This window comes from Saccostrea echinata, unplaced genomic scaffold, assembly GCF_033153115.1.
Source record: "Saccostrea echinata isolate AGI-Se365-2 ecotype Australia unplaced genomic scaffold, CSIRO_AGI_Sech_v1 ptg000028l, whole genome shotgun sequence".
Lineage (NCBI taxonomy): Eukaryota > Metazoa > Mollusca > Bivalvia > Ostreida > Ostreidae > Saccostrea > Saccostrea echinata.
This window is the reverse complement of record NW_026889777.1, coordinates 13,540,984-13,602,373: the sequence shown is the minus strand read 5'-3', so window position 1 is coordinate 13,602,373 and position 61,390 is coordinate 13,540,984. Positions and strand designations below refer to the sequence as shown.

Sequence of the window (61,390 nt, the reverse complement as noted above, 5' to 3'; positions counted from 1 at the left end):
TATCTGTCTCCAAGCAGTACAGGAATAGCGCACTAGACCACTAGGCCATCTAGGCGAGTCAAAAAAGTTTATTTTGATGCCGATGGTATTCTCGCGGCGTTGTCCTACACTTCACGATCATGGATAATAGAAGTGAGATACAGTTATTTGGACTTTAGTTTTAGTAGAGGATCGTTACAAAAGTATATGCATTTATTGTGTTAGGATTATTGTGGATTTTAAGCGGATTAATGTACGAGTACCGCTCCATTCCTTAAAAGTAATGGAGCCGAGGACTCAAAGGGGCCGAGGCCCATTGCTTTTAAGGAATGGAGCACTACAAGTACAATAACCCGTTTAAAACCCACTGTTTTAAATGCTTGCAATTATTGCTTGTTAATATATAATAAAAATATATAAAGGATAAAAGATACACAGTAAATATATGTTTAACATATTAGTAGTATTTAATATACATAGAGTGAGAGTAAGGCAAGGAGAGTGTAAATCCCCCATCTGTCAACAGGGTTCCGGGATCGATTCTCAGCGGTATCAGTATGATTTTTTCTTAATATGAAAATAAACTTTAGTTAATGAAGTTCGTTCTTTGGTAAAGGCACGGAAAGGAGAATCCTTAAAAAATAATGGAGCGCTCATACAAAAGAGTAACATCACAAGTGTATTTTAATCAATGATGGTATTTTGCTACTAATTTTACTATGTTACTTTATAATTCATGTTGTTTTGATACTTTTCTTTTACACATTGATTTTATGTAGGATAACTTGACAATTTTTATTTTACATTTAGAGAGAACTTGAAACTTGATTTTACTTTGGAATAATTCAAGGACATTGACTTGCTCTGGAACTCCTTTTAAACTTTGATTTAATATCTATGAAAGAAAACTGGAATGATTATTTATACAATTACATTACAATGTGTATCTTTAACTAAGGCTAATGTCCAGATAACTGTATCTCTCTTCCATTCTCAATGATCGTTCTAAAGTATATGACGGCGCCGAGAGAATTCCATCGGAATCGCAATTTAAGCAATATGTTTACTTGCCTAGATAGCCTAGCGGTCTAGCACGTTGTTCCTGTACTGCTTGGAGACAGATTTCGTAGGTCGAGTGTTCGACCCCGGGTTGGGACGGAATTGGGTATCCTTATAAAGAATGAATTTCTCTCTCTCTCTCTCTCTCTCTCTCTCTCTCTCTCTCTCTCTCTCTCTATATATATATATATATATATATATATATATATATATATGAATGAGCATGAAGATGATTTTCTTCCCGTATATCATGATTTCACAGGAGAGAAACCCATAATAAATAACAATTGTCTTATTTACGTACCGTTTTAGACTTGTCTAAAAAGGTTATTTTCATTTATGTTTCTATAGACTTTTAGCAGAGCATTTCATGAAGGCTTTGGACATAAATTAATTCTCATAATATACAAAATGTACATTTACCTAAATGAAAGTAGGCAAAAGGGGATACGCTGCTTAGTGTAATTCTGACTAAATAACAGTGATTGATGAAAAAACTGTATTACTGCATATAATAACAAAGAGAAACAGGCAATGATTGATGAAAAACCAGACACAAGTGACTAATCTATAGGCAACCGGATCTATAATGCGACATTTCAAAACTCGTGTAAGAGACATATGTCAAATATTAAAAATAATCCTCATGATATATAGATTAAATATCATCATTAATAACAACCCGACATTAACCAGGAAAATATAATCTGATGGGTCCCAAACAGGTGGAAAGGTTTGAGATTTTTTCTCAAAATCGCAAAAAGTCACAAACCGTTTGTCGGCCTACAGTGACATGCATGTTTATATTGAATTATTTTTCGTATGTAGGATTGAGTTGGGAGAGTTAAAAACTTACTTGAGACATTCTACCGACCAAATGTGCGACGAAGTGAAACGAGATTTCATATACCATAACTACTTAAGATAAATTATGAAATAAGATACATTATTACAGAAACCTTAAAAAATGCTACAGTGAGATATAGTTTACAAATTGTATAAATAGTCGTTTCAGTTTTCTTCCATAGAAAATCAAAGTTTAAAAGGAGTTCCAGAGCAAGTCAATGTCAGTGAATTATTCCAAAATAAAATCAAGTTTCAAGTTCTCCCTAAATGTAAAATAAAAATTGTCCAGTAATTCTACATAAAATCAATGTGTAATAAAAGAAAAGTATCAAAACAACATGAATGATATAAAGTAATTAAAATTAATATCAAAATATCATTATTAAAGGGTAAGTGCATATACTTAAGTAAGTATTGACTATCTAAAGTACACTATATAGTGTGATATTTATACATGTTATATAAATCTAGTTATTGTTCCAGTACAACGTTTTTACCCACTGAGAATAAGCCTATCCTTTTTCTGAAATGAACATTAACGACTGTGTAGTGCAACAGGTTTGCAAAAGAAGTTCTCAAAGAACATGCACCGTAAAAGTATAAAATCCTATGTCAGAGAAACAATTACAGTACAAATGTGCCTGTCTACGTGGTTATATATTTCTAAAGGAGAAATTCGTTTAAATATTTCAACTTATTAAATCTGTAACAAAACATTATATATATGTTATATAGTCCATGTTCATTGATGCTTGACACTTGTTTTTATAATGAAGTAATCTATTCGAACAATATTAAACTGAATAAAAAGCAACTGTAAGACAAGTCATAGAAAAGTAAAAATATCGGATACATCCTTATTAAACTTTTTGTTTGATGAAATATCATTATTGTAAACATTAATAAAAAGCCTGTTGAAAAACAATAAATGCACCGTGTCTTTTAAAAATCTCCGGATCCCCATTGTATATTTTGCAGAAAGACTAAGTACATGGTCATGATGAGCAAGGTGCTTGTACCTAAATTGTTGATGTTGGGGCTAGGCTCCATTGATCATATACTGAGTAGTGAAAATGCATTCATTTTTTTGAAAATCTTCATCGCTGATTGGGCGTTAAGCAGACAAACTTACAATGTTTTAATGAGCAATGGTTCCTATACATAAATTAAGTTTTTGAAAATCTTTTCTATTCCCGGGTACTAAGCAGAAAAACTAAGTACCCGAAATATTGAGCAAGGGTGCTTTTACATCAATTGGAAGATTTAAGGCTCCTTGGTCAGGAGTTCTGGTGTTAGGTCAGGGCTCTATTAATCGTATATATAATGAAAATGCATTCATTCTTTTAAAAAAAATCTTTTCTTGTATGAAGCAGAAAATCTTTTCTTGTATGAAGCAGAATTTATTCAAAAACTTCTACATGAGAAGAAGAAAACACTTGCTGTGGCCTTCAACTGCACATTAAGATATATTGACAACGTATTCTCAATTAACAATAGTTACTTTCATTCATATGTCGATTCAAACTATCCCAGTGAACTAGAAATAAAAAACACCACGGATTCTGCCAAATCTGTTTCATATTAGTATGTTTTACTGACTATAGACGACAAAGGCCAGCTAACAACTAAATTGTATGACAAACGAGATGACTTCAGCTTTTCCGTCGTCAACTTTTCTTTTTTCTTTTTTTGTAGTAATATTCCGCTATCACCTGCATATGGTGTTTATGACTCCCAACTTACTCACTACTCAAAGAGCATGTTCTGAGTACGACCACTTTTTAAACCCAGACAGGCTACGCACACGTAGGTTGATGTCACAGGGATTTCAAAAATCTTGTTTGATGTCAGCATTCCGTAAATTCTATGGTCGTTATAATGAACTTATAAGCAAATATTACTTTATCATTTGGTCGTATTTTGGCTGATTTGTTTCTTACCAGTTGTTGGTTCTTTGTTCTTTGTCACACGGCGGGTGTGACCGGTCAACAGGCGATGCTTACTCCTCCTAGGCACCTGATCCCACCTCTGGAATTTACAGGGATCCGTGTTTATGCCCTGTTCACAGATTTGTATTGTATGAAATTTTTATGAGATAGATCACTATTCATTTTCCTCACCCTTTTCCTCATCCTTTTTATTATCCTTTGTATATTAAATTCTGATTATTAGTCAATGTAAATAATGTAGTAAAATGAAATATTTGTATAAGATTTTTTAAAATATCATGCAAAAAAGTACGTTTGTCATTTTTTTTAATGTCAGGTAGGCTTGTTAGTGATAATAAATAAACATCAATCAAAATATACTTTACATTTATATTCGAACCATAAATTTCTAAAAGAACAGGAAAGGCTGATTGAAAGGCGTCTCTGTTGTGTTTCCTTTGCATCATTCTGAATCACTATATTGTACTTAAGATTGGGGAAAGTGCGCTTAGAAAGTAACAAGCACTGGCATATACAGTTATACATAAATCTATGTTCAGATTTGTTGCAGATTACCAGACATAGTAGATCTTTAAAAAATTAAATATGATCTCAAATGAAATTTAAATCATGCAAAGTTTGTAAATAATTGATAAATGTTTAAAAAGCACCATAAAAATGTAATTATTTAGAAACAAAATTATTAATGACTCAAACAAACAAATGCTGACAAAAGACTTTTAGCATTGCATTCATATGTTAGGTAAATCCCCCTCTCCAAAAATAAATGGTTTCCACATTCGTTCTATCTTGACTTTCCTGTTCTCTAAGAATACGCTTTCTGTAAATAATACCTGCAAGATAAAATTAACTGTTCAGCTAAAACAATTACCCTGTTTATAAAAGGTAAGTTTGTCGAGTGGTGGTGCTATGGTTACAGTTCTCCTGTGAGGTTTCGGATGCTGCCAATGATCCACATGCACGTGTTTCTCAATGAATCAATGTTCATGTTCAAGTATTGTATAATGTTTTTTTCAAATGTAGCTTTTATTCATGTGTTACCGAAACTATCATTGGGAATGTTTCTAAGAATACATCCTTGACATTATTCTGCATACTAGTATGAATTAGTAAAACCGGATGAGTGATCCAGAAGGTTCAAATTCTACATATTGTCAAATCTAGTAGATCCTGCATTTAGGGATGTTATGCTTCATGCAGCTCTAAGTTAACTAATGAGCTGACGCTTTTTTTTAATTCATGGGTCAAATTTTATGAATATTTCAGCTTTGATACTTCCTTCTTCAGCTGATGTTTGCAGAGATGTCAAAAACATTAATCGAAAATGACAACTTGAGACTATTTGACATTTTGACATGCTCTTTTAAATGTAAACATGAAAACATCGTACATGTAAACAAATAATTGAGTTGGTTTCCTTTTGAATTTGATCTCACTTTTGCACCTTAAAATGAAAATCAATTGGAAAACTAGTCCACAGGGCTTTGTTCACGTCTCTCGTAAGTTTTCCCTTGACGATAACGCAGAGGCCGTCAAAACTGAAATTAATATCCAATATTGTTCATTACGTAAGGAAAAAAGAGGCCAAAATGTGGGGATATTTTATAGTACAGTAGAACTCAGGCTGCGTAATCGGATAAAAATAGTACTTCTGTCTCCGAGCTACGAATATTTTCTGAATTAAATTGATAGGGTCTTCATCAAATATCAGGAGTATTAAGATGAATGGATTATGTTCTGAAAATATTCTGCAGAAATTTGATTTGATCTGACAAGGGAAAAGTTGCACTTTCAGACGAACGGAAAATTAAGGCCTTTTTTTGCCCTTAACTGATGTTATTCCATTTCTTAATTGTACTAATAATCATAACTATATGACCTTGACTCCTTCTTGAATCAATATAAAACATCCATGTATAAAGAATTTTTAAAAGTGCGTTTCTTCTTCCATCACGGTTTAATAAGGACTCATAACATAATCTCAAAATTTACTTTGCCAATGACTTGCGTTGTAAGATATGAGTAGAGATAATGACACTTTGATAGCATCGCAACAAAATGCTTAAGTTGAGGAAATCACTCAAAAATCAACAGATCTAAAGTTATGGTCTCAATAAAGTATCAAGTTTCAACCTGATCTGTAAGATATGACCTTGATGTTTATGATGATTATGATGTTTAGGTATCCGTTGGTGTTTGATATAAATACTCGAAATAGAATAAATTTCTATTTAGGGTACCAGACGAGTGTTATAAATGAAACACACATTCACTATTTCAATAATCAGCTGAGGTCACATATATCACATGTTTATACCACGGGCAACAAAATACTTTTGTCAAGTTCTAGTCCATCTGAGTGGGAAGTCTGTGAGTTTTGTTGAAATAATGACTTGTGGCAAACAGACAAACGGACAAACAGAAAACCGTGCCAAAACTATTTAATGTAAAAAAAATAGTATTCCGAAAAAATGGATCGGTAAAAACTTTTACCTATCATCGATTAAAACTGAAGATCTAACCATATCATTAACTCTTTATCCTATCAAAGATGTAAAAAAAAAAAAAAATGAGAAGACTAGTATTTGTATGTTTTGAAACGATTGTACATGTATCTAGGTATTTTCGGGTGAAATATTGCGGATTATCTTTTCTGTTTTTCAAACATTTATCGTATTTCATAATTATGTTTTTAAAAATGTTTCTACTTTCTTTTCTTCGTAAATTACAACAGTTCTGTGCGATTGTGTGTGCATGTTCAAATATTCTATGAATAGCGGGGATACTTGCGTACCGGATGACTATAAAAATATCTCAGGAAACAATGTCTTTTTTTCATTTTACAGACTCTTTATTGTGTGATTTATCACTATTTTTTAAACCTGGAAGAAAAAGAAAGCAATTTTATCTCAAATTAAATCGACAAATTTAGTCAACCAGTAGAGATATCTATGAAGATACTAACATGTACATGTACCTACATCAATGTAAATACGCTAACGGGTATTTCTATATTTGGCATTATATATACATGTATACTCTCGTTAGAGGAGCTAGCTATTGAAGTGTGAACAAAAAGTGCGTTCATTTTTGATACTTCCAAAGAAAAAAGTGAATAATTTTTAATAAAAGTTGACAGAAAACTGCAGATTCCACGTCATATCATAAAACACACACACTTACTTCCATAAGTTTATTATGAATTATTTAGAATCTAAGATAACTCATATAATGAAAATATGAGTGAAAAATTCTCGAGAAGGACGTTATATAATAAGCAAAAAAAAGTTTGATTTTTTTTATTAAACAATGCATACACCATGAATAACAGAAAAATACAACTATAACATCTCCACAAAGTGACATGAGTATATCAACAAAATTTTCCGGTCTACAATGTATATCTATAACGGAATATGAAAACAATATCCCTTTTTATAAAAAAGCAGAGTATTCTCCGTTTTGGGACCAAAAACAGAGAAGACTTGCTATTTTCTTTTTGACATCCCCTATCTCTCTCTTTCGACCTATTATATGCACCTGTAATTTATTTTTAAGTAAAACTTTAAATGAAATTTTTTTAAAAACATTACAGATTATCTATAAAATGAAGGTGAATATATGGCATCAAGAAAGAAATATATAGATACTAAAAAAATAATTTGATTTTTTTTTACGATGTAGTAATTACTTTCGTATTGGTAATATAAAAACGAAGAGTCGATTTGAAGTAAAAATGACAATATTCTTATGAAAGATATATGGGTTTAAACAGATATTTCGTTAAAACAAATCATATATGAAAAAAAAGTCAAACTTATCTTACATAATTTTTCAATGACGTCATCTTTCAAAATTTTCTTGTTGATATTTGATTAACAAACGGCTTAGATTGCTAGACAGATTTTTGTTGGCGCTTTGATATATGTTATATTCATTATTTATGTTTTATTTCTAAACATGCTCATATTGTATTGGTATTAGATAAGGAAAAAGAATGATTTAGATTTATATATTAACTCGGAGACATCCGAGTTACTTTTGCATACACAAATGATTGTTCTAAACAACACATCCATTACTTAGGATAGTTCGCGTCTTCTACAAATTAAAGCATTGCATCAACACATCATAACTGTACATGTATACCGAAAAATGAAGTCCTTATGAATAAAATTTGATTTAAAATGTTTGTATTTTGATTAAACATAAATAACTTAGATGTCTTAAATCCATTATCTTGTTCATCATAAACCTAAACGAAAATCTGACAATTTAAAACTTTTAAAATCTATTTATGAACAGTAACAAAAATATTGTAAAGATATCCACATTTTCAAAATGTACTACACTCTTTTGAAAAGAAACAAAACAAAACGAAATCACTGGACATCTATCAAAACCACATGTTTATAATTAGTAGAGTAATTGTAACGATTAAAATGTTATAAAAGAAAATTAGACTATGAATAGAGATTATCAACAATCAACAGGCTTCAGACAAGTTGTACAAACACCATTTGATAGCTAAAGCAACTGTTAAACACGAAAACTACAATTATAATTAACTTTTCATCGAATTCAGAAATCCGCCATTTATTTTTTTTTTTTTAAATCGAACTTTTAAGCCATTTTGATTGATAAATCTGTCAAACAATATGTTATCTATTTCAAAAGAAATGTTAAATAGAAAGCACAATAAATTGCAACATATTTTTTTAAACGTAACAAATTATATGTTTCTCTCATTCAACACGATAAAACCCACTGGGTCCCATTTCATCAACCAGGATAAATGTATGAAATTCATATTAATAATTTATTAATATACAACGTGGGAAAATCAAAAATTAACAATCAATGTCTTCTGTATCTTTTAAATATTAATTTACGGAATGCATTTCTGAAAGATGGGTTGAAAATTGTATATATGATAGGATTTAGCAAGCTATTTAGGTACCCTAGCCACAGAAACACGCTGAACATTGCAGGATGAAAGTCACACGAAGGACAAAATGGCGAGATTAGAGCTAGCAGGAAGAATGGAAGCCAGCATACAATGAATGCTCCCGTGATTATACCCAACACTCGGGCCGCCTTCCGTTCCCTCTTCATTTCTATCTTCGCTTTCCGAAGTCTTTCTTTATCACAGTATGGAACTTGTTTTGTGTTATTGTTGTTTGTATTCTTTGGGGGGTTTAGTTGTTTATTCAACACGTAGACATTTGAAGGGACCACTAGGAATCTTGTGTTAACTTCTGCTGTTTCGTCCTGTTCAGCCTCCTGAAACACTGGTTCCTCCGCCTGGTGGACACCATTGTACACAGTGTAGCCATCTTGACTTATGTCACTTCCGGAACTATTATGCCGTGTGGTAGCGTCAGCAGCCGTAATGGAAGGTCTTTGATAAGCACGCACAGGTCTGTGTAACCCACTTATATGTTTCTTACGAATGCGAGAACGTGCAGCTTTATAAATTTTAAGGTTTAGCACAACCATGAGAATTAAAGGACAATAGAATGCTCCTACGGTGGAGAATATAGTATAAGCTTTATCCTGGCTGATTTTACAAACCCCAGTGTGTTCAGGATTGTCTTCCTCTTCTTTCCATCCAAAAAGAGGCGCTATTGAAATCGCTATGGCAACCACCCAAACAACTGCAACCATACATAGTATTTGTTTAGCACATCGCCGCCGAATATAGTCAATATTGGACACCGCCCAGTACCTATCCAAAGAAATAGCTACTAAATGAAGAATGGACGCTGTACAACACAAAAGATCAAAAGAAGTCCACATGTCACATACAGCAGGCCCTAAATACCAGTACAAACTAATTTCATCAATCAACGAAAGCGGCATTACGAGAACGGCAACCATAAGGTCTGTCACTGCTAGAGACAAAATCAGATAATTTGAAACTCCTTGTAAACTTTTTTCCAGTATAATGGCTGATATCACAAAAACATTTCCGATGACAATGGAAACGATAACGCAACCGATAAGAGCACAGATAAAAATCATTAATTCCAAATCATACTTTGGTTCGTACTGGTAGCTAGTTAAGCTTTCATTGTCGGGATCAAACGTCATAATTTCTGGTCTAAGAGTCCCATTACTACTTCGTAATCCAAGCATTGGAGAATATATCACCTGACTGCTGCTATTATCCAAAGTCCCCGCTATCATTTTTCCTCCAAGATCTATCGAAATAATATTATCCATGTAACTCGTTCCGTTGCTTACTGAATTCTGCTGCTTAGCGTTCATACTCTGGCGTTTTAATAAAAGTCGATCAAGCTTGGTTTCCGATTTTAGCGTTAATCGGCTCTCTTCGGAAGCCCCTCAGGAGAGATCAGACATAAAATATGCGCGCGTTATAGTGTGACGCTGTCAATTGCCTTTAATATGCAGGCTCATCAGAAAACTCACAGGGTTGCCGCCAGTCAAACAATATTTGAGAACGATAGATCATTTATCGCACTGGCGGAGCGGGAAGTCGCTCTCTCAGCAGAAGTCTCGCGTGGCTTGGCGCCATATTGCGTTCATCTCTGCTCTCATCGATACTTTGAGTTCGTTTAAATTGGTGTTTATAAATTATCTCTCTTTGATTGATACCTTCTCCATGATCTCTCAGATACTTTCATCTCCGATTGTTAGCTACAATAGCTCTGAAAATATAAAGAATAAACAAGTTTTATGAAAAAAATTCGATCGATGTCATGTACGTCCTTAAATAATAATGTTTCGTAACATGTTGTGAAAAAATATGATCAAACTAAAGTACAACATAATACAAAGTAATTACTGTAACACATTAAAGTCGTTGTAACAAATACGCTACATCTGTGTGTGAATCATTAGTCTGCACTGTTAACATGAAAGCATAATACATAAGCAATGGAAGTGGACTCCAATAAGAAGCACTTAACAGTGTTCGATTACCCAAGTGAAGTTATTCAAATATGCTTAAAAGCCAGTTAGTAATCATATCATTAACATTATCATTGTCTGGCCCGGTCAACAGCCTGAAATGGCCGCTACTAAGCAGATCCATCTTCTTGTAATTGATGACATTATCTGTAACTACATGCCTCGTAATTATAATGGATTATTATTAAGTTACCAAACAGGAAGATCTCATATAGTCTTCATATTTACGATAGGGAAATGCAGCCAGGGTGAGGGGTCATCTCAAAACTAATTGACGAAAACACTTTCTTTTGCAATTGATAGTCTTTTGAAAAATTGATTTTTTTTTCACAACGTTCTTTGAAAATGTTGCTTAAAAGAAGCGAGACGACCCATAAAATAACAAATGAAATGTCAATTTAAGTTGATTGATTCCAGAAAAGAAAAGAATTACATAAACATGATATTACATCAGTTGAATTCGGTTGTTACAATGTAATGAAGTGTTAATGCCTTACATTTTAACCCGTGTACTAGTATTTACCAATTTTCAGAAATTTCTAGATTAGGAAATGAACAGACAAACTAAATGCATGGCGCAGCACAAGTGTGCGTTAACAATAAAAGAGATAAATGATGAATAAAAAGCAAAACACAAGGCATAAAGACTAAACCCTTATTCTATTTGACCGACTTTTCTCAACCAAAGCAACTGTAAGTTGGATAATATTAACAATCTCAAACTGCGAAATCCACCATTAGTGGATCTATTTGCAATCGATGTATTAACCTCGGAAACGTTTTGTCATTGCCGAATATACATTCGTAAAGTAAACTGTGTTTTGTTGATTTTTTGTTGACTTTGTGCAGCAACCAATCAAATCATCAGCGCATTTGAATTACATGCGAAGTTATTTTGGCGAGTTTGCCCACGTGTGATGAGTAAAAGACGAGACCGTGGGTATCCGACGGTGAACATAATTACACTGTTAGAATTTTTTGTGATAATTCTAAATGTAATGTACCTTTAATTAATAATATTATTAATTGATAAGATAATTCGAATTCTTATGTTTGTCAGCTACCAGTTTCGCTATTAGAAAATACACTTCCTTTCCATTTTGTACAGAAGGTCCAATGGTATGTGCATAAGTAAGCGTCTTAAGCTTTGCTCTCTTTAAGAACAACCTTATATAGTTAACTGGCACAAATGTATCGGGCTGCATAATTATTGTGTAATTCTTAGTTCTTGACATAAAATAATAAATAAATTAATTAATTAATTAATTAATAAAAATAAATAATAATTATAATGATAAAAAGCAATTGCTTGTTCATCATAAAAATGTAGTTCTAAACACTTTTTCAATTGGTGCTATAAAAGAAATATACGTGTCATTTTCATTTACTGTAAATTTGTTGTTTTTTTTAAGATTCAAAATCTTGTAAAATTATTAGATTTTACGTATATTAAACCAGCAGAAAATTATTACCCTGGAGTTGATAGATATTTTAAGAAATGAAATAAATCGAAATTTTTACATCATGCATCTTTTACAAATCACACAAGAGAGAAAGTGCCAAGTCCGGAGACTGTAAAATACTTAATCTCTGTTTATGGTCTTCAAAGGAAAACGGTAATAATTTTACTCAAAATTACTTCTTATTTATTTATAAAGCGACTTTCTAATGTTTTATCCAAACATTCTGCAGTCTGATTTTTTGTGTAGACAAAGGCCCCCCGAACACTTTTTTCACATTGATACAATTGATCGTTTTACTATTACTCTGTTTTTATATGGGTTCTGAGTGCAGCTTCTGACATATTTTAGGTATATTCTTCCATTTCCTGTGAGACGAGCATTATTTGTTCTTTATCCAGGATTGAAATGAACTTCAAGCCAGATTTTTGCTCAGTTATGAATATCATGACTGAAACTTGTTATCACATCTTTAGTATAAAATAAATAGCATAATAAAGCAGTAAATTATACAAAAATGTCCGTTACTTAGTGGACTGGGGTCAAAGTTTTTCCAAGAGCGTCAATGTCCAATATGGTCATTTTATGTTGTATTAGAACTATGATTCAACTTTTTTTCTTGCTAATTTTTGTTTTTAATGATGGTATAATAAGTGATAATATATGTTATTATTTATTATCAAAATAATGATGAACTGATATAATAACCACTCATTTTCCTGTCATACGTACATTGCTCTCTTTGAAAAAGCATATAACTATAATTTTCAATGTGTTCAGTCATCGTATTTTAAAGCATAAGTCAGAGTATACTGACTATGAACTAGAATTTTCACGGAAAACTACTCGAATCCAAAGTGTACACTTGAGATTAAATGAAATCTTTTGTCTTTGACGCGTTTCATAAAATGAATTCGCTTAGTCTGGGAGTAAGAGAAGCAACTTCAAATAAACAATTAAAAAATATATAAATGTACACCCCCTCTTAACTGCCACATATGGGTGACGTCATTGAAATATACTGAACAAAAATACCAATTTAAGACACGATCGTATTTGAAACTACAACCTGTATACGAGGATACAAAAGTTTCTCTTAATTGTTCACGTGGTCAAACGGAAGATCTTTTTTCCATTTCTTCTTTACATTTAATAAATTTGAATGCCCAAGAGAACAATTTGTCATAGTAAACAATTTTCTTCAACTTTACTAGATGACTGTAAATGCAATCATCTTTGATTTTTAATAAATTGAATATCTTTCTACCAATGTAAATAATCATATTTTTTAGTATTCAAAAACACTGGAAACTGATGTAAATTTTAATTATTTATTTTTAGTACCTTTGAATTTATCTTATTCATGTAACATGTATCATTATGTGTTTTATATACATGTGCATGAAAGGAATTTGATGTATTGTAATGGAAAATATTACATGAGTGGCACGCGGTTTTGTTTTAGATACTAACGAGTGCACAGCGCGCTTGAAAATACAAAAAACAATCTGTCTCAAGAGTGGAATAAATACCACATCTAACCAAAAAAAAAAAAAAAAAAAAACCACTTTGAATTCTCCGTTAATATCATTTTTGGTCGTGTTATCTCTCCTGTCTTTGGATTGAAGTTTTCTTTGTTGTGACGTCCTCGCGGAACGGTTAATACATGTAGTAAGCTACACGTCAAAGCTAAGCGATTTTGAGATTGAACCTTGTAAATATGGATTTTAACAATAACATTTTGCAGTTTTAGTCTGTTTCAGGATGGTTATATAATCAGACCCTTATCTACAGGGAGCTTCTTTTTTTTTTTCAAATATTACTCTCTGTGAAGAGACAGGAAATTTAATTTTGTTGCATTTTTTCCTCACAAGTGAAAGTATCACTTTTTAATTTTCATTGTGAAACTATCACTTGCCAAAAATCTCACTTTTATTAAAAGGATAAATTACAGTATTTCACTGTTGAAAATGTAATGAATGTTATATTTTGACAACCAATGAATCATTGTGTTTTACAAAGAAAGGGGGTTTTGTGTCTAATCCCTTGGTGTTTTTGTGTTTATAATATCGCTATCTCCATATTTCATTAAAAAATATGTTCAAAACAAACTAAACTAATTTTCACTATGACAGAGATTAGTTTCAGAAATCATATAAATAAAGAGGGTTTCGACGTGTCCATGGATCTAATGTTCCTCTGTTGAATTCATGGAAAAGTCTTCTCCGTTCTTTTACTATACATATTTTTTATGGATTTCCTGTGCATGAACATCAAACCATACCACTAAATTGTATGAAGAAATTGATTTTCTGAGTATACTTTATTTGTTTATAGGAAAATGACGAAATTTCTCAAAGTTTGATTATTTATATTTTTGAATATTTTTATGCCCGAAGAAAAATACTTTTAACCCAATCCCTCAAGCATGAGCAAGCATGCTTATCACTCATCAACAGACTCAGTTGAACACTGGAAATATATTCACTTTAATCACCCGAGTCAAAAACCACCCACAACTATACACATCTTTGAAATTCAACAAATATAATTTAGTAATTTTTTTTTACACTTCATAACATTTGAATGTAGGAAAGGCATGGGCTTCAGAAGCAAACAGGATCTTCAAGTAAATTATTAAAACACATCGGCAGGAAGGAGTCACAACTCACGAGTTTCATTGATATTTCTTCAGTTTCCTCATAATGAATAAGTCATCATTAGCAGTAAGTATGGACACTGAATTGCAGAGGATAATTTATGGTGATGTCCCTGACGGTAACTGCACTCTTCTGTCTTTTTATGTACCTTTCCTACTGGGATTTCTGATTGCACTCACACAATCCTAGCAACACTAGGATGTTAGATGGTGCCATCTGCTTGATTAGAATAATGCACAAATTGCCCTAGTAAGTCTTCACTTTTATCTATATCCAGCTTTTGTCTACCAACCTAAGTATTCTCTCTGTTTCTCCACTGTGTCATCAAGATTGTCTCTTTAATAGCTAATATCAGTTTGATTAAAAATTGAGATATTTTTTTAATGTATAACCTTGAACTGTTTGTACTTAACATCATTCCTACAGTTACAATTTCAAAATAAACCCATAAATCACACTATCGAAATTGACTAAATATTTGATTACTTTTGTAATAGAAATATTAAAGTATCTAGATTATTTAAGAGAAGTACAGTCGTATTTTGCATTTTTCGGTAAATTTAAGTGAATTCCGTTCGAACACTACCCAAGTGCTAGACTGGAAAATCTTATCTTTGTAACCTCATTGATTTAGAATCCTATATTCATTAAAAGATCTTAATTAGACAGAGAAAACCCAGGTAATAAAATCGATTTAATTAAATTCTAAAAATAACCCCACAAAGACACAATCTTCAAAGTAGTCAATATACCCTACCTCTCTAATTATCAAGAGAATTTAATCAACTCTGAAAATCAGGGCTTAGAGTTCTCCATTTCTGAGGTTTTATAAAAAGAGTTTAAGTGGAATTGGTTCCTTTAAAGTAGAGATACCAACTCAAATTAAACGTTTCTATTGACATACAATGATTACATTAAATTTCGAACACCCTTTTAAAAGATTGGTCTCGATATCGTTCGGCGCCTTATGAACGTCATGGCTTAAGTTAGTACAAATCTACAGTTTTATTGTATAAAATTGCACCTCTGATACGTAGTCTAAGGGTTTTGTTCATTATTTCAAATGGCGATAAGAGCATATCTCATTATTTGTACCCTAACGTTATTGGATTTTTTCGAAACATTTAGATTTCTTGTACTTTTGTATAGAAGTGGGAGATCGTCCTTTTATCTCATCAAGGATTCCAAACACAGATTTATGCAAATATTACGTTATGTTTATGATAATAGCTGTATTTTGTGTTTTGCCTTGAAAACTGTGGGCCATTGTAGACAAATTTTATTAACTCATTGTTGTACTTGTGTTTCCATGAAATGTATGGAGATAATGAACAGTTTTCAAGCTCAAACAGTCCATTAAACAGTACAAATTTTGAAGCAAAGCAAACAGGGACCTCTAAACCATCATAGGTGGGATCAGGTGCCACGGAGGAGCATTTGTTTTAAATCAGAAAATGTTTTTAATGAAATATGTCATTATATACATTTTGATGCATCGATTTATAATAATATATAGACTTATAAAAATACAACATTAAATAAAATGTAATTGTTTAAGCAGGTTAGAATGAAAAGAACAAAAACAAAATAAAGATAGGGTATTTTGCAAGTTTAATTGCATGACTATTTGAAAGTTTTTGCATCTTGCAAAATGAATCGTCTCATTTGAATTTACCTCCGTCCTGATACATTTCTGTTTATTTTTGGAGCCTCTTTTATATGAGGGTAAGTAGTAAGTAAAATAAGCGTTAAAGAAACAATCACCCCCCCCCCCCCCCCACACACACACAGAACGTCACACACAAAACAATGGTTTCAAATCTAATCTGTCATCACAAACATGTTACATGTTTATATAAAAGTACGATGGTTTGGTGTTTCAAAACTCTCTCTCTCTCTCTCAGTGTATGAGTGTGTGTGTATGTGCATTTGTAAAAGAAAGTTTCATTAGTAGAAATCACTTATCATTGTATTTTCTCCCTACAGTAATATTCTAACATGAAAAAATAAAATACAGTTTTGTATTACTTTCTTTTTTCTTGCAATTGAATGAGCTATAAATAGTTCAGCTTTTCCCCCGAAGAGCTAAAGAAAAAAGTTGCAAGTTATATATATTTCTTAATTTTTACACGTTTTCAGAAGAGAAAACACGTCAATGGAATAAAAATCCTGGCAAATATGAACACGGTTAATTGAAACTACTGACAAGCAACTGATTATTGTGGCGATCAAAGAGGAATGAATCAAGGATATTCGCATGCAAACAGGTGATAGCTAGCAGATTATAAATAGAAATGGAAACCTGCAGGTTATGAGAAAAAGAGAAAGTACTTTTTCTTTTACTTTTGTTCATGAAGCACTTGCAATGGAAACGCATTATAAACAAAAACTAAGAAACATACAAATCAATTATTCCGGAAGTGAATAAAAAAACGTTAAAAGTAACGAAACGATTGATCAATCTCATAAATTCGGTAAACAAAACGAATCATAAACAGGACAATCACGTAGCCCTGAAAACACCAGAGGTGGGATCAGATGTATAGGAGTACGCATTCCCTGTCACACACCGGTCGCAGTAGCCTAGTGGCGGGGCGTTTGCTTCCTGACTGAGGCCCGGGTTCGATTCTCGTTTAGCGCGGCGCGTCAAACCCAAAACGTTAACACTGGTAGCGTCTGTTCCTTCGCCAAGCACTCGGCACTAGAAGTGAAAGTCAATGGTCTTTTTGGAAGAGACCTTTAAAACCGAGGCCCCGTGTGATGGCACGAAAAAGAACCCTCACAACTCAATGGCCCTGATTGATGAGTATTGGTCTAAATTTAAAGCCCTTCACTGATATATGGTGAAATATCTTTATGACTGAAAAATTTTCGAATGGGAAGGTAAAACGGCATCAATCAATCATTCAATTGACTGGTCACACCCGTCGTGAGTCCTATGTATTGATCAAGTAGAAGGAGTTCTCCGTAGCCAAGCTAAGAATAAAAGCAATGACCTAACAAATCATATATAAGAATCAGGTCAGACAAAATACGACCCACCGATAGGTTGTATTTACAAACAAGGTTATTATAATGACTGTAGAATATTGCAAAAAGGTGAACTTAAAGGGGGTTTCTGATTTCTGCTAGATTTAGTCGGGAGATATAAAAACAATTTCAGGTGATGTTGGAATAGAAGAGTTTTCATCTTCTCATGAAAAAGTTTTTGAATAAATTCTGCTTCATAGAAATATAATGGCTAAGAAAGGCCAACAATTAGTGCCCATCTGAATTTCAACGGATCATTGGCATACTTTGTCTCCAAAGACTATATAAATATCGTCAATGAGGAACTCCAGCATCTTTTTAATAATATCTTCAGAGTGTTTATAGAATTAGAATGATTTTTAGCGAAGTAATTTTGAAATTGTACAAGATGAAACTTTGCCATTCAATTAACTCAAAAGTGACTGAAAGTCTATTGAAAGATGACTGAATGGCATAGCTCTGCCATTCAGTGACATTTCCAGACCTTTCAGGGACCATTTAATTGACTCAGTGGAGTAGGTTCATCCTGTGATGACCAATCACAAGAATGAAAATTTACAAATTCCTTTTTTATGAGGGAAGCAGTTGTCTTGGATGTTAAAATAGCCTGATCTTTAACAAATAATGACATCAAATTTATTATTTATGCAGTGTAAACAAGCCTATAAAACCATAATACGGAAAAAGTGGTAAAACTATTCTCCATCACTGAGGTCATACAGTGTATGACTGTATTTTATTCCTAGGTCGGGAAAATCTTAAATTAAGGTAAGTGATAAACATTGCAAAGCAATAATCAATCCTCCGACTTCTGGACGCTTGACATTATACTCCGGTGAGAGTGATTTTTACCTGTATTAATTACCGGTATAAACCTCAATTGAGAGGACGAGTTATGGTTGGCTTGTGATTTCCACTTCAAAGTACGGTTAACCCGATAAGGACATTAGTCTCAGCAGTGGCAGGAACCTTCCAATGTAGATACATTATAGTATCAAGTTATAAAATATTAATTATTCAGTGCAAAAGGAATAGGGAGGATCGTTTTTGATCATTATTGTGTAAGTGTGGAAGACATGGGGAACAATTTTTGATTTTGTTGATAACTTGACCAAATACTGACTGTTTTTGTTTTTTGTTTTTTTTTTTTTTACTTCCATCTCTGCTGTATGTTTTCAATCAAGAGTTGAATAATAAACAGTTTAATTCAAAGAAATTATCATTTACACATTTATTAACTGATCTTAAAAGGGACCTAATTTTGAATATTTAATCTCATCTCAGAAAGATATACATGCAATAAACTTTAAATTCTCTTTTTGCATGTATTCTATTGAGATTTAATTTCAACATACATTTCCTTTCCCTTAAATTGACGCACTCTCAGGTTTTGAATGGAATAACAGACATTTCATTTAGAGTCTTTTTCTGTAGATTACTTGTTATATTGCTATGTTTTGTCACATATTTTTCTAATTTTCATTAAATGTTTCAGAAATAAAACAAGTGTACAGACTGGTTGAAAAATATGTTTAAATGGAAATGAATATCTTATTTCAGAAACACATGCTACTTTCTTGCTGCCTATATAAAAACTTGCCTCTAAATAGGGGAAAATCGTTTAATGGAATGCGTTTTCGATCATAATGATAAACAAACCCGGCTAAAAATAACAACTGGTTACCGAAAACGAGATTGTCTTAAACTCGTCCCCTGAATCCCCTGTAAATCTGGAGAGATCGATTCCAGGGAGCCATTTTGTGCCACTGAAGCTTAAGAAATAACTTATGCAACAAAAATCGAAGATTGCCTACAAAATTGCCTTGAAAACAAAAAGCTATAATGGCCGGCCTATAAAAGACAGTAAATAATTCAATGTTTCTGACGCCATGTTAGGACCCTAGCCTCTCAGACCCAGATTCCATGTTTATTTATAGTCATAATCTGATTTTATCCAAGAAAAAGAAGACATATGACTATATTTACGTAATTTTCTTTTCTTTCCAGCTAGTAATGGACTCCGTTTAAACGCAGATTGCCGAGAATTCGGAGGACATAGATAAAGTATAATTCCTCAGAAGTACTTTTGAAGTATTTCTAGTTAAAACAATAAAAATACTTTAGAACAGAACAGGTACCATTATCTTTAAAAAAAATTAGAGATGAAAAATATTTGGCAAAATATTTTGTATAATTAAGACGATAATCAATTAATATCCAAAACAAGGAAAGATATAAAATGTAATTCTTCGAAATTAATGTTTTTCCACAGTCATCCAAACGATAAACATATTCTAAAAAACCAAGCTTCGTTTTGAAAGACTGATTTGGAAAAAACATTATCTATAAACAGTCAGAAGAGCGTGAAACCCGCTGTGAGTGAAACTGTGAAATCAACAAAATATTAACATCTATATTATTGTAACAATTTAATTGAGCTACTGGATGACACATTTCGATATAATTAATTTCTACACATTTATAATAATCAAATAAATTATTCGGAATCTTGACATGCCGAGGCTTGAGGAGGGATATCTCTCCATAAATTTATAGAAATGCGTTAGATATACATTAATTAAAATAATCTGTGATTTTGGTCTTCATTAGGGTTAGCCCCTTTTCTAGTTTTTCCAGTCAACATATTAATTATAATCGTTACCACCCGTCTGTCATACTTTGAACATTATTACAGCTTGATAAATATCAGAAACCTTTAGCTGAGTTGGTTAGAATTTCTGTGCTTTCCATAAATTTAGCGAATAACTTTATATGTATATAACATTACATTACACGGTCCCTCGGTCTTTAGATATATACTTTTACATCAAGTTTTGTTTCCCATTGATTTTGATATATATATATATATATATATATATATATATATATATATATATATATATATATATATATATATATATATATATATATATATATATATATATATATATGTTGCATTTTAAAAAAGAGTTTATTTAGTTTATTACAGAGTTATAATTCTCTGAGAGACACTTGGAATTTTTAAATAATAAAAATAAAAAACTGCAAAAGTGAGTTACACTTCTTGACATTTGGTTGACTGACTAAAAGTGTATACACTTGTGTTGTAGCTTGTTCTGATCTTTAATGATTTATGGTAATTAGGTCCTCGGGATTTTACAAAAGCAATGAAGAACTAGGTTGGATATTGACAGGAACATGTTTCTCACAACCGCAACAAAACAATTTGCAATTGACATAGCATAATTAAATGCTAACATATATTGCTATGTTAAATTTTGTAAATAATGGATTTTGAGAGAAATAGATCAAGATTAAACTATGCATTCTGTTTACATTAACGGATTGCAATAAAACTTGTAGTAATTACCGTGTATTTTGATTGATTGATTGTGTGTTGTTTTAAGTTTCGAGAATTTTTCACTCATATAGAGACGTCACCATATACCGCATGGTGAAGGCTTTAAATTTAGACCTTTACTCGGCGCTCAGAGCCATTGAGCAGTGATGTTTTTTATCGTGCCAACGCCTACCGTGACACGGGGCCTCGGTTTTTAAGGACTCATCCGAAAGACCGCAACTTTCACTCCAAAGTGCCGAGCGCTTGGCGAAGGAAAGTTGCTACATATTTTGTATCGACTTAGGTCAGTCGCGGTCGTGATTCGAACACCCGACCTTCAGATCACTGAGCGAGCGTTCTACCGACTGAGCTACCGTGACATATTGAAAAACACATGAGAGACAAATTATATTCTCTTAATTAATTATCCTAATGATTGCTCGATAGTGAAATAGATACTACCTAACAATATGTAAAATGAAAACACGGAGATTTGTAAAATTAAGTCAGTGATTACAATGTATGTAGACCTGTTAGAGCACATGTTGATTTTATATTTTTATTTCTTTTGCATAAAACACCCATATGGGTCAAGCAATACAATTCATCATTTAAATAAAAAACAGAGAACAATGACTGTACATATACAATAGGTATGAATAATTTACTCCTTATATGTGGACCTTTTATTTTTAAATTCTACCGTTCACGGTATCTCAGTCAGTAGAACGCTCGCTCCGTGATCGGGAGGTCGTGAGTTCATATCTCGGCCGCGACTGACCTAAAAATGGGTAGCAACTGTTCCTTCGCCATGCACTCGGCATTTTGAAGTGAAAGTTGTGGGTCCTTCGGATGAGACCTTAAAAACCGAGGCTGGCAGGCGTTGGCACGATAAAGATCCCTCACTGCTCAATGACCCTGAGTGCCGAGTAAAGGTCAAAATTTGAAGCCCTTCACCGTTATACGAGTGAAAAATTCTCGAATGGGACGTAAAACAACATTCAATCAAGCAATCAATTTCTTAATTCTAATGATTGTTTTATAAAAGACCACAGAGTACATGAATTACTCGACATGTGATTACTTTATACAGCCCATTATCATGTAATCAATATTACCAGAATATAAAAATCTCAGCTATCTGTTTTTCTTAAGGGTCCTTTATTATTGTTTTAAGGAAAAAGAACAATTATAGTAGAATCGTTCTTAGAGCTGTTTTGAATGCATGAGATGAAGCATTTATCACAACCTTCTGAATTTAGTGAATGTTTATACTAATACTTTGATAGGACATAATCAATAAACGGAAGAAGAAAATGACTTCTTGTTCTGAACCATTCCAGTCATTTACAAGCAATTTGTGGTGGCTTGTGTAATTAGGTCCTCTAGGAATTAAGAATTGCGACATTTCGTCGTGCCAAAGTCGATCGAAAAAAGAATAGTTCCATCCAGAAGACGGACAGCAGGGTGTCAATTAGTCAAAGATGTGATTAATTGATGAAATGAAGGGAGAAAACAAGAAATGTTATCTTCGAGATAAAAGCATTTTTTGTCTCGCAAAAAGCTAGGGACAACACTCAGCAAGTGCTACAGTGCAAATATTGGAGTGTTTTCAATCAACGATAGCGTGATAACGTTTATCCTGTATGCGAGACACGGGAAAATTGAAAACAATAAATCTACCAAAAGTTACGCAGTTCTTCAGAAAATATCCTCTTTTCTCCTGTAGCTGTCGGGGAATAAAGCCTCGAGGTCTTCAGATTTTGATGGAAAATCTAAATATGGAACAGCCTGAAGGTCGCATTTTTTTTTTTGAATATAAAACCTCTAGTCAAGATACTAATAGGAGTCTCTAGGTAATTTCAACCATATAAAAAAATTACATCAATAAAATTGTGTTTTTGAACTCATTTAAGAATTATCAATTGTTTTATAACTTGATGGTATTTGTGGGTAATTAAAGAGAGGTCTTGAGGAATGCATAATTGGGTATTTTTCTATTGATACAAAATAATGTCTTCAGTTCTAATTCTTTTCTCTTACCATTTCCAAACTGAAGGAAATTGCAGTTTTTCATATATATATATATATATATATATATATATATATATATATATATATATATATATATATATATATATATATATATATATATATATATATATATATATATATATATATATATATATATATATATATATATATATATATATATATATATATATATATATATATATATATATATATATATATATATATATATATATATATATATATATATATATATATATATATATTATATATATATATATATATATATATATATATTATATATATATATATATATATATATACGAGGTATGCAAGCCCAAACAATTGAATGCGAAACTTGAGACGCTAATGGACAAAAAGGGGAATACAAGGTTGCTGTCTCGTGACATTCGTTCATTCATACATGGAAAAGTTAACCATTGCCTCAGTACGAAAAGAGTTTATTTATATTAATATGAAATAATGACATATATTGATATCAATAAAAAATTCCTTAAGGACAGTTCAATCTATAGTCTTACAACTAAATTAAAACAACACGAAATGTAACCCATATTCATTAAACATTTTGTTTGTATTTATGTTTTATTTTAGATTGTATTTTAATTACATGTACATAAGAACACTCTATAATTATCCTCATTAAGTGAATAATAATGGAGAAAGGGTATAATAAAATAAATAAATAAATGACACTCTGTTAAATTATGTAGTTAAGCATCCTAATCCCTTGAGCTTTAAAACATGATGTTCTCAGAAGTTTGTAGTTCTGTCTGTGTATATTTCAATATCATTTTGATTATGACCTGTATACCATACGTTGATACATTATTACAAGCTAAAAGATAATATTTAATATATGATAAATTCATTTTAATATTTACAGCGTTTGATGGCTTCTTAATTGTATTAAACATATTACAAAAGTAAATAGAGAGCAAATTGTGAAAAACTTGAATCTTTTAAAACCAGTATCAGGAATTGATTAATTTAAGAATATATGTCTTTTAAAAGAGTTTATTGATTTACATGTATATTTTCATCTTTTAATTTTTCGGCTTCTGGTTTTCAAGTGTCCCATTACGAACAACCCATTAATTTAAAATGTATTTGATAAAAAGAAAGTATTCTTTTAATTTTTTTTTCAAAAAAGACAAGATACCTGATCTCACATCTCGAGGTTTCAAGTGTCAGTGAGTTTGTCGGTGTGTTCTTTGGTTTGTCGATGTGTGTCGGTGGATTCGTCGGTGTGTTTGTCCCATTTACAATTCACACTATTTACAGAATTTAGGAGATTAATCACTGCTCGTTATCATCATTATATTTTTCATTTACGAGGAAAATACTTGATTGACAAGTTGTTCAAGCCTAAAAGCAACATTATATTGTCATCTTCAAATTTCTTATTAAAAAATTGTGTTACTATATTAATTTTATTTGATTTTTTCCCTTGACATTTACTGTTAATTGTGCTACATTATTATTTAACAAAATCTTTTTTATCTTTAAAAAACAAGTGAAGGGAAATTATAAAACAGCATGTGGTAAGATGGTTTTTATTTACTTAAAGCCAAGGAGCACATTCCCAGAAAAGAAGGAGGATGATCCGTTAATTTTACAGCATGGGGGGTCACCTGGAAATTGCAGAACAATCCTAATGGAATTTAGATAACACATTCTTTATCTCTTAGAAACTATGGAGTACTTTATTCCAGCAGTCTAGCATAATTGATCATTAACTTTAGATAATTAGAGCATACGAAATTAGGTCTTCTGAGGAAATCTAGTTCAGACACTAGAAAAAGTGTGTGTTTTATTACGGAGTGATGTACTATCGCTGATCTAGAAATATTGTTTCTATCTTTAGTAGCTTTACAATTCGTCAATGCGATAAAGATGCAAAATATATATATCATCATGCACACACATTTCACACTCATTACATTATAAAAATTCACATTAAAATGCTTAGTTTTTTGGTTTTTATTTTTATTTTTCATAAAAGGTTAGCAAGAACTGCCGCAACTCATGGTATTGCAACATAACATCTTAATTTCAAATATATAGGTATATATATATAAAAAAAAGATATTGGTTTAAAAATAAATATATATATATACACTGTATAATGAAAATGGTGAAGATAACAGTGATTGATCAAAAAATTCTACAAACAATCCACATTTGTAAACATGGCATAAAGTTCTACGTGACAGTTTATGACATCCTTTTATAAACTTTCATGGAAAATAAAAATCAAATTTACTCCACGTTAATTTCAAATACCATAAATACATGTAGTTCCTTTAAATTTGATAGCTAGATTGCTAACAAATTAAGTCATTTTCCGATAAAACGCTGCAACGTGCTACGAATTAGACAGTTCTTGGAAATTAAAAAAAAAACATAAGGGAAATTAGAAAAGTTGAGAAACATATAAATTTTCAAAAGGTGACAGGTAGGTGTGATTCTAACTGAGAGATTTTAAACACAGGCGACTTAGACATTGTTTTCTTCCTTTATTCAGATAAGACTGTCATGGACAAATTCAGGACATTATTAAGGAAAATTAGCAAAGCTATAATAATATTTCCTTTGAATTATAATTGTCATACTTTTTCTTTAATCCACAAGGAAATGAGGTTATATGTCGAAGACAGGCCCGTAGCAAGGGGAAAAGGGAGCAGGGACTGTCTAATTTTTCCAAGATGTCTTTAATTTTGATTTTAAATCTTAAATTTAAATTAGATGGAAAGTTTACTTAAAGACCTGTCCCCCTTTTTGCCTTTTGTTGAAAAGACTGAGGATCCCTATTGGGTTTTCAACTTATGGCAATTTCTCTTGCTTGACAAAGTTTTTAAGACACTTAAAAAATTTTGCTTCTCGTTTATTTTCTGACTCCTCCCGCGCCCCATCCCTGCACAAAGACGGAAATACTTGAAAAATGATAACTATTAAATTATTGTGGCTGAGAGAGAGAGAGAGAGAGAGAGAGATGTTCCACCTACCGCAATATATACTTCCTAAAAGCCTCCAGATTTATTTTCAAATAGAAATAATTCTCGATATAATTTTGCACCAACATTGCTACATGTTATCGTACTCCTATTTCAGCGATTGCTAATTTTTCTGCTTTACTTCCAAAAAAACATGAAAAACAATATCAAATGTCGATAGTCTACACAGAAAAAAAAAATCCCATGCTGGTTTATAATGGCTAAGCATTTCTGTGGGGTCTTCTTCAAACATTCATTGGGAGTTTATCATCTATTATTTAAACAAATATTTGCCAATTAACCCCTTCTAGAATGCTAATAAAACAGTATTAGGTATGATATATATGTTGCAACAGTAAGGTTATCTATTCAATTGAAAACTACACTATGAAAATTTAAGTCAATATAGAAAAAAAAACTTTGATGTTGTTAAAAGAACTTAACATTAGATAAAAGCACCTCCAGTAGATTTATGAATAAATTCTGGAAAAAAACAAACAACAGTTTTTACCTTAAGTCGATCATCAATAAATCCAGAACAATGGTACTTTCCAAACTGTTACTTTGTCACAAATCGTTACAACTCAAATGCAGATTGCAGAGAGCACTGGTGCACGTCCTACGTAATCGCGACTCCTATATGTACAAAGCCGGCGATAATTACTTCTGATTGACTAAATTATCCTAGTTCTGATGTTGGAATTTCCAATTATTACAATGCACTGCAACTAAAAAATCAGAATCAATAAAATCCATTTACAGCTATTTGTCTATTTTGTTTATAAATTCTGCAAAGAATCAGTGTTTAATTTACCACCACAGTAAGAAAAATGAACATATCCACACGACAAAATAAATCATTACAGAGGATTTAAAACAAAAAAATAAAATGTGAGTCCTTCATAATTATTTCAATATAAAAATTGTTATCAGTTTGTAAAAAAAAAAATCTAGGCGCTATGCACTGTCCTTAGACACTTGGTCTGTTTACCTGGATCCAGGATATGCACAGATTATGCTCTCTTTGTTTCCTTGTTGGATCATTCAGTCTACTCAGCAGCGGATAAATATACCGGAGTCCTTGTAGGAAGTGATTTAAAACAGCGGTGGTGTACCGCGGGACAAGTCGCGCGCACTATCGATTGCAGCAGACGAGAATAGCTGCACACGGTAAGATCTGCTCGAACAGAGGAATCAACATACGAATATCTTCCTTAACGATTGACAAATATTTCACACTTACACTGACACTGGACAGTAATTATATCGACAGATAATAAAATCTTCGTAAAAGAACATCATTAAGATAATCACAAACGATTTCTTACACCATTATGGAGTTCATGTTTTGCTTGAGTTGAATAATTTCGGCAGAACGTCTGCAGCCTCAAGTATGCAATAGAGCGATGTATATTCGGCACGTTTTTCAGGTATAGCTCAAAAGGGTTAGGCTCAAAAGGGTTAGGAAATGAATTGTTTGGGACAATGAAGTCAAATAACTACTATTTAATAATTCATTGCAGTTCTCAACAAATCAATATTAGACGTTTATTTTGTATACATTGTATTAATCTTGATAAAGCTTTGTTAATATGAAATAATTGTTTCATTGTCTTCTGTTTACAAAAGTGTTAGCAATTATTTGAACATATTTTATTGTGATACACAAATGATTGAAAACAAGTTCTGATAATTTACCAGTTCCTCTTCTGGTGTAAGTTAAGTTAATACGGTTAATACAATTTTCATAATAAATACATTTACATAGTAAATATTATTGGCGAATGGTATCAATAAAATTGAAGTATTTATTAAATCTGCAAGATTGTTCTATAAATATATGGACTTCTGAAAAAAAGAAATAAAGCACTCTATAAGACAAAGTGTCACTAGTCTAAAACAACAGACTACTATAATCTTGTCTTGAAATGTTTGTAAAATAGCACTATCAAATCATAGTTTGAATAGGTTATAAGTATAATATAACTATTTATTGACCTGGCAAGTCATAGTTAAACTCTAAATTTGAAAATAAGCAGACACTTTGACAACCATTTTCTGTTTTTACTTATATATATATATATATATATATATATATATATATATATATATATATATATATATATATATATATATATATATATATATATATATATATATATATATATATATATATATATATATTATTTGCCAGCTATCTGATTAGCTCAAATTAGATCATTTGATCAAGTATCAAAAGTCATATAAACTGGGTATTTCTATTTTAAGTTTCTAAAAAATTATAAACCTGCTTTTTCTAATATTGGAAACTCTCGTCTGTGAAGCAAGAATAGTGCTGACATTACAATAAACTGGATGTTTCTAAAAACAAATACTGCAACTGCTATTCGTTACTGTGACGTCATAATGCGAATGAATAACAATACCTTCTTTGAGAAAGTATTGAGTATTAGAAACATGCATTTTAAGACAATTCTTATTAACTGATAAAAAAAAAATAAAACAATTGTAGCCTTTTAATTCGATACATACCCTAGATATATAGACCTTAGAGAAAGCATATCGACCTCAGACTTCGTGCTCGGTCGATATGCTTTCTCTAAGGTTTATATATCTAGGATCTAGGGATTGACCTCATCAAAAGGCTATAATTGTATATGATATAATTTTCATACATTGTAACGAAATTTGTCATTGGTTCGTTTATAATCACGTGTCAAGGTATATAAATGCAGATAGACCTGGACTCTCTAATTATAAACTTTAAAAACTCGGATAGACCCGGACTTTCTAAAAACTTTCTTTTTTCAAATTAATTTTGTTTTGTTAATCTCTTTAAAAAATAATATAACAAATGTAACCCTACAAGTTGACTATTGAATCCTATGTATTTCCATAAATATTTGTATTTTTAATGTTGAAAACCAATTAACACGTAATCCGGAACTCTGTGAAACATGTTCTGATCAAAGGGGTTTTTACAGTTATTTTAAATCGAGTTTATTTACGAAATAAAGCATCGACCGAATTGTTTTGATCAGTAATATATACTTTAATGATATTTCATACAACCCTTGCAGAATGCCTTCGAGGACTATTATTTTTATTCTGTTAATCCTTCAAATAATTATTTATCAAGAGAAAAAGTTTACCAAATCTGGTTGACCTAAATGATTCTTAGTACAGCTGTGTCATAAATAACTAGTTGTTTTCGGTCAAAATTGTTTTAACGTAATATGAATCCAAAAAGCTTTCAGCATAAAAACAATATGGTCGACACTCTGTCAAAAGAACCAGAAACAAACAGAACGCTAAAATGAATAGATAAAGTGAAACTCGGAGGAAATTATCAGGATATGGCATTTTTTCTAGGAGAGTGGAGTTATGAGGGAACTTTTTATCAATAGAAACTATGACTTTTTTATGGTTGAAAAGTATAAAAAGCATATTGAAAAATCCTAAATGTATATCTGAGGTAATTTTAAAGTAAAATAAGATTAGTTGATACGATATACAACTTTCGTTTGATTGTCCACCTGTGTTCGTATTTTGTTTTTCTCTTAAAAAAAATAAAAATAAATAAATAAATAAATAAATAAACAAACAAACGAAAAACATTTCAAAAATCTTTGAAATCATAGAAACAAATTATGCAAGACACTCCTTTGTGTAGGGAATATATTTTTTTCCCATGAAATGATGAATTATAAGAATGTTCTTTGAAACTAGTTTAGGAAAACTGCAGGGGAATTATGTTTTAAACGTGCTGTATGAATTATTCTTTTCAAGAATAGAAAGATAGAATATTGTCATATTAAAATGCAAGCATTATAAGTTATGTCGTTTCATTTTTTTTTTAAAGAATAATCATTTTGATACATCAGAAGATCAAAGCAAAAAAAAAAAAAAAAAAAAAAAAAAAAAATAATAATAATAAAGACATCTGGAGGTGACCAGTAAGAGAGTTTTCGAAGCACATGTTACTATTGAGAGAGTGTTCGAAGCACACGTAGTTTAAGAGTGTTTGAAGCACATGTAGTAAGAGTGTTCGAAGCGCATGTAGTTAGAGAGTGTTCGAAGCACATGTAGTTAGAGAGTGTTCGACGCAAATGTAGTGAGAAAGTGTTCGCACATGTAGTCAGAGAGTGTTCGAAGTACATGTTACCGAAGGCAATATTCCGATGTAAGGTACATTTTGCAAAAATGTATGGGCATATATTGTTGCCCGTGTCAATATGTGCTTATAGACGATAATTTGTGTAGTAAGGGTTGGTAAACAACAAAATATACCGTAAAATTGTTTAAATGTAAACTTACTTTATTAACAGTTTCAAAATAATCACCTGAACAGAATTCTTATGGGAGCCTTTAATGATTGTTGACAGGGAGACTAAGTAGCAAAGTCAAAAAAGCAAAAACAAACAAACAAACAAAAAAAAAAAACCCCAAACAAACAAAGAAAAAACACAAACAGAACACTAAACTAAAAAATAAAAGATTTTAAAAAAATGCCTTTTTTCCTGAGACATTGTAAGACAAGAGTTTACCTAAAAAAGAAAATAATAGCATAAATGCAAGCTGTTGGATTCGTTATTTTATCGGAGGCTAGGATATAAGGTGTCAATTTCGATCATGTAATAGTATTTTAAGTTAATACAAAGAGAAAAAATTACAAGGTGGCAATTAATGCAACGTGTGCTTTCAACTGTTATTTGTTCACAAAATGAATAAGAATTTTATATTTTATCATATTTTGTATGAAAATTAGTCATTATTTGTTTATTATGATAAAATCCATTCGCAACTTTTGAAATTTCAACATCCGTAGGGTAATATACACAGCTGTTGGGTTTGGTTTTGAAATAAGAGGATACTTGTTTACTACGACTTTCTGATGAGTTGCCAATAGGTGTTAAGACCATGATCAATTTCATGTCACATTTAATTTTGATCCTCACTTCACCTTTCTAAGGTTAACCCTCCCATGAGAAATGCTGCTATGCATGGCATGATCAGGCCAACATAAGCAGAACCGAATACTGAATACACCGTCTAACACCAACAACGTTGTACGTCGTTTTATTTTGAATTTGTTCAAATTACAACCCTCTATTGTTATTGTTGTGAAAGATGGAGCATAACGTTAATAAGCGGTATCTGACGAACATTGATGTCAATGTCCTATATTAAATGGATTAAAAGTTACAGCTGCTAAATGTTTGACAGGAACTAAAGCAACAGAGGAATCACTTCGGGATCCGGTTCCTTTCAGGAACAAAACAACTAGGTGAATTAATGGAATGGTTCCCATAAAGAATATTTTCATTTCTTAGAAGAAATGAAATATATATGACGTGAAAATAATAATGAAAATATGTATGAATAAACCAAAAAAGCTTGAATTAAGTAAACTTCCTTATGTTTTGAAATGATCACAAAACATAAGGAATTCAGTTGATCTGGAAAAAAGTCAAATGTTGTAATTTTCCTATCTATATTAAACGACATATACAATTTATAGATTAAATATAAAGATAACAAACAGTGATCATTCTCTGATGTCCATTAAAGCAATACAAATTATGAGCAGAACCAAAACGGGCATCTGAAAACAATGATAGGATCAGGGTCCAAGAGGGAATAAGTATCTCCTATCGACTGGTCACACCCTTCCTGTGCTCCCTCTCATAATTATATAAATGGAAAAATCTGTAGACAGTTTTGTGTGTAAAAAAAAGCCTAAAGAATTGTATGAAAAACTTCAGTCAACATTCGACTCAACAACGTCATTGCATCCACGCAGTACAGTTAAGGTGCGCAATGGAAATATCGGCATTTTTTGTGATTAAAAAGATATTCTTAATCAGGATTGCGATTCTTTTCAGTACTTTATTGATTTCCGACAAATGTAATTATGGTTAATAACTACATATTGAAGACGATAAGATTTTATATTTAGACTTGTCACGTGATGCGGCAGTCACGTGATATAACACATATACTGGCAATATTGAGGTTACCTATAAATTTCACTAGTGCAAGGGCATAATCAAGTTAAAATTCTAAATTAAGAGTATAAATATTTTCAACACATATCGAAGTTTCTGAAAAGTGCTGCGATCCTCTATAGATTCTGCTATTTCATTGTTAAAATCATATTTATATGACCGCATTCTGTATTTTTTGCTGGTCAACGGCATTAAATATATATATAATTAATTCATTTTCAAGATTTCATCAGGATCGCAGCACTTTTCAGATACCTTAATACTTCTAGAGTTTATATGTAAAAGCTTACTGTGATCCATTGAGTGTATGCCCTTGCACTAGATCGATTTATTAAGACCCTTACATTACCCTCCGATGTACTTGCATACAAATATACGGTAGTATCAATTAAATAGGAAATATACGGGACATATATAAATAAAATCATAAAGAAGACATCGCATCCAAGTTAATGGCCTTTAAATATCTTTAAATAATATTTTATTTAATTATAGGATACATTTTTCGGTGTTAAAATATCTCTTGATCCGCCTCTCCCTGCATACAAACTGCGTCAGGTTTTACGAAATGACGTCACATCGACAAGTGCATCGCGATCAGTGACTTGTTTATACCTTGCTATGTGGAATTTAACTAAAGACAAAACAGCATGTTATAGTAAGTTAAGATGTAGTTTGATGGTTTCCTATAGTTAAAAATAGCAAATCTTTTCATTTTCTAGTATTTTTAAGAATTGTTGGTTTTGTATGATGTCATAGTTAACTTTTTCCGTACAAATTAGGCTCCGCCCCCTTTTTGTAGCCTTAACTGTGCTGCGCACCACAGAGTTTGGGAAATGTTGCCTTTAAACGAGTTTGTTAATATTCTTGTTTTATCAACTATTTTGTCAACAGATACCTCATTTTAGAAATTGTTCGTAGAATATGTGATTGCGTATTTAATCAACTGGGAGACTTAAACTCCATATGCAGATTTACTGCTACATGAATAAAGAAAGATGACAAAAGAAAAAGAAAAGTTGAAGTCATCAAGTTTATGAAATTAAGTTGTAAGTTTGCCATCGATATCTTTCTCGAGTAAAACATCAAAATATGAAACAAATGTATCAGACTATGTGGTATCTTTTATTTCGAGCTGAGTTGGACATATGGAATCAACGTAGGAATGTAAAAAGAGACTCAATCTTTTCTTGTGCAAGTTTGTGCATGCAATTCAATGCTGCAAATTATAAAGAAACTGGATATTGTTAATTGATAAAACCTGGTCGATACATGTTAATGTCGAATTGAAGTCCACAGCAAAAGTAAAGATTTTTCAAGTTTCGAATGTTGTTTGAGTTTCAGCAAGAGCAAACGATATTTTCTGCGCTTGTGATTACAATAGAATTGTTGATTGTAAGATCAGTTGTTACACATATGGTGCTTTACATTGAAGTTTTAGACTATAATGACAGGCTGTGACCGATCACAGTTGATGAAATCCGAGACACATGTAACCATTTGTGAAAACATTACCAGACGGACTATTCGTTATGTATGTTACTGTCGTTTTTTAGCTCATCTGAGTCGAGGCTCAAGTAAGTTTTTCTGATCAAAGAGTGTCCGGTGTCCGTATGTCTGTCGTCCGTCGTCTGTAAACTTTTCACATTTTCGACTTCTCAAGACCCACTGGGCAAATTTCAACTATACTTGCCACAAAGCAATCTTAGATTATGGGGATAGAAGGTTGTTCACAGGAAGTCTCATGCCTTCTTTCAAGGGAATTACGTAAGAATTCGTGAAAATTTGGTTGCATCTTTTAAATTCTTCTACTCAAGAACCATTGGGCAATAGAAAAAGAAATTTATGCGAAAACTTTACTACATACTTTAGATTCAATTATTTTAAAATCATAACCCCCATGGTTCGGAGGGTGCCACAGAGTGGGATCAGAATTATACATAGGAATATATAGAATATATCTCCAAAAATCGTCTTCTCGAAAACAGCAAAGCCATGATTAGTAATACTGATATGGAAACATCCTGAGGTAGTTTAAATTTAAGTTTGTCCCCTTTCCCCCATAAAGCTTTCAATACTGAACTGATTTCTGCTTTTTTCTAGCCTATGTGCTTAGTTGAGCGATGTGATCCATGGGCCTTTTGTTAAAATATATTATGTAAGTGTTTACAAAATCAGAACTTTTAACGTTAAATACTGTTTAATACACATATAACATAATACCCAAAACAACTTTTTGCTACATATATTTCCTTTTGAAAAAAAAGGAGTTCCTACCCGAGAGTTTCCCGACAAAACAAATTGTACGTGGTACATGACACTATGTGTTAGAGAAATATAAGCTCAGTAACTTGTGTGAGTGTGTGATCTTTTCCTCTGTAGTTCCTTTAGAAGCCTATGGTTTGCAGAAGAGACTTATCGAGTGTTTTTGATTAAGAAATAAGAAAACCGGTAACCCGAGCACACATTATGGAATCTTTTGTACAGCTAAACTCATTAAGATCAAATAAAATGTGGTAAAAAAAACTGTGTGCGGGAATGAGGAAACAAATGAAGCAGTAAAGAGAGAAATGTCATTTCCTTTATGAGGCTTGCTTCAACCTAGGTGTAAATGTCTTCGCTACCTTTAAAAGTTTAACGTTGATATGATGAGAAATTTAAGCTCACCACAACCATTTCTTATACAAGGAGTACTAATTATCTTGCCTTACTTTGTCTTGATTCACACACCAGTCACGGTACCTAGTAGTAGGGTGTTCGCTTCGTGATCGGAAGGCCCAGGTTCGATTTTCATTCGCTGCGCCTCTTCAAACCTAAGACGTAAACAAATGTAGTGACTGTTCCTTTGCCAAGAGCCTTTCATTAGAGGTGAAAGTCACAAGCCTTTCGGGTGAGACTTTAAAAAAAAGAGGCCCGTGTCATGGTAGGCGTTAGCATGATAAAGAACCCTAACTGCTCAAGGATCCTGAGTGTCGAGTATAGGTCTAAATTTTAAGTCTTTACCAGTACACGGTGACGTCTCTAAATTAGTGAAAATTCTGTGATGGAACGTAAAATGATATACACTCAATCAATCAATCCTGATTCACATAAACACTATGCGGGAGTTTTGAATTCTAGTACCGTAAACTAGGTATTTTTTGCGGTTGTCCAATTTTGGCGCTATTTTGTGGATAAAACAAGCAAAAAATTGCAACAGAAAAAAACTCTTTAAATAATAAATAAGATATTTTCTAATCGCATCAATATATTCCAATACACTGTAAATAGTGCTTAAGAAAAGGTAGACTTTTGCTAATTTTGACTAATTTTGACTAATTTAACCAGTATAATTTTGACTGATAACTAGATAATAAATTGGTATGCCTATCCGGGTATACAATTGATGCTATAAAAATTAAAACAATTAAAAAATAACTTTAATATTAGATTAATGAGTATATCAGTTCTGTATAACAATAAACAAATCCATGTCAATCTTAAAATCCGTAAAATTTTGCAGTGTTCTGATAAATATCCGATTGTGATTATAATAAAACGGCAAAAATTATAACGGAGAACTATTGCTATTTTTAAGAGATCAAATCGCAAAAATCTTAACCTCAGAAAATAACCATTTTATGGTATTTACTATTCGTACATTGTACAGGGTTGAATCAAAAGTGATATTACAACTGCTAATCTTTAACGATTAAAAAGTCATACAAAAGTTTTATATACTATTACCTTTCTTTATTCTTTACTTTTGTCTTAAAATTTAATTCAGATATATGCAATACTTTGTAAAATACATGTATTTAACACAAGGCTTGTTTATTGCCGACATAGTTATGACTTTTCTCCGGTACTCTTATCAATTCATCTATAAATCTACTAAATCTTTTACATAAACATTTAATTTGATATACACTCAAACTTTTGCAGGAGTGTCTAGTTTTGAGTTATTTCATACGAATATTTTTAAACATTTCATATTGCATTTGTACATTAATTTCGCTGTACATACATATGGGTAAAGCTTAGCGTCTCTATGAAGAGAGAAGTGACGTGAAAGGTTCATCTTCCGCACACATTCTTCTTCCTAACATCCGTCCATTTCTTGACTAAAGCTTTCATTGGTATTTCATAGAACTTTTATATTTTATACAATTTTATTATATACCATTATTAGTAGTAAATGTTTTGGAGTCAAGTCTGGTTTTCGGTCATATTTTCAATTTTTTCCTTCAAAATTTCAACTAAGAAAGAAGAAAGTGAGTGGACAATCAGTCAACCTTTACGCCATTTACTCTCGAATCCGTTTATATATAAAATATACTGTTTGTGTACTTAAAAAAGCGGGCTTCATATTTTAGCGGCTTTGGCGCAGACAAAGATGCGCTAATTCATGGATACCCCTAAGAACTCGTTTATAAATACAATATACGGCACGGACATGTAAAGCGCTAATTCATGATTTCGCCAATAACTCCATACCCAGTGACTGCACTAAATTTTGAAAATACGCCAATTTATGAACACGTACAGTATGCCAAAGGAATGAACTTAGAAATAATATTTCGTTCAAATAATTTTGATATTGCAACTCAAAACAAGACGCTTTATACAAAATTAAACTCTAAGACAAAAAGTAAGTATGTAAGTAAGTAAGTATGTAAGCACTAACTCCTATATTCATGATTTATTTTACCTAGATCTAGCTATGCCACTAGGAATATTGTTTATAATTGTGTTGGATATTTTCTTTTAGGTATATATAAATATATATAAGGGTCATGAGATGAAAAATATTTTTTATTCAGAAAATACGACAGCTTTAAAGACAGCTTTACAAGGAAACAAAGAAAATATTCATTATTCGGAAAATACATGACAACTACTACAAATTCTCAAGTAATTTGAATTCGATTGGAATGGGTTCATATTTTTCATAGAAATTTAAAATCGATCATTATTCCTGCTTTCTTTAAATACCGTAAAGACATAAGCTAGAAAATATAAGAAAACTTGAAGAGATGGTAAGAAGAAGAATATTTCACTTTTTTCATCTCATTCATGTTCAAAAATAAAACTTTAAGGTCAATCCCTACCTAATCAATGATTAGCAGGACGAGAGAAACTAGTGACCTAAAAGACTTCTTTCTGTACAGGATAATTCGACCAAATTTTCAATAAGTCATTATGACACATTCAGAATCAGCAATCAGTTCTGTTTCTTGTGACCGGATTCAGCAGATCAATATCAAATAAGACGATTGAATTCCAGGAAACCAGCCAAAATTAACATTTATGAATAAGATTTAAAAAATTGTATTCCGTTGTACATATATTTCATATCTACTGGCTATAAAACTTTGTATATCAAACATATTTTGATGTAAATGAATTTTTGAAATATAAGAAACTTTCTTAATTCTTAATTTCTAATATTTTATTTCTTCCAATTTCAAAAGTTAGGTCCTGGAAAGCACTGCCAAGAGATAAAATCACTTTCGGTTAAAATGTTCTCAGTGTTGCAATGCTTTTGAACATTGAATACTAAATTACAAATAAGCATAGACCGGCAAAGCAATTATTCATTCCCTCAGTTAGAAATGTATTTGTTAAGCTTTTAAATGTAGCGTTATCATTTAGTTTATTAAGAAAACTGGGACACGAGAGGAATGAAGCTTATTTCAAGGCCATCAGACATCGGCCATTTTCTGATTGCTCAATTATTACCTTGATTATAAGAGTAGTAGGATGAGCTCTGACGCGATCTTTCTATAGACAAATGTCAAAAGCCAATACTTATTCCCTTTTCCTTCTTTTTAAGACTCTTTATAAATGGCTTCTCTGACGGGCAATGTCTGAGCTTTGCCCGTAGACATAGGGCATAAGACGGATTGTAAAAAGTATATAAATGCATATGTCCTTACCAATGGAACAATGTCTTTTTAAAAGAATATCACCTCCCCATGACAAATTAAATATATAAAATCAGACACTAGTATCGTTCAGAAAAGATTTGACATTATATGTTCATATACAAATGAACTAAACGTGTTAAGTAACATTTTTTCAGCTTTTAGGATTTCCGTAAATAGAATAAATATTTGTAAATGAGTTCTCTATCAATTGAAAACTGTGTCTGGTATTTCTATTTCCATCCAGAGATGTATTTCTGTATTTCTCAACCCTATGTATAGTACAGCAGATATCTATCCTAATAGTGCGGAACACGCGGTTTTAACTCTTTTGAAGATCATTTAGAAGGTATTGTGATACCAAAAAGACAAACAAAACAATACAAAAACAAATAATGAAGAAAACAAAACAAAACAAGCCAAGGTAGAAAGAAAAATTAACAAAATTAAAAAAAAAAAAAAAAAAAAAAAAAAAGACAAATCTGCCTTTTAATAATTTCTAAAATCAGATTTCAATTCTCGATGTTGAACAATGTCATTTCAATCATGTGTGAAACGCAAGTCTCTAGAGTTTGAGTATATTTATTCTGACTTAGATAGTTTAAAACATTAATTTAAAAAAAAGATAATTGTCTATTTTGCATAACTGTTTTCAATAGATTTTCATGTATATTTGAAATAATATCCAGGGGAATTCCACATATGTAAATTTATTTCGTACGAAAAATTAATTTTAATTTCAAGAAAATAAACTAGAGCACGTCATCATTAATATACAATATATAAAAAATCAGCTAATAAAACATTAATATAAAAAAGAAAATGTTAATTGTCTATTTTGCATAACTGTTTTCAATAGAATTTCGAGTAAATTTGAGATATATTCAGGAGAATTCCACATGAGGTAAATTTATTTTATATGAAAAATTATTTTTACTGTCAAGAAAATGAAATAGAGCAGTTGATTATTAATACACAATATATAAAACATCAGCTCATTAAAAAGTGTAGAGAAGAATCTTTTACCTCGTTCCTAACTTCCTTCATTAACCCAAATTTAGATGCAGTAATTTACCACTGCAATAAAGGATTTCTTGCCAGACGACTGTGTCCGACATTGATTCATCTTAATGATGACAAATACAGTTACAAATACAGCAGCACATAATAATGTCTTTGAAAAAGATTAGGAAAATGAATGGGATTCTTATCCTATTCAGCTACTTTATAATGTCAAGAAGGGTGTGTAATCAGTCATGTTTTTTGTCCAGGGAAACACACACACACACACCCTCACACACACACACACACACACACACACACATATATATATACGTTCTCCCTTATTCAACATTTGTGTGTTTTGGAAATCTATTATTCTATATGCCACTTTATGCTAAATACTTCAGGGCATTTCTATATATTACTTCTTTATTCTTTTTTTAAATCCTAAAATCATAACAATCATCATATTAATAGAGCAGGAATCAATTAATCCTTGGTTCTGTTACCTAAACAGAAGTACAATAAAAATTCTGGACTATTATTGGACTTTTATGAATTATTCATATAGAAGACAAGAATTATTCATAATTCATCACGAAACTGGATCAGTAGAATAAAGACAGACGCAGATAGACCAAAACTATGTGATTTGAATCCACAAACATTTCCATACAGTGATGAGAGAATGATAATCAACTTCAGAGGAAAACAGACTCGTTTGATTCTGTCATTCAGGAAAGTGGAAAAGAAACCACTCAGGATTACATTTAGTATTCAATACTATGAATGGTCACTAATCGCAGAAGTTTTGCCATGTAGCAGAAAAGAATATTAAGTTTGGTGTTTTGACACTCACTGAGGAATTTGGGGGGGGGGGGGTAGCATTTTTTTCAAAGAAAGAAAATGAAATAAGTGTGTGCTTAGGTGACAGTAAATTAATATTTAGGAATAATATCATATCAATTTTTTCTCTGTAGAGACAAGAACCATTATAACTAGAAAAGATGTATAGCAAGGAATGTCTAACACTCAGTCCCTTCTCTGTTTCCAAGGGAACAGCAGCAAATTTTGAATGGTGCATGCACTACTAAACATGGTATTTTTAATTATCATGAACTTTCATTTAGATTGCCAAAGTCATTCATCGAGAACATTCATGGGCATATTATAGATGAAATAATAACGGAATATCCCTTAGACTTCGGTTGCAGTGTTGTAAGCAATCTTGAATAAAAATAATTTCGCAAAAGAATATTGTGAATGTAAGATATCAAATTGTATAAAATTATCTGGTGTTTACAGTTTATATATGCATTCTCTTACTGAGCATGTATATATCGTTTGAAGCATTCTTTTATGGGCACATGACATTTTTTTTATTAAATCAAATGAAAGAGAGCTTGAGAAAAAAATTGGATTCATGTGAATAAAATTTACCCCTATACCGCTTCCATGTTAATTATATATATATATATATATATATATATATATATATATATATATATATATATATATATATATATATATAGAAACATCCAGTTTATTGTAATGTCAGCACTATTCTTGCTTCACAGACGAGAGTTTCCAATATTAGAAAAAGCAGGTTTATATTTTTTTAGAAACTTAAAATAGAAATACCCAGTTTATATGACTTTTGATACTTGATCAAATGATCTAATTTGAGCTAATCAGATAGCTGGCAAATAATATATATATATATATATATATATATATATATATATATATATATACCCACATTAATAAACTAATGTCCAAATAAATGTATCTCACTTCCATTCTCAATGACCGTGTAGTGTAGGGCAGCGCCGCGAGAATTCCATCGGCATCGAAAGCAAGTTTTTTGACTTGCCTAGATAGCCGAGCGGTCTAGCGCGCTCTTCCTGTACTGCTAGCTAGGAGACAGATTCCGTAGGTCGAGAGTTCAACCCCGGCCTGGGGCGGAAGTGGGTATCCTTATAAAAGTGAATTTCTTTGTGCTTTCTATATATATATATATATATATATATATATATATATATATATATATATATATCAGAGTCGTGGTAGCAAAGTTTTCTTCTGGTGCCTCGTAAAAAATTAAAAGACATTGAACATAGATTGTGACTGTCCATTCACCTATCATTCGGCATTAGCAGTAAAATGGTCTTTGGGATGAGATCCTGAAAACAGAGGTACCTATTCTATGAAGATCTTGGCACTCTAAAGAACCCTCATTGTTTCAGCCGTAAGTGTCTTCCAAAGGTTAAAATTTGTTGAACATCGTCTAGGGCAGGTGAAAAATAAAAAAGGTAATAATAATAATAATAAAAAAAGAATATATAGGTAAGGAAAAAGGTATTTGTCAATGTACTTCTTCTGCTTATGAACTGGACACGAAACGTTAATGAATGCAACAACACATGCCGACTTGTGCAAATGAGACCATCAAAGTAAGATTTTTCACGACAATCAGTAGCCTCTTCAGCAGCAGATGTTAGCTCGAACATCCTGATTTACGACATAATGAGGTGACATATGACTCAATATAGATTATAGCTGAAACGCAGACAACAACGAAAGATAATAATCAAACTGCAACAGGTTGTCATTAAATTCGCAGTAAAATACATGAAAATTCAAATCAAAATACTGAAGATAACCGGTGTTTTTAACTTTTAAAATTCATACAACAAAAACTGTGAATGGTCTAAGTTTAACTGACAGGAAACATTGACAATATTGTTATGTTAAATTTTCTATTTTGATAAGAGATTAGTTTTAAACATAAGAAATCTTTAGTCAGACAAATTTATGAAGTAATCGGTCAAATCTACGTGGGACATTTATATTTGTATTACACATAGCAATATAGATAATTATGTTAAGAGCTCTTATAGCTTTTTTTAAAATATCGGTCAAAACATTTTCATGTGCAAACAAAAATATCGGTGAAGACGAAAAATTATAACAGTTATCAACAGGTCAAATATTTACATCTGTGACAATCTGCCAGAGATTGAATCATATAAGAATTCCCAAGCATCTTATAAAATTACGATGGTATTATCAAAAGTAACCCTGCTAATGAATAATATTGGGCATTTATACATGTAATAATTATCGTAAAAGACACCGTTGTGAGCGTAGAATTCTAATCGCTACTGCTCCTACATATCTATAGCTGTAAATGGTGCTCATTTTTAATGAATATCTAACAACTTTCAATGCACACATGTTTATACAATAGTTGTCTGCTTAATTGTATGTATGGGCAAAGTGAAATTTAAAAGTGATGTATGTGTTGCTTTCGAGTAACGAACGCAAAAGCGACGTCTTATTCCATTTCCGGTTTTAGTAAAGCGTACGTAATTCACTTACCTGAAGGAAAGGCTCAAGTGATATTTTCTGATCGGAATGTGTTCGTTGTTTTTCGTCGTCGTCGCCATACTTTGTTCAAATGAAGCCAAGGGTCTTGCCTCTTCAAATGAAAGATAATGAAGAAAAGGGCAAGATTATGTCAGTGTAATTCTAGATTTTTTTTCAAGAATCATTGGACAAGTAAAGCTTTTATATGAAATTTTCCTGACAAAGTGAAGATTTATGTTTGGTCGAATCATGGCCACCAGGGATAGGATGGGGTCATAAAAGTAAATCACTCTTAAAACTGAAAAAATTAGGAAAAATCGACAAGGACATAATTAGTAATGGGAATATGCAACCTTCCCAGAGAACTGCATATGTTCAAAATTGACTCCTTTGGGAGAATGTGGCAACAATAGGGTATCAAAGTTCTAGATGGTCATATATTGGCAAAATAAAAAAAAGTGTTAAAAACCTCTTTTTAAGAATAGGATGGTTATTTTCTCATTTCAAGAACAATGGGGCAATGATTAGTCATGTGAATATGCAAGCAGGTAGTGGAGATGCAAGTTGATTAAAATCATAATTCGGGTTTTTTTTTAATGAAAGAACGCTGGAGTAAGTATTGCACTAAATTCTGTGATCAAATTTACATAATGTAGATACAATTTATAAAAAAGAAGACTTTTAAAAAAAATGTTTTCTAGAATTGAAAGTCCTCTTAGTTATATTTAATTTGATAGTGAATCATCCTTAAGTTATGTAGATTTAAGTTTAGTTATGTCGTGACCCTTGGAACTAGGATGGGGTCAAAATTATTTATGAGAATAAAGAAGGGGTAAATCTTTTAAAATTCTGATGAAAATTGCAGAACAAACATGCAAGAACTGTGGCCTATGGCCCGTTCTGTACCACTTCTGCAATAGAGATAAAAAATGAAAGTATTGATTTACAAACGGAAAGAAATGTATTTATAATATATATTTATAATAAAAGAAAAAAAAGACGATAAAAATAGAAAATTTTCATGGCAAATAAGTTTTTAACGTCTTATTTACCATTTATAATTTCCTCAGATGCAGCAACAAAGTAAAGCAAGATTTTCAAATTATGTGTAATTGCAGAAAAAAATTCTATAAAACTTTGATATATTTTGGAAGAAAAGACATTATATAAAACATGCTAATGTACCAGTAGTATCGATTAAAATGAATAATCTATCAACTCTTTTATGATCAGTTTCATTGATGTTTCACTGTATTATGAGCAGTGTTATTTGTCTGTACAATCAACTTCCTTTCTGCCATGGTCCTGTTATGAATAATTCATCAAGAAATGAGGTTGTTTGTACTTTCTGACATGTTCAGAAAAAGTTGTCAAACATTGTATGGAAACTGTCAACTCAATAAGTATAATTTTTTGCCATTATAAAACAGTAGAAGCTAGGCCATCAGTTGGCTAAATACCACTGAAAGCTTACTGAAAAGTGACTGATTGACAAGGCTCAGCTACCCATCCACCTTTTCAGACATCTCACTTAACATTAAATTGCCTTAATGGCGCAGAGTCATCCTGTGAAAGACATTTGAAATGGTATAAAAATCAAAGAATGCATTTTTTTTTGGTTATTTACATGTAGAAGTACATTTAGCATTTAGTGGTTTCATTATTTTTCGTTAAGCTGTAGTTTTATTTATTTATTTATGAAATATATGGAGATAACGAACAGTATTCAAGCTCAAAAGTCCATTATACAATACAAAATAGGAGCAGAGCAAACACGGACCTCCAAACATCAGAGGTGGGGTCAGGTGCAATGGAGGGGTGAGCATCCCCTGCCGACCGGTCACACCCGCCGTGTGCTCCTTGTCATGATCGGGAAATCATGGAAAAATCCGTCCACAATTCAGTGTGTAAATAATGGCCTAACAATTAGTATGAAAAACGTCAGTCAGCATTTGACTCAATGATAAATTGTATTTGCTGACAAGGTCATTGTATCGACCATAGAACTTACGAAATGATGACTTTAAACGAGACAGCTGATATTCTTGTTTCATCAACTTATTTGTCAATAATTTACCTCGTTTTAGAAAGTGTACATACGTAGAGCATGCTCTTGCGTATCGAATCAACTGAGAGATATATACCCCGTATGCAGGTGATGAAGGTATTTATTTATTTATTTATTTATTGTTTTAGAGGTAGAGCCGGACCTTGAAAGTAGGCTAACAACAAACTACATATTTTACTTTGACTAGGACAAAGTATCCATCCAGGAATTTACACGTCAACGATCATGCCAAAAACAATGAAATTTTATCATCACGAAAATAAATAAAAACTATCCCTTGCCGTACCACTTGGATAAAGGCGCAGTGCGATTGCATTTTTATAAATTTCCTTAATGACATGACAAATTGTAAGCGATTAAAGACAATTCTTACTTATAAAGATTACTGAAAAAAAATATGAATTTATTTACACATGATAGTATATTCAGAAGTTCACTCAGCTTAATATGTAATTTTACAATCGGTACGTTTTCGTTCAAAATCTCTGATATTGAAAGTTTTCTAGATGCTGGAAAATCAATATTGTATGCATTTTTAAATTAAGGTTTGTACAGATTACTTTTGAGGCCATAGAATTTCAGATATAAAATTTATCCAAAACCACTGTAATTGCAACAGCTTACATGATCTATAAAAGAGACAGAATAATAGATTTGTCAACCGGAGACCACTTCCGAAAAGTGTATCAGTTACAATAACAGTTTTATTCTGATTCACATTCTAATTTATTTATAACATTATACCTTTATATGAAACATTATTTTAAATGCCAATCAATAACAGTAATCCAAACACTCATTGTCTATGTAATCAATACAAATCATGAGTAGAGCAATGACGGTCCTTCAAAAACATCAGGTGCTATGGAAGAGTAAGCATTCCCTGTTGACTGGTCACACCCGCTGTGTTTCCTTGTCATGATCGGGTAAACGGAAAAATCCGTAGAAATTCCAATTTGTAAATAATGGCCTAAAATTAGTATGAAAAATTTAAGTCAGCATTTGACCTTATGATATATTGTATATATTGATAGGGTCAATGTGTCGATCATAGAACTTGCAAAATGATGACTTCAAACGAGACTGTTGATATCCTTATTTCATCATTTTATTGGTTAATAGCTTGCCTCGTTTCAAAAATTGATCGTACGTAAAGTATATCTTGCGTATTGAATCAACTGGGAGACATACCGGTAAACCCTATATGCAGGTGATAAGGGCATATTGCTACATAAGTAAGGGAAGTTAACGATAGAAAAGCTGAAGTCATCACGTTTATCATGAAGTTTTGTTGTTAGATTACCTCTAATGTCTTTTTCTTGTAAAATGCCCAAATATGAAACAGATAAGTTAGACTCTGTGGTGTCTTTTATTTCAAGTTCACTGGGATATATTGAGTCGACATATGAATGGAAGAAACTATTGTTAATTGATAACACCTCATCGATATATCTAAATGTCGAGTTGAATGCCACAGCAAGCGTTTTCTTCTTCTCGTGTAGAATTTTTGAATAAATTCTGCTTCATATGAATACAAATAATAGGTCTTCTTATGACGGAGCGCAATTGGTACCCATTGGAAGACCTGATCTTCAAAACAACATAGATATTGTCAATCAGAAACTCAAGCATCTTTTGAATATCAACTTCAGTAGAGTACTTGTGTGTACAATCAGAATGTTTTTATTACAAAATATTTTGCAAATGACCATTGACAAGGTTAGTATATTTACGAGTTCCATTTCATTGAAAAAGCAGCTGTCTATGATGTCAAAAAGCCTATATATCACCACATAACAAACACTTTGCACGTAGGCATATTTCATGAAGCGTACTGGCTATCCAAATAAGAGCATTGTTTATAGATTTATAAGGGCTGTGTTTTTATGCGGGAAGCAACGATAAAACAAATGGGGAGAAATACAGAAGAGCTTTATTCAAATGCCAGAACGGTCATTATAAGTCGACGTATTGATTAACTTCCAAGCTTCCTCCATCATTATTCTCGTCCTACAACAGAGAATTTCCAATCTCGAATGAAAAATCTCAGAGAACTTAATCTCGCGAGATATTTCACATCAAACACTGACATTACCCAAGCAATGGTCACAGTGCCCATTGGTGACTCTGTATGCATTAGCTGATTAGAGTACAACATTATTTTAATACATTTACGCTGATGTGACATATTAGGCTGAAAATAGGTTGCTCAAGGCATACATGTATCCTCATTTTTTATTCAATTCAAAGGAAAGCTTTGACTTTTATAGAGCTTCAAACGTAAAACAAAAAGCATAGCAGAAGTCTGCACGCGACCAATATATGTTTTTTTTTGGTGGTGGTGGTGGGGGGGGGGGGGTGTTAGATATTGTCTTGGTTTTTTATACTGGTCTCTGTAGCCTAGTGGTAAGGCGCTCGCTTCATGATTGGCAGGTCCGGGCTCGAGCCTTGTTTCCGGGACTGCATTAAACTCAAGACGTATAACATAGGTGGTGACTGTTCCTTCGCAAGGCGCACTGCATTAAAAATTAAAGTCACCAGTCTTCTGGATATGTTCTCAAAAACATAGATCTCATGTCCCGGTAGAGCATTAGCACGATGAAAAAACTTCCCTGCTAAATAGCCCTGAGTGCCGAGTATAGGTCTAAATTTGAACATCTGTATTTGGTGAATTATCATAGAATTAAAAATTCTTGCAAGGAACATAAAACAGCAAATGATCAATCAATTAATTTATGTTATTTTTTTTAAGTATATCTACAAATTTAAATCAATTTAGCAGACAGATTGTTATGCAAATATCTATTAATATATTTTTTCGTTAATTTGAAAGGTAAAATACACTTTTATTAGCAAACATTTCAGGTTAGGAAATTGTGATTTGGGAATGATGTGGGTGACCAGTATGACCAATAGACAGGGGATGCTTACTCTTCCTAGGCACCTGATCTCATCTCTGATGTTTCCAGGGATCCACATTTTGCCCATTTTCTGATTTAAGATTCCACTGTTTGTCTTTTTTTCATTGAAAGCAAGTCATTCTAAACTTGGTCAATATAATTTATGACATACAATAATCGAAGTAATACCCAATAGAGGGAAGGCAAAGAAAAACAAACTAAACTGGCTTGTATCGATTCAAAAATCAAATGTAAGAGGAAAATTTATAAAAAAAAAAAAAAAAAAGAAAAAAGAAAAAAAAAGAAATCACAATGCATTCCATTTTAATCCATCAGCATACATTTATTTTTTCCTAGCTTTCTTTTTGTTATTATGGTGCAATTTCATAAAAGTCAATGAAAAGATGACTAAACCCTTTACGTCGTCGGGTCTTTGATTGGTATCATCAAATGGCCATGTTCAACGATAAATAAGGAACATTTATTGTTTTGTCTATTTTCAGAAAATATATGAACTACAAATATTTCAAAAAATCTTTTAATATCTACTTATAGATTGAGATAAAAGGTGGCCTTAATTTATGAGATATATATAGGTAACATGTTTCGACTTTAAATAGAAATTCATTGCAATTGAACAATATTTTGGATCTTTTAATTCCATTGTGACGAATATTCGCCGTGTTTGCAAAAACTTAATCTCAAGGCATTGTTCTTGCGTAAAAAAGAATTGTAGAAAAACAGGAATTTGAAACGGGTTTTAATTTTCTTTGCAATTGCTTCCATAGAGAAGAGATGCGTTTGGTGTGTCCGTTAACTCAAAATGCTAGGCATGTATGTATTTAAACGGCACAGAGAATGTTCGTGTGTTCACGTTTATCATTTAATATTTACATTAATTGTACAAATGTTTTGGGGTAGAGTCAAGTCACAGCATAATTTGACTTTCTGTTAATTTGTACCTTGATATCTAATATTAAACTAAGAGAAATCATATAGGGTCTCATCTCATACATATGTGTTCTTAATAAGTGTTTTAGGGAAAACGTTGTATATATTGACCAATTGTAGGGAAACTGATTTTAGCATATTGAATTAATTGCTAATTCGTATTCGCTCACAATATATGGAAATATCGTACGGGTTACATATGGATATGAGTGTCAACATAAAATCCTTCCAATTGTGTTGGCGAATGTATTTATAAAAATACTTCTCGGGAAAATTTTCTAAGAAATGCTTAATCTGAGTACATTGTTTCCTCATTCATACCACTTTTAATTACTTTTGGCTTAGACACTTTTGTGAACGTTCCTCAAGAGCACAACAATATGAATAGAAATATTGATTATGCAGATAAGTTAATCTCAAGAACATCTTTGTGAGGATTAAACATTATCCTTATAAGTCCCACGAAGTATTATACACATATCACGTTCTAGATCTTGAACTGTAAGGTCGAAACGTTGTTGACCTAATTTGCACTAAAGGTTTCAACACGTTGGGTCTGTAGATAAATCAAATAGGGAAATTGAATTTTCGTCATGACGTCATAGAAATAATGGTATCATCACTACATTCTAAATTAAATAACAGAAAATTCATACATCAAGATAGTCAACTGTGGATATACTTAATAGTGTTATTGCATTTTTGAATGTCATCATTGATACTGAGCTTGATCTGTCAGACAAAGAGTTTTTTTTATTGAGTTATCCAAGGGAAAACAAAATTACCACGCTATGACGTGTCCACGGTGAAATCTTACTTTTATTTTCACATTAAACACATTTTGTTTGATGTTTCTGTGATTATAGCCATGAATTAGGTCCAATTATTAAATAAAGAAATATTGCTCTCATAGCGCAGACACCAGGAGTAAGGGATTGCTTTCTGCTTCTATTATCTTCTGAGATGTCAAGATCTACATGTATGCGGTATAAAAATACGCGATTGTTTTCTTAATTGCAGAAATGCTTGAGCTTCGTGTTCTTTTAAGGAGGTTCTTTCTTAAGAAATGTATTAATGCTGTCCATTCCAAGTTCGTTATTTAAATCAGCAAGTACATGTAAGGCAATATTGTATTTTACAGAAATGTCTCTTGATTCACAAACTAAAAATATATCTATCCATGCTATTTTGATTAATTAATGATTAAAATCTTCTCAACTTTTAAAATATTGTGTTTGTATATTATATGTGTAGTTAATTGAAACATGATACTTAATTTTAATGTTGGAAATGTAATTCAATATGCTAACAATAATAAGAACCCTGCCTACAGAAAAAAAAAATGTTACATGTATAAAATAACAGATATAAGTTTGGTTACATTCGCCATTGCATAGAACTGTAAGAGTATCTGCATTTTTCGATATTAAATATTTATATAACATACAACGTACCTGGGAATAAAAAGGAATTTGATTATTTTGTAGAAAATTGCAATTTCTACTGATCGTAAAAATTCTCAACAATCACTATTTTTAGGAAAAAAGTAATCAATTAAACGCCAATGGGTGTTTGATTTTGTCAAAAGCATGCATTATTTTACCGAGAATTTGATGAAATAGTTATAAATGAGTTGCAGAGATAAATATCTAATAAGTTGAAGGGGACTTATCGAAATAAAGAGTTGGTTAGCTTTGATTTTGTATCACCAACCAAGAAATAGGGATATTAATAAATATTGGAATGTAATTAGGGGAACTTCACTGAACAGGACAATAAATTGTGTCTGTCGTGTCAATGAGCTACTTATATATCCATCGTTTATCTGTTGTTCGCTTTAAAATCTAATATTAATTCTTTTCTCTGGGTACGTAAATCAAATTCATACTACTTTTAATATATCTTTGCTTTGAATATTTACTCCTCAGGTAGGAGTTATGGTTATTGATTTTCCATTAAAAAAATAGATTACCTCATTCACATTGTTAACGATGGTCTATCAGTACATCCGGGTTCTTTAAATTCAGCTCATAACCTATGCGTCATCCAACCCGAGGGAAGATTTATTGATGATTTTCAATAATTACTGGATTTAGGAACAATATTGATGCTACATGATATTGCTTGTTTCATGAAGAATTCCATTATATTGATGAGTCCTTTCACATACAAGCATATTTTTTTATATTAGTATTTCAAATTAGCCAAAAGATTTTTTGCGTTTTCAATTAAAGAGGAAATTGAAATTCCTTACCCAGTAAATGATCTGCATTTATCAATAAAAACGCGTCGGTATTCAAAATTTTATTTCCTTTTAATGAGAAACTAAAGGTTGGTTTTTCATTAATGTTCATTTGTGTTCAATTCTCGATCATCATCTTACGATGATATTTCTATAGTATGAATTCGTTCCACTTGCCGGAAGATATCTGTGTCTTTTTTTTTTAAATTTCTATACTCAATTCTAGTTAATTTTGAGGTAAAATATTTATGAAAGATCATTGAATTTATCACAAGTATTACGAAGAAGGTGAAGAGAACGAACAGTGATCAATCTAATGAATCCAGTAAACTAAACAAATAGTGAACAGAGCAAAAACACGGAACTTTAAAACACCAAAGGTGGGATCATTAAGTTCATAGAAGTAAGTATCCCCTGTCGACCGGTCAAGTCCGCAGTGAGCCCTCTGTTTTGATCAGGTAAAAACTTCGTAGTCATAATTAGTATAAAACAATGACTTACTAATTCATATAAAATATGAAATACCATCAAGAAGTAGGTCATTATAAGGGCCACAGAATTTGGGAAATGCTGACGTTGAACAAGATTTTTGAAAGCGCTGTATCATCAAGTTATTTGACAGGAGCCTGCCTCGATGTGGTTGAATTTTACAACATTGCTCAGAGGGGTTAATGATAGAAAATGAGAGGGTATCTCTTTTGTCATATAATTTACTTGTTAGTTGATCATTAACGTTTAAGTGAAAAATGTGAAGATAACGACTAATCTAATAAATCCAATAAATAAAACGAATCGTGAAAAGGGCCAAAAACACGCACCCTTGGAAACGCAAGAGGTGGGATCAGGTGCCTAGGAGGAGTAAGCATCCCATAACGGCTGGTCACACCTACCGTAAGCCATATGTATATATCAGGTATGCGTATACTCCATTGTCATACTTAGTATAAAACAATGGCCTAACAAACTGTATCAAACATGTCAGACAAAATACGACCCATAAGGGACGTATTTACAAATAAGGTCATGAAGGAAGTAAAGTACGCTCTAAAGGATTTGGATTCCAAAGTTCCAGGATTGATATCTTTCAAAATATGTGTTTAATACTTATCTTTATATTAATAAAATATTGTTTATATACAGCCTAACATAATATTATTGAAAGATAAATAGTCAAATTCATTTGAAGGAGCTTGGGAACTATTTTTCCTTGCAGAAGACCACCCCCCCCCCCCCCCAAAAAAAAAAAAAAAAAACAAAAAACTGAGACAAATTGAAAATGAATTCAATATTTTCATTAAAATAATGGTTATACCTTACTTTCTTGAAAAACGAAATGTGACATTTTTTGTGTTAAATATATAAAAATGTGACATGTTTTTGTGTTAAATATATAAAAATAGAAGATATAGAAAAGATATTCATGCCATTTTCTTTCTCTTAATTTTAGAAATTTACCTTATTCCTTTATTCATATTTATTCATATGATATTTTCTTATCTTTAAGTGCAAAAAGGCCACGATTCATATTTGAGACTTCAATGATTTTTTTTTCTGACCAAAACTTATAATACTATCATTTGGAATTTATTTTCGTAAAACATTGTTTTTATAATATTTTTTAACAGCAGTAGGTGAAATCAATATTTCAAACCTTTTATTAAGTGCGAAGAGTTTAACAAGTTTAACTGGCTTTCACTAAGAAACATGGCATGTGTCAGGCTTGCTTCTCTTTACATTATTAATTGCTTATCATAGTAGATTAGAAATATACCTCACGAATGACTGACTTTATAATACTTTCAGGAGTGGACCTCTTTAAAACAAGCGTATATTTACGAATAGCTGATTTTAAGTAGGGTTGTCGAAATCCTTGTAATATCAATTCATTTGTCAGTAGTTATAGTTTGCCTCGGTTTAAAAATTGATCATACTGAGAGCAAGCTCTTACGTATGGAATCAGTTGAGAGATATATACAACGTATGCAGGATATTTTTTTAAATATTACTACATGAAATATGGAGATACATATAAATAGGAGAAGCTGAAGTCATCCGTTTATTATACAGTGTAGTTATTAGTTGGTAATTATTGTCTACTGATGTATGAATGTATGAAACTGTTATGGTAGACTCTATAAATTCTTAAATTCGAGTTCTCTGGGATATATTGAGTCGACATATGAATGAAAATAATATTACGTCGTCGACATATCTAAAGTTAGTAACACGTCATTATTTTGTTTAACAAACGGATATTTTTCTTATCAGACAATAAAACAATGCATGAAGATGGAGTTTGTTCTCCGTTTTCGTTCATAAAAAGCATTTTTTATCGTTAAAATATGAAAATTAAACTACATCAGACGATGAACTCTAATCCATTTATATTTAAAAGATTATTATAAGATTTAGATTATTATACACTGTAATAGTATGTAAAAGGTGAAGATTTAGATTATTATACACTGTAATAGTATGTAAAAGGTGAAGATTTAGATTATTATACACTGTAATAGTATGTAAAAGGTGAAGATTTAGATTATTATACACTGTAATAGTATGTAAAAGGTGAAGATTTAGATTATTATACACTGTAATAGTATGTAAAAGGTGAAGATTTAGATTATTATACACTGTAATAGTATGTAAAAGGTGAAGATTTAGATTATTATACACTGTAATAGTATGTAAAAGGTGAAGGTTTAGATTATTATACACTGTAATAGTATGTAAAAGGTGAAGATTTAGATTATTATACACTGTAATAGTATGTAAAAGGTGAAGGTTTAGATTATTATACACTGTAATAGTATGTAAAAGGTGAAGATTTAGATTATTATACACTGTAATAGTATGTAAAAGGTAAAGATAAGGAACAGTGATCAATTTCATACGTCCAGTAAAAACAAATCATATTTTACCTATTGCTCCTTCGCATTATATAATTAATGACTATTAAATAACTTTTTACTTGTACTTTTCATTAAAAATAGTCACCTTTATTCTGAAACTTTTTCTGGAAAAAAAAAAAAAAACTTGTATAGAGTATTTTATTTAACTCGGAATAATTAAATTGACTTCTTAAGTTTAAATTTATTTATTAATTTTTATTGAAAAGTATCAAAGAACCATATTTTCATATTTGATGCAACAGGAAAGGATATTCTCCGCATGCGCCCCTCTACGAAAATGATTAGATAGTTCTGTTCATCTTGTGAGTTACAATAATCAATTATGACAGTAAGCTTCAGAAATGAAATTACGAGCGTATGATATGAGAGCCAACTCACAAAAATCCTGATTTATTTCTCTGATTTCAATCCTGAGACTCTCCTGGGAGAGATGTAGTGGCCCATGTAAATGTCAGTCTCCTTCAATACTTTGCACACACAGTATTAGGTCAAAAAAGGATTATATTCAATGTTTTCTGTCTAAAGAACTGACAAAGGCTTTCTAGGAAATGATAAATGGACTCCATGAATTTAGTTGTGACGTAAATAATGTTGCATAAGGTATTTCATTGTTAAAATACACCCCACGACATGAGCACTAATTTTTATTGATATCAGACTATTAAGAACGCCCCAAAAACTTCAATTTGTAATTTTATTACCACAATATGTTTAAAACAATAACATTTGAATCTAAGTGTACAATTTAACAAGTAAACGGCGAAGCGTTCTTTAAAACTTTTAATGAGTGCGTTTACTTCCAATCAGTTTATGCTGAATTTCATGATGGACTTAAAGAATAGTGTCGAATCAGGAAAAACTGAAAAAGAAATTGTTTCTGGAATCCAGATTTTATTCTTAAAATGGGTGCAACTAACGTCATTATTCTTCATGCTACGAAACATTAATTTCCCCTTCATTGACAAGTGCGCTGTATCACGTCTATTACATGAGTTCCATTATCACGAAAGTGACACATTGGTAAATGAAGGTTTCACCTCAGTTGTCACTGTTTCTGAAGGAGGGAATCCAAAAGTGGGATAAGTTATAGCTAGGTACCGTTGATATGACTCCATAACGCAATTTATGCCAATATCACATATCTATTTGAAGCCTTTTTTGGGCTCTTTTAGGATCGTTGACCATAAGTATAGGACTAGATCTGAGGCACATAAAGTTCAATAACTTTAATTGTTAAGAAGATATTTGATGGAAAATGTTATATAACATTGATATCTGTTCGAAAAAAAAAAGGATTTTATATTTTGCAAAGATCACTGGCATTTCAAGCACGACAAATAAAAAAGTAATACAATAGTTATGTTTGAAATTTGTATCTTAATATCTTTTTATTTTTTGAAATATAAAATTGCTGTATTCGAGGCAAAAATATAATCCTAAATATTTGGAAAATGCTTTTATTGTGTTGAGATAAAAGTACATTATTCCCAACATTCTTTGTCTACGAAATATTTATATTTCGTAGAAAAAAAAATAGTTTTTTGCAAAATTAAATCAAAGTCGTCGTTTAAAAGTAGGGACATCTGTTGATTAAAGAGTGCTTTTTTTATTTAATGAGCGTAAAGAAGAAAAAAGTGGTGCCATTACATGTATCAATATCTTGAATTATAGTTTCATATTAATTTTTGAAGATATAATTATGATGATGAAAGCATAATTTTTAAAAAAAAACCTGAAAAAATTCTCTTCGCTAGGTACATTATTCTTCGAACATAATGAAATGCATCATAAAAGAATTGGTTTATTTTTTCCGGCGCCTCCGATTTCATTTTAAGAGAAAAGCTATATTGAAATCTAAATATGAAATTAATCAATAATGGAAAGGAAATTGAAACTTATTTGAAAATTGCTACAGCATAGTAATCCTAACTTTATGTGCATATAAATTATATATCTAAAATATTGGACAGTGAAGTACAATTTCTCTGTCTAATCCAGCGCTATGCTGATACTGAAAATTACAAAAGATTACCCTAAAATCTCATGGGTGCCAGAATACAAGCAGTTTTTAACATATTCCTAGGAAAAGTGTTAAGTTTCTTAATCAATGTTTTAATAATAAGTATCACTGATTTCTGTTTCCCAAAAAGCTTGCGCCCTATAAAATATTTTTAGTGCTTGATGTATTTTATTGTACGTGAGCCATATTTCAAACTTAGGCAAAATTGTTAAATATGACCAAAATTGTGGAGTTTGTGACTTTTCATACTTTTGTGGTGACTACGATTTGTTAATCAAAAATTATTTTACATAGGATTTCCGCCGGTATTTGAATCATTAAGCTTGATATCATTGAATGAATCTACTATCTATCTTAGTTTGAGGAGGTCATGAATGGAGTATATTAGTATTAATAAATCGACAGTAAGAGCTTCCAAATCTTTAAAAAATTATTAGAATCAACCTTTTCCAGAAAAGTTTATCGGTCAGATATTTTTTTTTGATTATCCATTTAACGAGTTATATTTCCAAGGTAGATATGGTCTATGATAGTTTTCGCCTATATTGCAGCTCATTCAGAATATATTTCTCTAAATGTTCAATTCTTTCAACAATTACAAAGGAAATTATTGTTCAATTACAGGACCCCCTTGGAGAAAGTATGAATGAAGACAATTTGCTAGAACTCTGACAATTAGATACATTATCAGTGTTCTTGTATCTCTCTCCTGTCATTCATGCCCAACCAATTTCAATATTGTTCATTTGACAAAGTAAAGTTGCGTAAAAAGCTATCATATCAAGTATCCTATTAGCGTTCAGAATGAGTAACCGGATCTCATTACCTCCCTTTTATGAAAATGTTCGTGTTTGTCTTTTATTTGTGAAGCGTATGCACTACCTTACTGTATTTAGCTAATCTTTTGAAAATTATCCATCCTCACATACGTGTCAACTATTTGACTTTTAAACAGAACAATATTAGAATTGTCTTCAGATCCTAGAAACAAAGTGCATTATCTAGTAAATACCAATGACTCAATATAATTTAAGGTAGGTCCCTACCTAAGTGGCGTTATCAAGAGTGGGACTTTATTGAAAATATATAATTACCAATAGTAGAATTATTGTAAACCTTATTCAATTACACTGCCTTAGTAGCAGTGTTGTGTGTACTAGTGTGTTTCCATGTCTAAAAAGATTTTGATCTTCTACTTTACAAAATGTTGTAATTTACATTGCACATTCAACTTGTATCAACTGTTCATACAGTATTTACTGGTTGATAAAATATTAACCTTTTAATGGAAATTACTGAATTTGATATCATTGGACAGATCACAAAAATATACACATATTGTGACGTCACTTTGTAATTTTTATTACGTAATAACTCCGAAAATGACGTCAGAATCTCGAATGTCTAGCACGCTGACCATAAAAATGACGTAACAAGAGACACAATTTCAGTGAAGTAAATTTTTAGTCCAGTTTTGTTCATTACTCGGATGCACGCTAACGGACACAACTACCAGTTGGAAGAATGTTTATACATAGACTACAGTCTATCATATGGACTTATATTCAGGGGCTCCTATAGTTCTGAGATGGTTTAAGAATGTGTCAAACATAGCATGTTATTATCGAATCTCGCGCAAAATATTGGGTAAAAAAAACGTTGCTGTGAGAAAATCACAAAGTTGACAATTACAGGAGAATAGTTGATGGTGTTACAGAGTTTGCTGGCATTAATTCGTCAGGTGTTTTAACCAATTTTGCGGGAACGATTAAAGCTCAAGAGAGGTTAAGCTGAGGGTGTCCTATATTTTCTCGTAGTTCTGACCCCACTATAACTCTATATGTTCGAATTTTTTCAATCATGGAAAATAAATAAGATTGTAAATGGTAAAGGAACTCAGATGTTTGGGGGGTTTTTTTGAGTCGAAAGTCAAAAGGAATAGTGAGTTTTGGATCGCCGAAGTTGAAATAATATGAAAGAAATAATATGAAATATGAAAAAATACGCACGGAAACAAGTCCGGGGGAAGACTTTTGTACGTCTTATTCGTAAACGGTAAGGGTCCTGATACTCAAGATACATTTGTGGAAAACAGCATTGTTACATATCAGTTTTATATAGAATATCTTTCATTTAATATAGTGGAGAGCTAAATAATTGACTGAAAATCCAGCTGTCATATAAATAAAAAACTTTTATGAACGTCTATGATAACATTACTGTGCTTATTAATCAAGCAAAAAGATAAAATATGGAATTGCTGATTTACCGTCCCATTCTTACAGTCTTACTCTACCTCCGTGCAAATTTTCTTTGAAATATCATTTCAAATAAACATTTGACAGCACTTTTTCAATCCTCTCATGTGGACAAAAAACGCGACTTTTCCGAATGCCAAACATTCGAGATTCTGACGTCATTTTGGAGTTATTACATCATAAATGTAAGAAAATTACGTTAATATAAGTGCAAATTTTCCAGCTCTTTTCAATGGTATCAAACCTATTAACTTCCGTGAAATGGTTAATATTTTAGCGAGCAGTTCTCAGAACTTTTCAAATGCCCCTCGTAAAAGTTAAATTTTATGATAATTTGAAATTATCCAATTGGTGTGAAGTAAAAAATGGGGGTCTTCTAGAGTTTCTGGTCAGGAACGTAACCTGTCAAGATGTGTTTATTTGGTCGTTTTTTTATTCAAATGATTCAAATGGAGAAACAATACTTTTAACCCAAAATATGCTGAGTAGGGACCTACCTTAATTTACCTGAAAAGTATATCATTAATTCTATTTCACACAGAGTGGCATTCTCATACATTCAGATATAAACACAGTACTCCAGTATTGTGGTAGTTAATATTTTGATTAAATTTTTACAGTGTATAAACTTAATTATGAATTAAGTAAGAATGGAATTGAGATTTTTGTTATCTGACTCTCACTCAAGTTCTTCAATTTCAATGCCAAAAGAAATTGCAAGGGTTATATATATATAAATATATATACACTGTATATACATACATACATATATATATATATATATATATATATATATATATATATATATATATATATATATATATATATATATATATATATATATATATATATATCTTCTTTTCAAAAAAGTCAAAGGTTTACAAACAGTTAAACTGTTCAGATTGGAAAGAAAAAAACTACTAGAAATTAACAAATAAGGCCATTAGCTTTTAAAAACAAGTGATCCCCTATCTCCCCCTGAAGTAAAAAGAGAGATATATCATTAAAAAAAAACTATTCACATGATCAAAGGTCAATCACCCAATCACCATACTTTCTCCTAATGAATTTTTCAACGTTGGACATTTTAAAGCTTTCAGATTGGAAAGAAAATAAAAGACAAGAATGCTTTCAAAAATTATAAATTCATTACCATTTAATCTCTCTCTCTCTCTCTCTCTCAGAGTGAACAGAGAGATGTATATATGACTGTAACAAATTCCTTGATAAACCAATCCCCAAAACAAAGGTCATTCACCATACTTTCTCTTAATGAATATTTCAATCTGAAGGACTCATTTGTTTACAGTAACATCACCTCGGAGCAGAATTTTCTTCGGCGAGATTAATTTTTCAAACTAAAGTAGGCATTATCATGGCATCAAGATTATTAATTCCTTGACATGAAAGGAGATAAAAGTCACTGGTTAAAATTAAACATGACAGAGAGAAAAGAAACACTATAAGTAACCAGTATTCAAATATTAATTATACGTTAGATATTCTAGAAATCCGACACTGGTACGTCTATCTGATCAATACATAGAGTTAACAGTGGATGTGAGCGGTCGACAAGGGATGCTTACTGCCCCTAGGCACTTGTTGGTAATTTTTTTTTTTTTTTTTTTTTTTTTTTTTTTTTTTTTGGCAAAAGTTGGTCAAACTTCATGGTAAAGATGTCCAATATGTTGATACCTAACGAAAGGTCATGTTACAAGAAATACAAACATGAAATACGAAAGCCCTAGCTTCAAACATTCAAAAGTTACGGGCAAAGTTTACTTTTTTGCGGACAAAAAGACAGGTTAACAGACAAACAGACAGAGATGTAGACAGACAGACAGGCAAACAGACGGATGGACGGAGACCAAAAAATATATGCCCTCGAATCTTCGATTACGGGGCAAAAAATACAAATTGAAAGCGAAGAAGAAACGGACCTCTGAGAAGATCTTTGTTGGGATCAGGTGCCATGGAGGGAAAATGCTTCTTTGTCGACCTGTCACACCTACCTTGAGCCATCTAACTTGATGTAAACAGAGTAGTCCGTAGACAATACTATAACATGTTTAACGACAATTTGATTTTGCAAAAAAAGGTCATTGTATCGACCATAAAATTTGCCAAATTTGACTTCAAATGAGATTGTTGATTCCCTTGTAACATCAACGTATTTGTCAGTGGCCTGTTTTGGTTTATAAGAATTGTACGCATTACATGTTCTTGCCTACGTTAATACTAAATGCAAGTGATAATTGCGACAAAAATACGGGAAATCTTGATCATCACATTTATCATAGATTTTTAGTGATTTCAGAAAAATAAAATGAAAATCTCTCTCTCTCTCTCTCTCTCTCTCTGCTGTGAATTCCTCGCTTTTCTATATTTTTTCTATAATTGTAATAGAAACTTTGTATTCCACTGTCGTGTTTTGGGACATTAATATATAGAGATGCCAATTATCTGTCACAAATGAGATACTCCAACGGACAGTAAATGCTTTCAAATTATCCACTCTCAACAGGTATTCTTATCACTGACGTCACAGTTTGTGTCAGTTTAATTAATTTCAGGATCTAATGGAATAAATATAGACGTACGTCTTATAATGAATCGCCATAGATTGAGGACATAAAGTAAACAGTATACAAAAGTTTGTCTTGAAACATTGGATTGGAACTAGGCATATAATTCCAATTGTTTATAAAACACATTTGCCTAAAGTAATTCTTGTTGTTAATTGTATGATGACTTTCTATTTTTAAAAATCCTAATTGAATATGATTTATTTTGATTACACCGTGTCTACAGTCTTGAATACATAGGTGTAATTCTTAACCAAAATAATAAATTTCTATAAATATTTCCTGCAGTGAGCATTCTGACGGTGACGTCAATCGTAGAATTTCCCCTCTTTTCTACTGATTTTTTTTAGATACTAATACTTGATTCACTCCTTAAATCCTATAACAGATAAAGCTTAAATGTTGTTAAGATTATCAAAACATTTACATTGTTATGATGTAATATTCATAGACACTTTGAAGTCGTCCTAATATCTTAATATACACTGTATCAAAGATTTTATCTATTTTTAGAGCATAACATTTTTCCCCGAAGACCCCTCAGACTAATTCGGCGGTGAATGCTTACTCCTCCTAAACACCTGATCCCTTTTCTAAAACTTCCCGGGGTCTGTGTTTTATTCCTATTCACAGTTTTGTATTGTTTGTAGTTTTTTTTTTTTTTTTTTTTTTTTTTTTTTTTTTTTTTTTTTTTAGATCGACCACTGTTCGCTATCTTCACCTTTTTCGTTATTATAGCAAGATCAGATAACTGTTATTCATTGTAGCAGATTTCATTTACAGTATTATTTTTAATGTTTTATTTATTTCACAATCTGTTATAACATTATACAAACTTAAACATTTTTACAGACTGAGGATTTTG

At 31.5% G+C, this 61,390-nt stretch overlaps 1 protein-coding gene across 1 annotated transcript; it reads right to left on the bottom strand.

Annotated features, from left to right (window-relative positions):
- Positions 1-8,150: 8,150 nt before the first annotated feature.
- LOC133194140 (5-hydroxytryptamine receptor-like) lies at positions 8,151-27,018 on the bottom strand. Its single transcript, XM_061330122.1, has 2 exons — positions 26,816-27,018; positions 8,151-10,504 (listed from the first exon to the last, which is right to left on the bottom strand). The coding sequence occupies exon 2, from the start codon at positions 10,101-10,103 to the stop codon at positions 8,691-8,693; it is 1,413 nt and encodes a 470-aa protein (XP_061186106.1). The 5' UTR covers positions 10,104-10,504; positions 26,816-27,018; the 3' UTR covers positions 8,151-8,690.
- Between the last annotated feature and the right edge of the window lie 34,372 nt (positions 27,019-61,390).

Coding starts and splice junctions, on each gene's coding strand:
- LOC133194140 (XM_061330122.1), bottom strand. CDS start 10,103: ATGAACGCTAAGCAGCAGAATTCAGTAAGCAACGGAACGAGTTACATG.